The 61525-nt window shown below is 41.4% G+C and overlaps 9 protein-coding genes and 1 non-coding gene across 14 annotated transcripts; 4 read left to right on the forward strand and 6 right to left on the reverse strand.

Annotated features, from left to right (window-relative positions):
• Positions 1-2545: 2545 nt before the first annotated feature.
• On the forward strand, positions 2546-9209 carry mcm6 (minichromosome maintenance complex component 6). Its single transcript, XM_035171538.2, has 18 exons — positions 2546-2810; positions 2962-3108; positions 3556-3666; positions 3824-3911; positions 4364-4525; positions 4619-4784; positions 4897-5045; positions 5206-5356; positions 5437-5578; positions 6078-6219; positions 6305-6412; positions 6714-6869; positions 7006-7134; positions 7258-7422; positions 7832-7958; positions 8150-8344; positions 8441-8580; positions 8692-9209. The coding sequence occupies exons 1-18, from the start codon at positions 2713-2715 to the stop codon at positions 8800-8802; spliced, it is 2487 nt and encodes an 828-aa protein (XP_035027429.1). The 5' UTR covers positions 2546-2712; the 3' UTR covers positions 8803-9209.
• Positions 9210-9667: 458 nt separating this feature from the next.
• On the forward strand, positions 9668-10992 carry si:ch73-71c20.5 (DUF4748 domain-containing protein). 2 transcript variants are annotated; one of them, XM_035170071.2, is made up of 3 exons: positions 9668-9738; positions 9925-10186; positions 10441-10992. In XM_035170071.2, exons 1-3 carry the CDS (start codon positions 9696-9698, stop codon positions 10610-10612), a joined length of 477 nt encoding a protein of 158 aa, XP_035025962.2. In that variant the 5' UTR covers positions 9668-9695; the 3' UTR covers positions 10613-10992. The 2 variants fall into 2 exon arrangements, with proteins under 2 accessions (XP_035025962.2, XP_035025961.2); XM_035170070.2 differs by having other exon boundaries at positions 9704-9845.
• A 60-nt stretch (positions 10993-11052) lies between these two features.
• Positions 11053-20835, reverse strand: tmbim1a (transmembrane BAX inhibitor motif containing 1a). Its single transcript, XM_035170069.2, has 12 exons — positions 20539-20835; positions 17387-17704; positions 16279-16346; positions 15625-15689; positions 15490-15543; positions 15353-15403; positions 15206-15245; positions 14266-14303; positions 14088-14175; positions 13833-13928; positions 13689-13742; positions 11053-13099 (listed from the first exon to the last, which is right to left on the reverse strand). The coding sequence occupies exons 2-12, from the start codon at positions 17697-17699 to the stop codon at positions 12950-12952; spliced, it is 1017 nt and encodes a 338-aa protein (XP_035025960.1). The 5' UTR covers positions 17700-17704; positions 20539-20835; the 3' UTR covers positions 11053-12949.
• Positions 20836-21335: 500 nt separating this feature from the next.
• Positions 21336-29532, reverse strand: casp8 (caspase 8, apoptosis-related cysteine peptidase). The gene is made up of 12 exons (XM_035170068.2): positions 29344-29532; positions 27669-27828; positions 26385-26560; positions 26139-26244; positions 25205-25334; positions 25060-25115; positions 24907-24964; positions 24687-24751; positions 24470-24581; positions 24203-24330; positions 22986-23377; positions 21336-22181 (listed from the first exon to the last, which is right to left on the reverse strand). The coding sequence occupies exons 2-12, from the start codon at positions 27774-27776 to the stop codon at positions 22046-22048; spliced, it is 1467 nt and encodes a 488-aa protein (XP_035025959.1). The 5' UTR covers positions 27777-27828; positions 29344-29532; the 3' UTR covers positions 21336-22045.
• A 763-nt stretch (positions 29533-30295) lies between these two features.
• Positions 30296-35136, reverse strand: LOC118117967 (ciliogenesis associated TTC17 interacting protein). Of its 2 annotated transcripts, XM_035170676.2 has the most exons (10): positions 34889-35136; positions 34506-34691; positions 34084-34269; positions 32565-32620; positions 32373-32459; positions 31923-32090; positions 31716-31840; positions 31355-31431; positions 30815-30882; positions 30296-30700 (listed from the first exon to the last, which is right to left on the reverse strand). In XM_035170676.2, exons 2-10 carry the CDS (start codon positions 34621-34623, stop codon positions 30512-30514), a joined length of 1074 nt encoding a protein of 357 aa, XP_035026567.2. In that variant the 5' UTR covers positions 34624-34691; positions 34889-35136; the 3' UTR covers positions 30296-30511. The 2 variants fall into 2 exon arrangements, with proteins under 2 accessions (XP_035026567.2, XP_035026566.2); XM_035170675.2 differs by lacking the exon at positions 34889-35136 and having other exon boundaries at positions 34506-34859.
• Positions 35137-36050: 914 nt separating this feature from the next.
• On the reverse strand, positions 36051-39208 carry LOC118117212 (caspase-8). The gene is made up of 6 exons (XM_035169270.2): positions 39081-39208; positions 38082-38422; positions 37935-37969; positions 37183-37288; positions 36529-37078; positions 36051-36386 (listed from the first exon to the last, which is right to left on the reverse strand). The coding sequence occupies exons 2-6, from the start codon at positions 38413-38415 to the stop codon at positions 36239-36241; spliced, it is 1173 nt and encodes a 390-aa protein (XP_035025161.1). The 5' UTR covers positions 38416-38422; positions 39081-39208; the 3' UTR covers positions 36051-36238.
• A 154-nt stretch (positions 39209-39362) lies between these two features.
• Positions 39363-39434, forward strand: trnae-cuc. Its single transcript has one exon. It is a non-coding gene; the product is annotated as a tRNA-Glu (tRNA).
• Positions 39365-45562, forward strand: LOC118117208. Of its 2 annotated transcripts, none has more exons than XM_035169264.2 (10): positions 39365-39580; positions 40168-40232; positions 41654-41706; positions 41799-41968; positions 42154-42329; positions 43001-43113; positions 44222-44363; positions 44530-44641; positions 44934-45015; positions 45128-45562. In XM_035169264.2, exons 2-10 carry the CDS (start codon positions 40178-40180, stop codon positions 45212-45214), a joined length of 990 nt encoding a protein of 329 aa, XP_035025155.2. In that variant the 5' UTR covers positions 39365-39580; positions 40168-40177; the 3' UTR covers positions 45215-45562. The 2 variants fall into 2 exon arrangements, with proteins under 2 accessions (XP_035025155.2, XP_035025154.2); XM_035169263.2 differs by lacking the exon at positions 39365-39580 and adding an exon at positions 39581-39670.
• A 1084-nt stretch (positions 45563-46646) lies between these two features.
• LOC118117978 (SH2 domain-containing protein 1A) lies at positions 46647-51803 on the reverse strand. 2 transcript variants are annotated; one of them, XM_035170698.2, is made up of 4 exons: positions 51294-51803; positions 48168-48228; positions 47927-48071; positions 46647-47701 (listed from the first exon to the last, which is right to left on the reverse strand). In XM_035170698.2, exons 1-4 carry the CDS (start codon positions 51467-51469, stop codon positions 47583-47585), a joined length of 501 nt encoding a protein of 166 aa, XP_035026589.1. In that variant the 5' UTR covers positions 51470-51803; the 3' UTR covers positions 46647-47582. The 2 variants fall into 2 exon arrangements, with proteins under 2 accessions (XP_035026589.1, XP_035026590.1); XM_035170699.2 differs by having other exon boundaries at positions 46647-47680; positions 51294-51797.
• Positions 51804-52738: 935 nt separating this feature from the next.
• Positions 52739-56790, reverse strand: LOC118118382 (uncharacterized protein CXorf38). Its single transcript, XM_035171568.2, has 6 exons — positions 56553-56790; positions 55719-55853; positions 55235-55357; positions 53421-53570; positions 53123-53305; positions 52739-53013 (listed from the first exon to the last, which is right to left on the reverse strand). The coding sequence occupies exons 1-6, from the start codon at positions 56751-56753 to the stop codon at positions 52903-52905; spliced, it is 903 nt and encodes a 300-aa protein (XP_035027459.2). The 5' UTR covers positions 56754-56790; the 3' UTR covers positions 52739-52902.
• Positions 56791-61525: the final 4735 nt, after the last annotated feature.

Below are 61525 nucleotides of genomic sequence, written 5' to 3' on the forward strand. Positions count from 1 at the left end.
CAGATACTGCTTATACCTCTTATACCTGTGAAGAATAATAATGAATCCCTCTCCCCCAACCTTATGGCACTGAAGCTCAAAGGAGTGTGTATGTTTTAGGGAGGGTGCGTGTGTGTGTGTGCATGTATGCGTGTGTGTTTACCTACAGATGGTCAGGTTCCCTCCTCACACTCAGACAAGCTGAGCTTCCTGCCGCTGAACAATCGTGGGAAAACCAGGGGTCAAGACAAAAGGAGAAATAAAGACTGGTCTGTGTCCAAATGGCCCAGGATAACTTCCTGCTCTGTTCCTGGTGGATTAATTCAGTGTGACAGGTGAAACCAATAGCCTGCCCAGAGTGTTTGTCTCACACCTCAGCAGGTGGAGACGTGAGAATGATGTGGGAACAGAAATAGAAATGCATGGGATAACAGAGAATGGGTGTTTGGTCTTGCAGATGGTCCTGGGACTGTTTTCTGTGCAGCTCGGAGGCCCATTCAGTGTTTTGCATGACTGTCCTTTAGGAGAAGAAGTCTCCTGCCCTCCTACCATTGCCCGTGAGCAAGGCCTTGGAAGCTGAGTAGGCAACTGCAAACTGCTCCTAAACAGTGAGAATTTCCCGACTCAGTAATAATATAAAACTCATTCAGATTAAATGAGTTTAAGGGTCATTTCTTAACCTTGAAAATGGCTCTTTCGTAAAAAAAATCTTTACTCCAGCTCCACATACTAGATTTCTCTCTCAGCTGTAATTTTATGTTTTTTTATCTGTGTCCTCAGTTGTTGCAGGGAAATAAACCATATAATAATACACAATAAATATATTTTTAATACAATGTGTAACAAATGTATATACAAAACTAATAATTTATATTTTACAATTAGATCACTGATATTTTCAAATACAGCAACAACTATTATGTTACATTGTCAATTATAATTACTATCAGTATTTACACACTAGATGTGGATCTTTCACAGGAGTTGACAGATATATTCATTCAAACAAAAATATCAAAATATTCTATCTGTTTATATTTATTTATCATGTATCTATTAATGTGCCACTTTCTATCAACTGCTCAGTGTTTTTTCTATATTGGTAAAGCCATTTGTACTGTGATGTATTAATGGTCCTGGTGATTGTAGCCATTATGATCAGTATATAACTGTGGTGCATTGCTCATTTCCCCCCCTGATTACAGCAATCCCTAGTGGTCATTCAAAGTCACTACACCACATGTGAAGTGATGCTTGTGTCTCAGACAGTGTGCCATGAGACATGAGACTGACACACATTTGGGATTGCAGGTTTCTTTGGATCCAGGACAAACTCCTACTGAGAATATAGAATTGGTGAGTGTTCAAGTCTTGAATCTGTTTGGCAGAATAGTCCACTTCTGTGCTGATCATCTTTATAGTGAGTGTCTTCCACACATAATACACACTGTTTTAAGCTCCACACAAAAGGCCTCAGCATATTTACAGAAAATGTAGTGTACTGAGCCATATAAGAAGTTATCTATGGACGTTTAGATTAACATCCACTATGATAGTATTACAGGAGGAGGATGTGTGACAGCCCAGCCAGTAACTGCACTGACCTGATCCCTCACTGGCCTCCCACTCACCAACTCTGCCCAATGACTCTGGAATAATGTTGTGTTGTTTGTCCTTGAACCACATTGGTGTCTAAATGAATGTATTATTATCTTAACTGAGTTATTATCTTGATGAATGTGATCAAGCTAATATTCTCGATGATTGTATTCCGGACATAAAATGCTGGATGAATCAAAACTTCATATAGCTCCCCCTCTTTGGACCAATCTCCCAGAGGAGATCAGTCTAGCCAACTCCTCATTTTTATAGGTGTGCTTTCTAAAGACTTGGGATCTGAATTCACCTTCAACTTTGTAGCTTTATTTGCTTATTCATTTATTCACTTTTAACCTAGCTCTGATCTTATTGACTGTTTTAATCGTTTTATAATGTTTTACTTTATTTAATGTTTACTCTTTTCTCATCTGTAACATTGTTATTCTCATATTTGTGCTCTAATTTGTGCTATTGTCATTATTATTATTATTATTATTATTATTATTATTATTATTATTATTGGTAGTAGTAGTGGTATTAGTAGTATTGTATTGTTAGTTGTAGTAGTATCTTAACTCCACTGGGCGATGGTTTAGCAGTTGAACTTAATGCATTGTATCGTGGGTGTTAACTGCCCTCTAGTGGCCACAGTGAGAAACTACATAAACTACCTACGGTCATTTATTAATATTTATACGTTCAACTCATTGTTATTATATATATGATTACAGACATTAAAAATATCAACACCGGTAACATGAGTCAGTTTCTCTTCATGTTTGAGCATCAGCTGGCTCATCGTGTGAAGACAGACGTGATGATCTCACTGATTTTTTTCACTAAACTTTATTGAACCTTGAAGCAGGAAGTGTGTCGCGGGAAAAGAGGAGAAAGACTTTAGGTCGTTCTACATCTGCACCCTTTGATTGGCTGCGAGCCCCAGAATATTTACATAGCGACACCGATTGGTCGGCAGCGGCGCGCCAAACGTCACGTGGTCTCCTTTTCGCGCGAAAGTGTCCGCTCTGTTGTCAGGACGTGATCGTGTGTCTGAGTTTCCGGAGAGAAGCTGAGCGCCTCTGAGACTTATCGTCACTTTCTGAAACTTTCCTCGCACTTTCACGGGATCTCAACATGGACGTTGCCACAGCGACCGCGGAGAATGCCAGGGAGATGGTGAAAGACGAGCTGGCAGAGAAATGTCAGAAGTTATTCCAGGCTTTCTTAGAGGAGTAAGTTCACCTCTGTACTGCTGCACAGTCGCAGCACGCGGCACGCGAGCTGATCGCACAGACCCACGTTATTTGTCTGTTCTGTGTCAGTAGCGGTGAGGATCAGGCGCTCTGTGTGTGTGTGTAGGTTCTCACTGGTTCTCCTGTGCAGGTTTCAGAGCGGGGATGGGGAGGTGAAGTACGTGCGTGAGGCCGAGGAGCTGATCAGGCCCGAGAGGAACACGCTGCTGGTCAGCTTCACAGACCTGGAGGGCTTCAACCAGGAGCTGGCCACCACCGTCCAGGAGGAGTACTACAGGTCAGACCCCCGAGTGTGGAGACACCCTGCAGCTTTGTGTGTGGGATCACTGTCTTAGATTTGATATGAACCGAGGCCATTGTGGGCAGAGAGTCCCCCTGCTCACCAAACGTCAGCTCTGCCATTCCTCGCACTTTTGATCAGTCTTCCTCTGAGAGCCTCTTCTGTTTCCTTCCGTCTGCTGCTTTCACAGCCTCCAACTTCCATCCCCTCTGCAGTCTGTCATAGATTGTAGAAAGGTTTTTAAACTCTTGCCTTCTTTGTAGCTGAACTTTTTATACACTTTTTAAATTTTTTATTGCCATATTGCTCTATAAGCTCCCTTGTATCTTGCTCCTAAATGGAGGAAGTTGTTTAAATCAAATTGAACAAGTGCTCTAGGTATTTCTGGATAAGAGCCACACTGACTTCACCTGTGCACTAACCTGGGTCTTTCTCTGCCTCCAGAGTTTATCCCTTCCTGTGTCGGGCAGTGCGCAACTTTGCTCGGGATCATGGGAATGTTCCTCTCAACAAAGAGTTCTACGTTGCCATCGAGGATCTTCCCACCAGACACAAGTAAGACACTGAACAAGCTGCTGCTGGGTTTCAGTTCATCTCACTATTCTTAGTTGGCATGTGTACTCTGAATTCACACACAGTTATATAGTAGTGAAATATGTACACACTCTTATTCTAGTTAATCTAAAGGCTATCTGTCAAATGTGTGATCTAGAATCCGTGAGCTGTCGTCCATGCGTATCGGCACCCTGGTGAGGATCAGTGGTCAGGTGGTGAGGACACACCCAGTACACCCTGAACTGGTAAGACACGTTGCACTACACTCACTAGACTCCCGACAGTCCCCTGAAATTGTATCAAGCTGATTAACACTACTTGAAACAAGTTGCCTACATATTTTGGCTTTTTTTTTTCATCAAGATCGGTGAATTATTCCCCGGAAAAATGTTGAAAATCAAAGAAAGTTCCATCTCAAAATGTTAAAGAAAGTGTTGGGGGGGGAGAATACTGGCTCTGCCCACTAATCCACACCAAAAGTTAGTTGTTTCTTCCCTGACCCATTCCACAAGCTTCCACCAGGTTTGGTCAAGTAGTTTTTGTGTAGTCTTGCTTAAAAATCAAGCAAACAACGCAACCAACAAACATGGTCTGGGGTGAAAACATATCCTCCTTGGCGGAGGTAATCAACAGAACTAATGCTGTAATGCATAAAATACACTGATGATGAGCTTGTGTGGTGTCTCTGTGGTTTCAGGTGAGCGGCACCTTCCTGTGTATGGACTGCCAGGCGGTCATCAAAGACGTCCCTCAGCAGTTCAAATACTCTCCGCCAACCATCTGCAGAAACCCCGTCTGCAACAACCGCGCCCGCTTCCACCTGGACACACACAAATCCAAGTTCATCGACTTCCAGAAGGTATCTATCAGGACGGTTGTGTGTATAAGAAGAACGTGTAGAGACCACAACATAGGCCTGGATGCTGGAGACTGAGTTTAACTGTGTTTTCAGGTGCGTATCCAGGAGACGCAGGCGGAGCTGCCACGTGGTTCCATCCCACGCTCCCTTGAGATCGTGCTGAGGGCCGAGGCTGTGGAGACCGCTCAGGCTGGAGACCGCTGTGACTTAACAGGGACCCTCATCGTCGTGCCGGACGTGTCTCAGCTCAGCACTCCTGGTATGGTTATGACTACACTCTGAGACTCCAAATGATGACAACAGCACTTAGGAGAAATTGTGTTAATTGTTTTTTTGACACCTCCTGATTTGTATGGGTTTTCCTCCTTCAGGTGTGCGATCAGAGTCCAGCAACCGAGTAGCTGGAGGACCCCAGAACTCAGAGTCTGAGGGTCTGAAGGGGCTGAAAGCTCTGGGAGTCCGAGAGCTGTCGTACAGACTGGCCTTCCTGGCCTGCAACGTGGCTCCAACTAACCCACGGGTAAGAGACACACACACAGTCATGTATTTCCACAAAAGAATGCAAACCCTTTCACAGGAGTCAGTCGTACGTCATCGTTCCACCTGTCTAGATAATAAAGAAACAAGTTATCCCTAAACATGCCAGTACTTTAACTAGAAATGTGTTGTCTTTGTTGTAGTTTGGTGGAAAGGAGCTGCGGGAGGAGGAGCAGACTGCAGAGAGCATCAAGAGCCAGATGACTGAGAGGGAGTGGGAGAAAGTGTTTGAGATGAGCCAGGACAAAAACCTGTACCACAACCTGTGCACCAGCCTCTTCCCCACCATCCACGGTCAGTGCTCGAGCACTGAACCTTCAGAGATGCATACAAACTGTGAATTGTCATCTAACTGCTGACGATGTGATTGACAGGCAATGACGAGGTGAAGCGCGGCATCCTGCTGATGCTGTTCGGAGGCGTTCCTAAGACGACCATGGAGGGAACATCGCTGAGGGGAGACATCAATGTCTGCATCGTCGGAGACCCGAGTACGGCCAAGAGCCAGTTCCTCAAGTATGTAGCACAAGCGCACAGGTTACTCACGAGTTGCCAGGGCAACCATTATATGAAAGGGTATATCCAGTGTGATTAATACAAATTAACGTGTAGTCTTCTGTCACAACTTGCACTAACAAAGAGAAAATATCAAACTGAATGTATTTATTTGATTAAGCACAGATTAAAATCTTTATCAAATTCAAATACATAGAAACATGTAAAATAATAATATACAGTGCAGGGGAAGGCAGAAAACCCAGTGAGCTTATTTTAAAGCCTCTACCCAAATATTGTTTAAATTTCACAAAATTAGCAAATACAAAATTGATTTACAGAAAATAATGACCTATGACAGTTAGCAAATCAACATTGGTATGTGTAACAAATAAAAATACTAACATCAATAAGTGAGTGAGTGTGTGTGTGTGTGTGTGTGTGTGTGTGTGTGTTGTGTATTTACTCTTGTTTAGAGCTGTTGTAATAGTGAAATTAAATCTTGTGTGTGTGTGTTCAGGCATGTGGAGGAATTCAGTCCCCGAGCAGTGTACACCAGCGGCAAAGCCAGCAGTGCCGCGGGTCTGACAGCCGCCGTGGTCCGAGACGAGGAGTCCCATGAGTTTGTCATCGAGGCCGGAGCTCTGATGCTGGCTGACAACGTGAGTGATGGGAGCTATAGAGGGTGAGGAAGGACTTCATTACGTGTCTCATTTATTGGTACTAATGGCTTTATGTTGTTGTCAGGGTGTGTGTTGCATTGATGAGTTTGACAAGATGGACCTGAAGGACCAGGTGGCCATTCACGAAGCCATGGAGCAGCAGACCATCAGCATCACAAAGGCTGGAGTCAAGGTAACAGAGTCAAATCAACCCGACACTTAATCAAGCCACCACACAGCTCAATTATATTGAAATGTAATTACACACACTTAGAAATTAAAGGCTTTTATATTTACTACTTATTGTAAGTCGCTTTGGATAAAAGTGTCAGCTAAATGTAACGTAATTATATGTTCGAGATCTAGGTTGGTAGGAACCTTCGTGTTAAGACATGCCAGGCGTAAAATACACAACTGAATTCATTCGATTTTTTTTTTACCCATACGGCCTTTCAACCATCTCCAAAGTACAACCTCGTCTCTGTCTCTTCCAGGCCACGCTCAACGCTCGTACATCCATCCTGGCTGCTGCCAACCCCGTCGGTGGTCGCTACGACCGCAGCAAGAGTCTGAAACAGAACGTCAACCTGTCCGCCCCCATCATGAGCCGCTTTGACCTCTTCTTCATCCTGGTGGACGACTGCAACGAGGTGCGAGAGTCTACATTTGTCCTCTGTTCAGCTGTTTGGTCATTATGTTTATTTCGTATCTGATATGTCTTTGATTTCTTCCATCCTGTTTGTAATGCTGACCTGGTTCAATACTATATGTCCATCTGTATCCTAGGTGACCGACTACGCCATCGCCCGCCGCATCGTGGACCTGCACTCCCGTGTGGCGGAGTCAGTGGACAGACTCTACTCTCTGGACGAGGTCCGCAGATATCTTCTCTTTGCCAGGCAGTTCAAACCTAAGGTGAGTGTGTGTTAAGTTTCTACCTGCGCTCACATTGTTGTTGCAGGTTTTATTATTCTTTGTTATTATTATTATTATTATTATTATTATTATTATTATTACAACTATACCGTACATCCGCAGATCTCAAGCGAATCGGAAGAGTTCATCGTGGAGCAGTACAAGCGTCTCCGTCAGCGTGACGGCTCAGGCGGCGTGACCAAGTCTGCCTGGAGGATCACGGTGCGACAGCTGGAGAGCATGATCCGCCTGTCGGAGTCCATGGCGCGTATGCACTGCTGTGATGAGGTGCGTACAAAAATTCTCTCCTGTTCAGCCAGCAAGGGACTGTGGCACAGATTGTTTGACAGTGAACGTTTAACACACTGACCACAAGTCAAAATTAAGCGCACAAAGTAACACAATACTTCATAAAGCAGCTATAAAACTGCTGCAGTGACAGCAATCTGAAAGTCAGCTAATAAAATCAAAGTATATGTCAAACATTCATAATAGCTTTGCGATTTAAATAAAAAAAAAAAAAGAAGAAGTTTTCTCCATTCATCAAAGTGAACGCCCAGGCACATAAGGGGTTAAGTCCTGGATGTAGTCAGGAACGTGGCCATTTATTGTGTTTAATATTGACTAATGTAACTACTCTAAGTCATATCGTGTGATACATAATTGTGACCATTGTCCTTTATCCTTATTTCTCCAGGTGCAGCCCAAACATGTGAAGGAAGCGTTCCGTCTCCTGAACAAGTCCATCATCCGAGTGGAGACGCCCGACATCAACCTGGAGCAGGACGAGGAGCTGGAGGAAGAGGAGCAGCAGCAGCAGGAAGGTACGGCCCCACAGTAAACGCACTTTCCTGGAGACGAACACACACGCATGCATGAACTCTGGCAAATGTCCGCAATGTGGCCCCTCTGGATAATTACAGGAGACTATCCAGAGTTCAGTGTATGTCTGAAAGCAGCTTTAGGTTTTGTATCTAGTGAAAAGAAATCATCTAATACAAATTTGTCTCTGCAGGAAACATCCCCAACGGAGTGAACGGTCACGGGGATGGTATTAACGGCCATGCTGATGGTGTCAATGGCCACGCCAAGGGTGTGAGCGGCCACGCTGAGACGGGCAGCCAGGCCAAACCGTCCCTCCGCCTGTCTTTCCCCGAGTACAGACGCATCTCCAACCTGCTCGTCCTGCATTTGCGCAGAGCAGAGGAGGGTAAGGAGTGTTCCCTTTCCTTAACTGTCTCCTTCATCTGTTTCAATAGAATAGTTTTTTTTTTTTTTAATCTCACATTTTCCCTGTTCTCTGCAGCTGAGGAAGAGGAGGAGCTGAAGAAGAGTGCGGTGGTGAACTGGTATCTGAAGGAGATCGAGTCAGAGATCGACTCTGAGGAGGAGCTGGTCAATCGGAAGGGGTTGATCGAGAAGGTCATTCACAGGCTGGTGCACTATGTGAGTTCAACCAACAGTTCAACAACACAATCACTTTCTAAAGCAGCACGCAAAACATATATTTTTAGTGTGTGTGTGGACATAACTGACGATGTGCACGTGTTTCCCCAGGATCACATCCTGATCGAGCTGTCTCAGGCCGGGCTGAAGGGCTCAGAGTCTGAGAGCTCAGAGGAAGAAGGTGTTCTGGTCGTCAACCCCAACTACAACCTGGAGGATTAAACTGTTTTGCTTCCATGACTTCTGTTATTAAATCTTAACAATATAAGTGATGTTCAAGGTGTTGAATATGAACGCTCATATGTAACACGTACATAATAGTAGCACTGGAGATGCTATTAGACTTGTTTTTGAGTTTATCATCTCTACTGTAAAAAGATACGTTTCTGGGGCTCTTAAAGAAAAAGTGTGACTTGTGTAAATATGCTGCTGGTTCCTCCCGTCGCTCTCTGGCTCCTGTTGGTCTGACTCCAAGTTGAAGGACCTTCCCTGAATTGTGTTATTGCTGTTTGTTATGGTAACTGTATATTAAGGGCGTACGCTGCCCTCTGTGGTTTCATGTTATGTGTTTTTGTAAAATGATGATATGGATTGAAATGTTGGTTAAATAAATAAAATGTTGACTTAAACTGGTCTTTTTTTTTTTTTTTCCTCAACCATTTCTTAATTGAAAATAGAACAACAGAACATGAGGGCTCATATAGGTAAATGGGTAGACTGTACAATAATGAATAGTAGTATGTACAGTTGTAATAGTAGTTATACCCTAAATTACCATATCATAGCAATTATTCTCTCAAACAAGTATTGATAGTTATTATACTACAGACCTCATCATTGCACTTAAATTAAAATACATAATTAGCAATTTCCCTCACCAAACTATACATAGTATGTTTCATTCATTTATCTTTGCATCTGTTTGTTCTTGTTTGTCTGACGGAGTCATTTCTTTATTTGTTTTTATGTTGTCACTTTCAGTCCTGATGCTTCTCGACTTTGCTTAATTTCCTGCAGTGCACAGAATGCAGCACTAATAACGTCCAGTAGGTGGCAGCAGTCTGGGGTTTAAAGAGAACCGCACTGCGCATGTCCGAAACTTCTATCAAACAAACATGGCGGCCGGTTACGTGAGAGCTCTCAGGTCAACAGTGAAAGGTAAAAGAGAAACTCGTTAATGTCGGACTTTACGTTAGGTTTCACTAAAGTAACGATGTGGACAGAGGCTTGTGGAAATAACGTCATGCTCGTAACATGTTTGAAAGGTACAGGTTCTTGTCACGTGAAGTAAACTCCTCACATGAGCCTGAAGTCTCTGACAGATAAAATGTCTCCTCCTCTCAGGTTTACACCTGGATCCCGGCCGGCGGCTCCTCACACACAGCCGCCAGACCCCGGCGTTGTTGTGTCCCTGTGCCCGGCCGCCTGCTGCTCCGTGTCGGCTCCTCCACGTCTCCCCTGCCGCCTCCCTGAGCTCCAGCTCCAGGACGGAGCCGCAGAGGAGCAGCCCCACAGAGGGCAGGAGAGCCGGGGAGGAGGAGGAGGGTCCTGAGGACATCCCGCACAGAAGGGCGAAGAACCCCATGGTGAACATTGGATACGCCTGGTGAGCCTCTTTAACAGTCCCAGAGCTCACATGAGAACTGTGTAACTGATCAACAGAGACAACACCACTAAACAACACAAGAGGAAATCAGTCAACTGTTGAAGTTGTAATTATTGCACTAGTTGTTGTTGTTGTAGCACAAACAGCTGTAATTGTGTCCGCATCAGTAATGAACCGTATACGTTATGTTTATTAATATTATTGATTGTGTCATGTATAAAACAAAACTCTAAATATCTCTCGCCTCTGTCCAGGATGATTGGCCTCCCCACAGGCATCATCAGCTTCATCCTCGCCAAGAGACAGGTGGACAAGAACCGCCTGAAGCAGCTGAAGGTTCGACAGAGGATGAGAACGTCCAATGATGGAGAATATGAAGGCAGTCGCTACCACCGTCACTCAGAGAGGGTTAACGTGGACCAGTAACGTTTACGGGTGGCTGTGAGGATTTGCACCATGGCCTGAATGTTGCTACTCCAGATGGTGACTCCTGCACCGCTCTCTAAGACTGATCACAGAGGAGATGTGGACTGTATGAGCTTAACTTCAAAACACCTAAAAGCTCGGAGACATTCAGGACTGAATATTTCTTCTGGTGTTGATGCAGGAAGTCTGTGAAGGGACATGTCCGTGTCAAAGCCTGAAATCTGAACATTTTCTTCCTTATTCAAGTACAGAGATGGCGCATGATGTTAAGTGTGGACCACTTTATTGAATTTGAAAAAATCACCATGTATTTATTTGTCATCTCACTGATGTTCTGTAAGAAAAATAGTGGAAAATAAATGAAAATGTATATTTGTGAATGACTTCTTCTATAAATGTGAGTTTTAACTGCTATAGCTGCAAATGAACCACATCATAACTCAAATAAAACAGTTTTATTTAATACGAAAAAGCAAACAGATTTTCTTTAGCACTGATGTGACATATTTACAAACCCAGCCACACACTCAAAATGTTTCCCTTGTTAATTTAGAGTCGAGGGTTATATTTAACATTAGCTAGTGGTGTGTGGGTGTGTGTGGAGGACCAGCTGGTTGGAGCGGATCATGTCAGAGATAGTGGACATGGTGCCAATTTAGCTGGAACGCCCCAAACATCATTAGTGTTCCGGTAATTCAACACTATGGCAATGATTGATCTTTCCAGTGGAAAGACCCGCCCTGCTGACTCAGCGTCTGACCAAAATCTGACTAATACATGAAGAGGCACATACAGTAGGGAACAATACTATTAAAGCTTATTGAATATAACCCTGCACTTCTTAAAGTAAAACAAAAGTAATACCCTGAAACGTTGTCGTGGTGAAGGCACTAGTGATGTTGTATGTAAATGTAACATTAGAACAAGTGTGTCATTACTGAGCTGTACTTCAGGGGTGGGCATGTTAAGCTCCAAAGTATTGATACAACCAATAGGAAGTGTTTGCTTATCATTTGGAGTCAGTAGGATCAATACCAAACATAACATTGGTTCTGTTTGAGTTGTCAAAGAGTTCACATTTAACATTGATTTATCACCCAATTTTGCCTTTTAACATGTATATAATTAACACTTTTTGAGAAACATGCTAATTTTGTGAAGATGACACAACTTGCAGTTAGCTTAGTATAGAATGATGGTTGGAAGAGAGGGAGACCATGAGCCTGGCTCTCTCCCAAGGAAAAGAAATCCACCTACCAGCCTCTGACACTAATATACACATCATGAATTACACAAACAAACTTCAGAGACGCTGGTGGAAAGACCTTGTATATGTTGGTGTAAAAATATACATTTGTATTTTCAGGAGGTCATATGCCGAACTCCTGAAACCTGTTATAGTCAGACATAACCCCCCCCACACACACACAGTTTATATACAGATTTAACTAAAGATGTGTCACATTAGTTCTTGAGCATTAGAGCTGCAGGTAGATTGATTTTTTTCTCATCATCGGACTGAGCCAGGCTAACTGTTTCCCTCTATTTACGTTTTTTATGCTAAGCCAAGCTAAATGTCTACTGGCTGCAGAAGGTTTCCTCCCAACATGCTGAACTATCCCTTTAAATTACAGAGAGTCAGTATAAACTATTAACATTTGGCACATTATCCCATGGTTAGTGAAACATATGCAGCCTATTAATTATAAATTCATGTCACAAATCAGGGCACATGTCTACATTTGTTACTTTTAATAATTAATATGAATAATTCAAAGTCTGTATGGATATAACAATCCTGGCCCGGTTACTTGGTTTAGAAAAGAAGCAGTTTTTTGGATAATGCCCCCCCCCCTGCTGTACATCCGCCTGTAAGACAGAGACAGCCTCGAAGTTGGCAAATCAGACTGAAAATTAGAACAAACCTCTCAACATTTTATACAGAATAGATAACAGCTTATAAGGAGTAGTACGTGTTCATGGAGAGAAAAATGTCACCGATCGAATTAACTGAAGTCCAGCAAGGATAAATAAACGTTGCAGCTTCCAATGTCAACAGGTAATTATACTGTAGTATTAATATTATTGGCTAACCACTAGTAAGTTGTTTATGCAGATTCAGACAAATACCGATTTCAGAAAAAAAAGTGCATTTTTTTGTGCATATGATGAACCTACACTATGACAAACTCTAAAATTCAACCTTTCCTGTTCCCTGAAGTGCACCATGACTTCATACATGTGTTCTGATTCTGAGTGAAAACAAGCAGAGGTTTGAAAAAGCATGGAATGGTTTTGCAGCTGGATGCTTGTTTGCACGGTGACGCCCTCGTGGACTTATTTGGTCGAAGCGCCAATAATCTGCAGCAGGAAGAGGAAGATCTGGACAATGTCGACGTAGAGAGAGAGAGCAGCGAACACGTATTCCTCTGGACTGATGGAGTGTTTTCTGTTGCCGATCAGCAGCTGTGTGTGGTAAGCTAGGAACTACAAGCACACAAAAAAATAAATCATAAAAACATGCTTTGTAAAATAATAGTAGAAGATAGTAATAGATCAACTTCAAATGGAGGTGTGACAAATAGTAGAAACTGCTTACACAGCTTCTAAGTAAAATACTCACCATAGTGAGGGCTAATGCTAATACTAGGATTATTACTGGATCAGTAAAACGTAACCACGTAACACTGATTCTAGCCTCGCTGCATTGGCTTCCTGTGTTTTCGCATAGATTTTAAGATTTTATTGATGACTCCATATGAGCCTGCACGCATCTTAGATCAGCTGATCGTCTTCTGCAAGTTCCCAGATCCTGATTTGTGATTAAAGGCCATTGTGCTTTTGCAGTACAGGCCCCCAAACTCTGGAAAGACTTGGCAGCTGAGATCAGAAATGCTTCATCTGTAGCTGATTTTCTTTTCTCTTCAAACTAAATAATAAATAAATACATTTATGTTGGTTTACTTTTATTCAATTTGAATTCTATATAATGTATCCTCTTTTGAAGCTCTTTGTAACTTTGTTAAGAAAAGTGTTATACAAATAAAGGTTATTACTTATTACGTTCAATACTCACCAAAGTGAAGGCTATGGCTCCGAAAGCTGCATAAAGCATGTGAAGCCATGGAATCTGCAACAACAAACAGTTATTACAATAATGACATCTTGAATATGTTTTGTAAAGAACAGTGTTGTGTTGTACACATTAGCTTTATCTCACGTATTTGAAGGACAGCACGATGGTTGTGATGATGCCGGTGACAAATACTACGATCCCCAGGACACAGAAGAGACCCTGACACTTGGTGAAGTCGACCTTTGAGAAAGAGAAACAACCAACAGCCATGTTGATACTTACAAAAGATGCTGCCATTTAAAGATGAAAAGTGCTCTCTCTTTCACACACACACTCATACACTCTCTCTTACACTGTCACACACATCCTCACACGCACAGACACTCACTCACACCTTACCTTTGTCTGGAAGCAGAATATGGTCACGGCAATGCAGACAACAGCGGTGATCCCCATTGCGAGAAACACTACTTTTGTGTTATAGTAACTAAAAAGAAAAAGAGCACCATGCAGTTAATACAGTAGGAAACTGTCTGGACGTTTTCATACTATCTGAACTGTTCAAGTTAATTTTTACCTGGATATGGTTCCAGTCAAGTAGGACAAAGCTAGTGTCTGTTAAAAAATAAGCACAGGTGAAGGTTTAATAACAACAAACCTACTAATCCAACCAAAATACAGTTCATTTACAAAAAGGAAAAAACTCTGTAACTGACTTAGATGTCTATGATCAAAAGATCCAAATAAAAGTGCCCACAAATAAATACTCTTAACTAGATCATGCAAATATAGAATAATGTGGTAAAACAAAATCCCTCAGACTAAAATAAAACGTAGACTGAAATAGTTTAAGTGTAGTTTCACTCTCAAGATTTGGCTGGTGTCTCTCCCTGGAATAAAAAAAGTGCTGGGGGGGTGGGGCTGAGACACGCCTCCCTGCCCCCCTACCTGTGTGTCTATGTGGGTGTCAGATCCCAAACACTACGTATGCATTGGCCATGAAAGGTCCAAGATGGTTTAAAACAGTACTTAGCTCATAAATGTAGATTTTTTTTTTTTTAAAATTGGTCAGACATATTAAATAGATATTAAATCCAGCACTAATGTGTTTCATTAAAGTCGTATAATTTAGTTTACAGCTCAAAAAACACATTTAAGAGTCCAAACAATTGCAATGGATCCAGCATAGTGGAACATGTAGAAGTGAGTCAGCAGTATGTGTAATAACAAAGCTAAATAACATCAGTCCACCTCTACTGACTAAACTGAGCCATGAAGTAACACACGGAGCCATTTTGCTCTTAGAGCTGATAAAATGGAAACAACATATGAAAAGCATTATGCAAACAGGCTGAGTCAAGTGTGGTGATATCAAAGTCAAACTTCTATCTCCAGGACAACACTAACAGAGACTAATGGAAATTTTCTTTCAGGGAAAGGTTACATATTTCAGTCTGAGAATAGACTAGTAATTGTGTGAGTATAACTCCTGTTTCATAAATCTGATGATCACTTACAAAGATGAGCAGCAGGATGACGTTCCATGGGAACTTCCTCCTACAAAGAGAGTGGGATTAGAAAATTCACAGCAGGGGTTTTCTATAAATATTATTTCTATTTCTAATGTATACAATTATTCTTTGTAAAACTGAGCAATCACTCACCTGGGGCCTTTACAGCAGACCAGTACAAGGTGGACGACGATATATATACCGCTGCAAGAAATAATATCAACATTCAAAAACGTTCATTTGCATACATCACTGAAAAGAAACCGGTGTTACCACTGAGAAGGACTCACTATGCTGTCCAGTAGAGAGCTTGGTTTTGCTGTATGAACAATTTGACAGAGTCACTGTGGGAAACACAACAAGGTTAAAGCATGATACACCCAGACACAAACACAAACAGCCACTGAGACACACACTCTACTCACACAAAGGTGAATATAGCCACGATGGCTGTGGTGACGAGGAGCTGAGCCGCCAAAACCAAATACACCTAAAAAACACAAATAAGCGGGACATTACACACTGGAGTTTTTTTGACTGAGCATTCAAAGCCAACATGAGGCCCAGTTTGTCTGTGAAATTATTAATTGAATTTGTCAGAATGGTGTAGATACCGTGCACCTATATCAAGACTAGTCAGAATTAAAGTGTAGATATCGGAGCCTGGAATAATAGATAGTAATAATCCAACTGAATTGTAGATATCTATGAGAAACCTTTATTACAATAAATGGTTTAAAAGTAGTTTGAATCAAATCAATCAAATCAATCAAATCAATCAAATCAATCAAAATAGTCAAAATATGCCTCTGTGTGACAGAGAGCTATGTGTGTGATTGGATGTGTCTCTGTCACTCACAGCAGACAAGCTGACTGGGGCTAAAGTCATGTCTTTATGTACGCGAAACCTTTAGAACATAACCGCTGTGAAACAATCAGTAAAAGGTTAAAACCCTTTTTTATATCGACAAAATCAGGCGTTTAGAAGAGTCTGTGGAATGAATGAATTTATCTTTCAGTACATCACACGCTTTGCTCTGGCTCAACCAGTAAAGGTTTGCATAGCCACAATACTTTACCTTTCTGATGAAGGCATGCCGAATAGTCAGACTGTCCCAGTCGCTGTCGCGCGCTGCAAAACCATCACCTGTGACATCACCAGAACAGACAGAGTATGAGCACTGACCAAATAGAGCACTTTTGTTACTACATTTACCAATTTTACAGACCCCCTAAGCGACTTTCTGCAAAAACAACTTAGCAAAAATAAACTTTTCAGGGAAGTCTTGGTTACTTTATGTAGCATATCTTAATGCTATGGCGGGGTAACACAGCACAGTACGAGGTACCCAGGCCGCCATTGCTAAATAAACGTTGCAAAAACCCGACAGTTTGTGAATGCAACACACATTGGGGAAAGTATTAACCGAATTCCCCGACATGAGCAAGATTAAGTTAGTTTTTCTGTCCACTTGTCAGTAGGTCACTAGTCCTACACCCATGCAGCAAGAAATCTGCTTCCAAAGCTGAAATGCTAAAAACTGAAGGTAAAATGACGTATGTGTTCCTTCACTTTTGCTCAGTTAAAGTTGGCGTGGTCTAATACAAAAGGTGCAATGTCCCAAGTTGTTACACTCAGACCTGGTATTCAAATGCGTTTCGTAACCACATTGTATCTAAATATGATTTTGACCTGATTACATTTAAACTTGGTATCAATATGTGTCCACAGTGAGATTTGATTGAGCATTGTGGTTATAATTTCTGCACAGTGCACACATGTGGTATGTGGACTGACAACACAGTTGTATTTACTTTTGTGTTAAATGTAGTCACATGCATCACTGACCACCTCCTGCAGGGTTTTGTCCGATCAGATCTCATTTTCATCTCAATGTGTCATAGGTACATTTAAACATGCGGTCGAGCTCTATTTGATTGCAATCCTATTACCCAAAATGCATTTTAATGACAGGTGTAAATGGGGTAATAGATGCTGTTTTTGTCTGATTGATTAAATAATGCATTGTAATTATTTTAATATGCCAGGATACAGTACAAATATGCATAATCTTTTGAAATGTTGTCAAAAAGAAGAGAGTACTGTCAACGTATTTCACTTTTGCTTTAAAAAAAGGGATAGCTCCATTATAAAACACACTGGCATGCTTGGTACCCTGCTCTTACCAGAGCTCAGGACATCTGATGGCATGGTAGGTGGCATAATAGGGGGCATGGGAGGTGGCCTGGGGTAGCCTGCCCCTGGAGGCCCAGCGTGGTGAGGTTGTCCCGGGTATGGGCCAGGAGGGTAGCCTGCTGGCTGGCCTGGGTACATAGGAGCGTTTGGTCCAGCGGGGTAGGGAGCAGACGGCTGGCCTGGCTGGAAACCACCATAAGCTGGAAAGCCATAGGCAGGGGGAGGTGGGTAAGGCCCGTCCTGAGGTGTGTACAGCGGGCCACGAGAGTCATCATACCCTGGAGGGTAGTCTGACCTGGACATGATGTCTGTAAGGAGGGAAGCATGAGAAAATGCAGGTCATATCTGTTACACACTTTTATGTACAAAAAGCGACGATGGTGTGTGTGATAAGCAGAGAACAAACAACGAGAACCATTCATAGCCACGGCCAATATTATCCGCAGACCTTAATCGAAACACATCCATTTGTAGACAGGCTTTTAACGTGTATCTAATTAATATTTATGCATTGCAAAATGGAGGAAATAACTAAATGTATGTATAAAAAAAAGGGTAGTAGTGACAAAGTGTGTTTTTCAGCAGCGTTCAGTGAAAAAGAAACAACACAAGACAAGAAATTAAAGCTGGCTTAATTAACAACAAATCGTGGTTCAGAAATGAGAAAGCAAATCTGAGCAGATGTAGAAACAGTGTCCCATTACATAGAGAACTGGGAGATGGAAATATGAATTTAGTGTTCCACGGGTGTGGGTAACTTTCAATCCTCACGTTGACTGACAACCAAAGATATATGAGATAAAGACGTTTTATCCAACACTTGGATTTAACTGCCTGGGTGACAATCATACTTGAACTAAACTAATTAGATACATGTGGGGTTGTATCAAGGATTCACATGGATCTCTGAGGGAAATATTTAATAATAAACCACAGACACACAACATGCACACACTCACAATGTGAAGTTACATATAGCCAGATAATTCCATGTTCCTGTATGAGGATAAAAACATCTGTGGTACTTTTACAGGATCATTTAAGTGTTTCAACAGAAAAACTAAAAATCAAACCACATTTACAATGCGACTCATTGAGAATAATCCAGAATGGATTTACACTCATAACATTATGCAGATTATTGTGTCATTGTTCTCCTCATTATAATACAATATAAACTAAGCCATTGCTTTATTATTTGTCTCACTGGCATACTCAGTTTGTTCATTTACTTAGTTCCCATTTCACTGGGAATATACACACAGTAAAGGAATTCAAGAGCTGGCTCCACCTTGTGCTGCCGTTACATCACCCGAGCGCCAAGCAACAAGAAAGAAAACACTTAATGGAAAAAAGTGCCTCAGAGTATCTGCAGTATAACAGAAACATGCACAGAGGAGCAGGACCAAATTCCTTTTGGGTCGCAGCTAGAAAATGACAGGATTTAAGTAGTTTCGCCGGGTGTAACTCTGCTCTAGACAAGTTATGTCAGACAGGCCTAGTTGTAGTAGGTATACACCCTGTCAACATCGGAATATTTAACCTCCACATCATCGTATAACGCAAATTATGATTCCTCAAATAGAGAATCTGTTTACAGGTCACTTAGATGTACTTATGAAGTCTAGTGTCTGGGTGGACAAAATAACAAAGACTTTACAAGACAACACTCAGTAACAACAGGTTTTGGCAAAGATAATGTTTCCGTTTTTGTTGAGACTGTTGTTGAGTAAATACAAGTCTTTTATTAAATGTCAGGGACTTCCCTCACCACTTCTCTCACCACTGAAGTCTTCCTGTGTTTGTACTTAGTCATCATGACTTTTTTCTGTCATTCTCAAGTGTTCACAACCTGAAAATGACCATTATGCTTAAAAACTGTGAAAAAACACACATTTTTTAAATCGAATTAACCGTATTTTATAATTACAGTACTATTGCAGAACATTGCTGCGTTCATCCCCAGAAGAGTTAGACAGTGGGTGAAATTTAAATTATTAGCAGAGAAGGGGAATCAGAAAATGTTGAGGGCATTATATTTCTTTTCATATTTGTGTATTTGATTTCATTTATGATATATTATATATATTTGATTTCATATAGGTAATATCTAAGAGCTACAACAGTAGTCAATAATTTGGTTGACAGAACATTTCTGATTGAACAACTGATCGATCAACTCTGGAAAAAGCGCCAAACAACGTAAAGGTACCAGTTTCTAAAATTTGAAACTATGATTAACTGAATATCTCTGGGTTGTGGATGGTTGATCGAACAAAACAAGACATTTGAAGGAGAAATGATTTGCTCATCCCTGACAACAGAGTAGTTCACATGTGGGGAGACAGATGCACCAATTATTACATTCTATAATGTGATCATGGACCATATGACGGTGGATTGCGAATCAGAGATCGTGGATAAAAACGTTTTTCTGGAATCAATGTTGTAAATACTGGTATTTTGTTGATGTGTTCAGATACCCGCAGCATCTGTTCTTTTCTGTCCGTCCTGGGAGAGGGATCCCTCACACGTGTCTCTCTCTGAGGTGTCTGTTTGTCCCCTGTTAGTAGTTTTTGGGGGTATTCCCCCCCCCTCACTCTTGTTTAGAATTAAAGACAGAGGATGAAGCCGCTTGTTAAGCCCTATGAGACCAATTGTGACTTGTGAATATGTGCTACAAAAATAAAATTCGATTGGTTTTTAACTCCCTTTAGGTTCCAGGATAACGACCGGATGGATGCGAACTCTCACCATGTTGTTATTGACTTCACGCGACAGCTGTCAAAATGTCTACTCTGGGTTGAAGGGTGTTGCGAACAAGATAATAAGTCAAAGTTTCACCCAGAGGGGTCACTTCGCAGGGTTGCGCCCAGCAGAGCAACACAAGGCCGGGCACTGAGGCTCCAGGCGCCCGCTCCACCCTGTCCACCAGCAGCGGAGCTCAGCTAACAAGCAGCCCATTCAGGTGACTCACGATAAACAGCCATGAATAACACCCAGTCACAAATATCCCAGTCTCCATGGTGGGGGAGTTGGCGCCACGGCACCATGAGCACATCACATTAACAGCAGTCTGGTTTTAAACGTGTTTCCGCGTCTTTACATCGTTACAAACATGTTGAAAAGTAGCTCCACTTACCGAGAGTGAGGTGTGAACGCAACAAGCACTTTCGTCGCTCTGTTACCCAAAATGTCAGAGCTTCCTGTCGTCAGCCACAGCCACGCCCTTCTGCTTCCAAAAACTACAAACTCCACCAAACACGGAGAGACGCGGACAACACTGTCAGCGTGTCCAGCAGCTGTCCTCTGTCCTCACGCCTGTCCCCGTGTGTGTGTGTGGGTGTGTGTGAAGCTGCAGCTAGAGATAACCAGAACATTTCCTGGAAGAGTGAGAACCAGGGTGGAGTCCAGCTGAAGTGTGTGTGTGTGTGTGTTTACAGGGCATGTCAGTCTCAGCTGACTCACGTTGTACGGGCACGTCTCACGTTACTGAATAAAAAGGAGCATAGCAACCAGAAGTGGGAAGTAACGAAGTTACATTTATTTCGTTACCTTACTTCAGTACATTTTTCATGTATCTGTCCTTTTCCCTTTTACTATGTATCAGCAAATAGTTATTTTCTTATTCTCCATTACGAGTTTCCAATGCAATGCTTTACATTTGTTTTATCTTTATATTTTTTAAAGTAATCAATAACTAGAGTGGAATTGATCCACTGATCCAATCAGAGCAGACAGGTAACATTAAACCCCGCCTCCTGCAGCAGCCACACTGGTAAAGAAGGAAAAGCTGAAATGAATCCAGAGGAGGAGACTCACCCATTATGATGTAATTGGATACACTCTGCAAATACTTTTACTTTTAATACTTTAAGTATATTTATTAGCAAGTACTTACTTTAACTCAAGTAGAAAAGTTCACAGGGTACTTCTCGATCATATTTTTGTGTTTTTAATTTGAACTTTTTAAGTAAAATGTTTCAGTACTTCCTCCACCGATTCAAAGTATAACACAAGTAAATTATGACAGCAGCGGCTGTAATGTGAAATACACAAATGGTGAAAAAAAATAAAAGGTGAGTTCATTACTATAATTACACACAACTCTGCAACAGTGGCTTTGTAAACTGTTGCTGTGCTCTATAATCAATCAAATCAATAAAACTTCATTTGTAGAACTCATATTCCCAATTTTGCCTCATAGGGCTTAACAATCTATCCAAGGCAGACAAACACAGAAACGTTAGGGAGAGTCACAAGTGAGGGATCCCTCTCCCGGGATGGACAGAAGTGCAATACAGTATGTGTTGCTTGTACATCAACAAAAAAAGGATTTTTAAAACATTCAATGTACATTTACTAATGTAGTTTTGGCAAAAGTTGACAATAAAACCTCTTCCCACATTGTGACTTTATGTTACAAAAATTACTTTTCTACTGAAAGACTTCAGTAAGCATTTTAATTTGCCACAGTGATTTATTCTCTCTAGATATCAGCTTCTTAGGATAACAAAAAAGATTTAAATTCATCTACCATCTGTATAGTACAGAGACCATTAACATACAAACACCCCCAAAAAAGAGACACGCATACACGGATGAGGGAATCTGGCACATCCGCAGAATTGCACTTGGTTGCGGTCAGCTCACACAAATTTGAGGACAAGCTTCCTGGTCAGAGTGTATTTGGGCTCCGGCATCTGTTTGTGGTTCAAATAGTCTTTTTTGCTGACGTCCCTGTTCACACGTGTCAGAACAGTGAGTATGTCATCGTCCGCTCGGCTGCACAGAAACACAAAGACAAACACATGACAAATTATAGGTCTTACAATTTATTACTGGTACCCAAACATTTTATTATTAAAAGTGCATGGCAAAAAGCTACAGCGCAACAATGCTTTGACGACTCTATAACTACTCTAGACATAAAAAGTAATTTCAAAGAGTCTAAGATAAAGTCTTACTAAAAATGCCTTATAACGCTCGAAAGTCATTTGTCACATGTGCTTATATAGCTCATGCATCTGCCCATGCTCGTCTAGTGGGAGGGAATCAGGACAGAGCGCCTCCATCCCCACAATGTAAATGTTTAACCTCCACGGGTTGAGACTCAACGACAAACTATCTTTCTAGTGATCCCACCTAATAAAGCTTTAAAGACAGACTGACTAAATCCACATCCACATAAAGATGTTTCAGTTTTAAAAAAGCATTTGATGGGAGTGTCTTCTGCATTCGCTTCCTGATTGGCTCTTAGCAGTCATGACACTTATTGCCAGTTACATTTTCTGCTCCTACTTTAAATCACTGTCGTTTCTGGTTTGTAATATTTTCCGCAACTGAGCAACCGACTGCAGAGAGGACAATCTGCTTCCTGTTAACTACGGTATGCACATGCCCATGATTGCTCTCATGAAATGCATTTTCATGTGTTTTATTATGGATTGGCATTAAAACTGATACAGAGCTAAAAATGTTCATATATTACATATATAAATACTGTTTTAAAATAAACATGTATTAGTATGGAAGTCAAAGCTCAACCAAAACCCTTCATCCTTTACTTTGTGTGGAGGACTCTCTCACCTTTCTGCTGATCGGATCAGCTGCCTGCACAGCTCCTGGATGTAGATGGAGCCTTTGCTAGTGTGTCGAAACGATTTGCACTCAGGCACGGTGGCCATGCCTAGCAGGAAGTCAGCGCCCCAAGGCACCGTCTCGCCACGGATGGGGCCTGCGTCTTCCTCCAGGCGACTCTCTTTGACCTCCTCTTCCTGTGTCGGTGTCGGGGGACACGGCAGGGATCCTCCCTGATAGCCACCTCCCTGGCACGCCTGTATAAAGAACAGTTTGGGCTTCCCTACCAGGGTATGGGCTCTCCTGCTCGTGAAGGGCTCTGTCAGTTCATGCAGTGACACCTTCTGCTCATCAACCCCAAAGACACATCCCTTTTCTCCGTGGGAGAGCACACAAACCACCTGAGAGCACAGGTAAACATGTCTTTAAAGTTTGCAGTATGGCTCCATTGAACTTTGGATTTTAGAGATGTTTCAGGATGATACATAAGAAAACTTAGCTGGGGTTCAAATATGAGATAATTTTATATGCAAGGAATTACAATAAATACAGAAACATGCTTTAAAGAAAAATGTCTTTTCGACTATCTTTATTCAAGATTTCAGGGTGAGAGCAGGAGTTTTTGATTTCATGTTCTACTTTTATTAATGCTCTCACCCCTGTGTTCTACCCCTCTTATGCTCGACCTCCTGGCTTTCCAGTAATTGGGGAATTTTGACAAACTTGTGGCACAAAAAAATCCAAGCGCAGGAAAAAAAAAAATCTAAGAGCAGACATTTCACATGTGCAGCAGTAGCGTAAGTTTTAGACAAAGGGAGAAAACTGTTCGTCTGTCTGTTTACAGAGATGCAGCAATTTTTAAGTTCACTAGTTAAGATTTTATAGTTGCAGTGACACAGGAGGTTAAGTGCCAAACCCTTTCAGGCTACTGACTGGATATAACTTCATATTTACTGCAAAGATATGAAAGTGTTATTGATGTCACCTGTCTCTCTCCAATAAAGCAAAAAGGGCCTTTCTACACCATGGCCTTACAGTATGAATAATTAAGTATTAACAGTAGGCTTTCTTGAAGAAAATTGTACTTTCTTGATTCTTGTTGTTCTGGGTTTTGTACCCTCATGGTTGAATGCACTTATTGTAAGTCGCTTTGGATAAAAGCATCAGCTAAATGAAATGTAATGTAAAGTAGCCACTGATGATAATGAGTGTGTGCTATTACTCACCAAGGCATCATGATCAGTAAAGTTTGTTTTGCCCAGCTCCTTTAGCTGCTGTCGCATGGCGCCGGCAGTCATGTCATTCAGAATCACAAACGTGAAGCCAAGGCGGACGAACACTGAACGCAGAGCCTCTGAATCACAAAGAAATGAGACAAACTGAAGAATACCAGCAGGTTTGTGTTTTCATTGTATCACACATGATAAGTATTAGGTATCAAGAACTAAATAACAGTACATACATAATTCCTGTTCAAATACAAAAATACATACTTTCATCCTCCTGAGTTCCAGTTCTATTTCCCAGCTGTTGTCCCGGGAAGTTCTCATTGTTGATGACCACACACAAACCACGAGGGTTATGTGTCAGAGCGTAGTAATCAGCCTACAGGGCACAAGCACGACCACACAGACGAATCATAATCGCTAATGTTTCACTAAATAAGAGGACTGAATGATGAGAGGGATTTGTGCTCGTGTGTATGGTTACCTCGTCAGGAAGAGAGGACGGCTGTTCATTTGATTCTGCATCAGAGTGAATTCTGTCTCCGTCATCTGAAGAATAAAAACAGTTAAAAAATGACACCTCTTGAGTGTGTCTGATAAAAATAATAGAGGTGGTGGACAGTTCTGAAGCTGGAGCAATTAGAGGTCATTGTTCAGTGGCTGTGTATGAATGAATGGGAAGTTTGTGAGTAATTCATTCTTACAACTGGCCTGAGTCTCAGATATGGACAGTTGTGGTTGTAAAGACCTGTTGTTGACCCTCTGTGGACAAAAAGAGTCACAGCGTTCAGTAAACTGACTCACTGGAGGATTGACTGTTAAATAAACCCCACATTTACACACACACACACACACACCTCGTAATCCATACTGACATGAGGCTGTACTCTCGTCTGATTCTGTTGGTTTATCTCTGCAAAAAGAATAATCGTTTGATGAATTACAACATGAACATTAAAATGCACATATGCTTGTGTGTGTGTGAGTGGGTGGGTCTCATACGGTCTATGTATTGCTGTACAGTCGAGGCCAGTTGTTGATCCAACTTCTGCAGTGGTCCGAGCAGCTCGTGAAGATTTGTATTTGACAGTATACCGGTATTTTCCATTTTAATGAATAAATCCAGGGCTGTCTGCGAATTAGGAAAAGAAAACTCTTGTATCTGTGTGTATAGAGGCTGGTGCAGTGATAGAAGGCGGTAGAGGAGGTAAAGATGTCTGCATAAGAACAATCGATCAATTTTTTTTAAAAATAATGACATAAGAAACAACGTGGCAAAGAAATTGAGGCAAAATGGCTGCAGGTCACAACGGTAATAAATTATGTACAGCTTTGAAATCATCCTAGCAAATCAAATGATGTTCATATTCGATTAACATCCATAAAATAACATCTAATTAGAATTTGATATGTAACTGTTACACTATATGTTAAGACATACGATGGCTCCATACAACATATGAATATAATAATTCTCTTTGGCATATTGGAAACTACCCTTGGCAGCTCATGACTAAATATGTTGTATGCAAAGATACGTTTAACAGTATTTACTATGATGAAACGTACAAAACTGTATAAAATGCACAAGATTGGCAAAAACCTTTTAGTTTTAACTTTACTGAGCAGAGTTAAAAAAGTTTACACGGATAATATGTTGTTGACTGATAAAAACAAAAAGACGAAACGAGATTTCACTTAAATTGCAGTTTACAATGCACTTTGGAATAATGACGTCATACATTATGTACTTTATGTATGTTCATGTGAGGTGCAATCATGATGACATGCATATTACCGTCGAGAGAATTTAACTATAAGTTTAGTTCCTAATCTTGTGGAGAGGATTTTTCATTCCGAAGCACAAAGTGAAATCAGCATGTAATCATTTCTTATGCAACAGTGGGTGCGGCAGTGGTGGTGGGTGTGTTCTCACATCGCTGGCCTCTGTTTGTCTTCTGCATAGCTTGTCTCTCAACAGAAACTTCATCTTCTCAAGATTCTCCTTAGTCATGTCGTCATATATGTTGTACAGCATCACCCTGACAGAAAGAAACGATGAATGAAAAAGAGGGAAGAGACAGACAACAAAACACAAGATCTTGGGACTAATACCGACTGAAGTGTAATGGAGCCATATCCTCACCTCTTCCAGTGGTTGTAAAATTCGTACTGCTTTTACCTGTAAGCCGACAGGGTGAGACTTGCATCCGTTTCCTCTGGTCGCCTGCTGTCTGTCACCAGGTAGCTGAGGAGATCTGTTCGACGGATAGTTCGGAGCAGCTGAGAAAGGAAAAAACTGTTTTCCAGCACACCCCTTTCTTCTAGTCTCAAGAACAGGTCTCTTGCATCCTTGATCTGTATAAGATCAAACCGAGAATCAGACAAAACAACAGTTAACAACATTTTGAGAGGATCAACATTGAAGTGGGACAGGGTGCAAAACCAATCAATGTTAACAAATGAGAGAAAGTCTGTCTACTATAAGAGTCACCAAAAAAAATAGATTATTAAGACAGATAGATGTTAAAAGAAAATGGGAAAAATAAAACAATATTTTGGAGGATGTAAGTAAAATGTCTCTATGGTAACAATCTGACTTTTTAGAAAAAGCACTGTAGCAGTCAGTGGAGGTGGGGGTCTCCATCAATGTTTATAGAATCACTTCCTGGTTGGCAAGTTGTCTTCAAAGTAAAAGCACAAGATTAATTTTGTTGCTGCAATGCTTCAGATCGAGCTGAATTACAGAGCTTTTATTGTGAACATTTAACTAACTAACCTCTGAAATAGCTGACATGCAATGTATGAAAAAACAACAGCAGTTCAGTAAATCCATCAAACTTGTATATAAACTGCACAGGTGTAACACAAAGTTCACTCTGCACCATAGACTGTTTATAAAAAGCTCTCCAAACAACGTCCAGCACACAAACAATAAAAAAAAAAACACATAAAAGAACTGTTTGGGGGCGGCTAACTCATGACAAGGAATAATAATAGAGTAGGCTCCGGAGCATTACCACAGGCCATTTTTATAAATAAAAATACTAATAGTAAATACATTAAATAAAAGAAAACACAAATATGTACAACTTCAATTAAGAAAATAAACATAATTTTGGATTTTCCAATATAAACATGTATGTACATCTATTCTGCACTGTTTATTCTGTACAATGATAGTTTTTCCTATCGCATAGTGGCAAACATGATCACTGACGCTTATTCGTCTGTGAAAGGCTCATATTGCCTGATTTCTAGGTAGGTCGGCCATCCAATCATGTCATCCAAGACAAATGTGACTTTTATGACTTTTTCTTTTTCGTTGTGTTGTTAGAGCTTTATATTTAATCATTACTCTCAGGATGTAAAGAGGATTAAAACAAAAACTGGTTCTGATATAGATTCCCTACCCTGTCCTTCAGACAAGTGCAACAGGCAACAGTATGAGATGTGTGGTGCTCACCCCCTCCAGGCGTTTCTTGTTGACAACATCAAGACACAGGAAGCAGAGTGCTGCCACCTCAGAGGAGTCCAGTTCCTCGTCTATGTGGAACAGCTTCAGTCTATCCATCACAGGCCCACTCCCACCCACACAGGACCGGTGCTCTGCTCAAAGGTCAGTGCTGTCGGGAAGACAGAAGAAAATAAGCAAGAGGTTGGTTGGTTGGCTGACAGGCTGGTTAATGACAGACGGGTACGTTGACCAACCATTTCATTCTTGGTCGTGTTTATTACAGTCCTGTGGTGCCACAGGCTCTGGCTTTTTTTCTGTTTATTTCCTCAGACGATTTTATTGATTGATGGCTATTGGGACGTGAAGACGATTTCAACAAATAAGATAAAAAGATAAAAACACCACCTTTAAGATGTGACAATCAGTCAATTACACAATTCTTACAGGCGATCGTACCCGCTCACCAAAAATACATGGTGCAGCAACAGGTGTTCAGGGTGAGGAGGAGGAATGAAAAAGGCTCCATTCTCCCTAATCCAAGTCAGTGTAACATCAAACTAATTTAGAAGCTTCTATTTTAAGGTTTAAAAGTTGCATAGTGTCGCTTTAATAAAGTAAATATACCAACGGATATCAGAATAACATTCAAATAACACTAAATAGCACCTCTACAGTGGACTAGTCAGGCAGAAAACTGTTGGATGTTGTCATAGCATGACACAATAGTTGACTGAGCGTTTTAATTTATATGATACTGTAGTGCATAGGGCACAAATAGGCGGTCCGGACCCAGACCCATTATTAGATTTTGACGGAGAGTTTCTATTTTACTTTATTTTAAGATGCCTTTTTCAAAAGCTCTTTATTTTGTTTTTAAATGCAAACCTTATTTTACTTGAAACGAAAAATAACATTTGTTTTATTATCAGAGTACCCTCCAGTTCAATGTGAAAATTTATAATAAAGATTGTTGACATACTATTGAATTGTACTTTCTTTATTTTAGTTTTAGACTTCATACAGACATTGATACAACTACCAGGCTACTTCAAAATATATGGCACTGAATCATGACGCATGTTAGACATTATGATGTTTCAGACCTTTGCTTGAGGAAATTCTCTCTCACTGGACCTCTTTGGATTTTAATTGAATACCCCTGAGTAGGGACACATTTGCATCTTTTAAATATTATATTATTTTAATTATGGCATTATTATTTATGTACATCCGTCTGTATTTCCAACATTTGTTTCTTAATGTGAAGCACTCTGTACTTTGTGATGAAAGCTGCTATATAAACGAAGTTATTATTATAATTCTCCATTTTCACATTTTTCTTCTCACAAAAACAGTTTTTATATATATTCTTATGAATATTACGAAACTAACCTGCACTAGTTTTATATAACAACTCTTCAGGATCATGGTGGTCTTCTTCTGATCACCAGTGACGTCACGTAAAGCTGAATCAACGTGTCACACGGGTGTGACGTCCCGACATGGAAACTTTTTAAAAGTCTAAAGTTGTTTTGTTTGTCTGTCTCGAGCCTGGGCGGCGGAACAGTGAGGATGTTGTTGCGTTAAACCAGTTGAGCTTCCTCAGCGCTGCACAGGCAACAGTGTAACTTTGAATTAACTTCTCAAACTACAGGCAAAGTCAACAAACAGTTCGGGGACTTACGAAGTTGAAACGTATTCGCTGAGGCCTCGTCTGTCTCCGTCACTTCACCTTCACAGAGCGAAACACTTCGTCTTCTACAGTTCGACAAAAGTCAACTTTTCACTAAAGTTTTACTTGGAGTTTCCCGGCGCGTTCCTTCTAGATGTTTTCTGGGGTTTCACTTTCAGCGGAAGTAGAATTCTCCTGTTACTGTCAGTCGTTTCCCGCTTTCCTTCAAAATAAACGCCTTGTTTACGGGAAATGAATATTCAGAGGCATTTCAAATACAAAACTCAAATTGTATCAACAAGCGTTTATCTCCCAGTCACAGTTGGAATTAGCACAGTGGAAATGACTGGCCTACAACTCCAGTTTGACACATGTGGAGAAGGTTATAGCACAACTGTCTTATGTAACAAACATTCACATTTTGTGCGTTTATTTTCTAAGCAGACTGACTTTGCCCTGGCTTTACAAGTAATGTAACTTTGAGGGGACTTTGCTCTAGCCTGAAAAAAAGGTAACACCCCCCCACCCTCGTTGCCAGTGTAAGTTAACACATAAGTGCAGATAGGCTATATATAGTATATATATAGTTTGCTGTAAACTAGTTTAAGCAGTAAGATGATTTGGCACCTTGAGCTTAGCACTGTCATCTATCCGATTGCGAACCACAATATTCAAATTTGAAAATAAACCTCTTAAAATGAAAATATAGAGTCTAAGTCAGAACACGTGCGTCAGTTTGGACAGTGTCACATGATTAGGGGCAGGGGGCATCAATCTGCATCATTATCTTGAATCTTTTATGACTGGATGATATTGCTATCTAATTTGGTCGAGCTAGCAACTATTTGGCTATTCATATTCATGCAGCTACAATAATGATAAAACATTTCTTCAATGTGGCAACTAAAGTCTAACTTTATCCCTCTGCAATGCACGTCCATGAGAAAAAACAAACTACAGACACTTTGAAACAAACCCACTTTATTCATAATTAATTTTAATTCAATTTTCTTTCTTTTTTTTGAAGTCTCATGTTTAAAAGGTAATTGTTCATTTCAACCATATTTCCTTTATAACCACCTAGACGTCGATCACTCTGAAGAAAAGAAAAAGCAAAAGTGATAAATTAACAGCAAGTTATGAAATACAGTTTTGATCTTGTGAGCCCTTGAGTGTGCCTTCAGGACGATGAGGCTTTCAGGTTTGAGTCTGGAGGTTGCTGGGAAGCGAACGGGAGGAAGTAGTCTTTGGCAAATCGGAAGACGTCATCTGGTTTCCACAGCAACAAAAGCTGCAGGAAGTCAGATATGATAGCACGGATCTCTGGGTGCTTTCTAAGGTACGAGCCGTGGTCCGCCTTCAGTTCCTCCTGCCACAGGGAGACATTCACACACATTCACATTCTGTTTTATTGAATAGGAGGAGATGTGTGAGAGACCTGATTATTCAGCTACTGTCTAAGTACATTTAAATCCACTCTCACCTTTCTGTCCAGGAACTTAGACCACATCTCCATGTCTTCTTCCCAAACAAGGGGGATTTTCTCAAAACCTAAAAATAAAATAAAAAACACACACACACACACGATCAGTCACTGAGTGGGGGTCCGAGGAACAGTTAGTCATTATCAGTGTGAGGAAGAGAACAGACGGAGACATCAGACACTTTCTCTGGATAAGCAATTAAGATAAAAAGGAGAAAAAAGAAAAAGTCGACAAGGAGGCCATTTCCTTCTCCCTTTTTTCGCTTCCTCTGTCCCTTCAAATGTGTGTGTGTGCGTATGTGTGGATAATGGACGTATGTGTTAGTCACCACTAGTTTCTTCAGCACAGCATCACGGACTAATTTCATCCACTTACGCAACAATATCAGTGTTTTTTATATAAACCATTACCAAGGGTTGCAATCCTTCCCAGCAACACTAACAGTTCACGCTGTTCCCTTTGATGAATAAAAAATGATAACCCTAACCTAAACCTGAAACTAAATCATCACTGACTTTCATTAGAGAATCAGTAATTACCTTTTTCTGGCTGTGATGGCAGATGCAGAAGCCTTACAGTGACTGGTGATCCCACGTGCACTCTACTGGCCAAGTGCCTGATCAGAAAAAAATGAATTCATCAAGTAGCATTTACAGTTTCTTTTTTTTTTTTAATGCATGCATCGTCATTTAAAAAATCAGGTAACAAAATGTTTCACTAATTTATCACGTGGGCCTAATCAGCGGTTGACTTGCAAACACTAAAAGAATTGAAATAGTGTCAAATCAACAGTCGTAGCCTACTTGATCCACTGTGTTGAGCAGTGAGACAGTGGGTGGGCACTGTGGTGGGCAGTGTCTACGAAGTTTAAGAACCTTAAGAGGCTGTCATTGAACCTACCCGTCCTCCAGGAAGTAGCACTGCCAGGTGGCGGGGCTTTCCTCCACAGAGTGAATAGTCCTCTCCATCCCAAACACCTCCACTGTCTCACCCCCGATGTCCAGCTGCTTCACACCCAGCTCACTCTAAACACAGACACACGTATAATCAGAGTTCACTTTTCGTAGGAGTCATTGACAAGAACAAGAAAATCTTATAAACACTTACAAGGGTGATGTGGAACATGTGTAAATCTTGGTTCAAGGAGATGAAGGTCATGTTCTGGGGCACCGTCTTCCTCAGAGCGATCAGGCGCATCAGCAGCAGGGTGGAGCCCTCAGTTACCAGCCCTCTTAGGGCAGATGTGGGATAAGAGACACTCTCCCTCGTCACCTCCTGTACGCACGTTCACACACAAAAAGGATGGATGGTAGAGTAGTATTGAGAGAAACAAGAGTCAAATCGGAGTTATTGTTGTTTTAAACAGTCATTCGATCCCAGTTTTGCTAAATGGAAGCCGCTTTGTTGTCTAAAGTTTAACGACAAAAGCCATAATACAGTAAAGCACCTTTTCAAAATACTAATGTTTACTATAGGTCTTGGGCTGATAGAATGTATTTGTTATTTTTGTCAGGATTTTAAGGCTGTTAACGCTCACTCTAGACATTCCTCTCTCACCTCTCCTACAGTGGTAACTTTATTAATCATCATCTGCCCGTCATGCTGCACCATGTGACACCTCTTCTCCAAAGTGTGGCCTTCAAGCTGAAAAATGAAACCAGAGAGATGTGGCACAACAATGTTAGACGGACAAGGGCACAACGTTTTCAGCTGATGAAGGTGTGTAGCTGAAAGCCCGCAATGACTTACCTTGACATACTCGTGGTAATCTTCCTCCAGCACCTCCAGGTTTGTATTCAGGTAGGCTTAAAAATTGTCAATAATAAAACGTTATTTATGTAGCCCCTTTCAAAACACAGTTACAAGGCTCGTTATAATAAAAAAAAAATTGTTGGCAAATAGGAAACAGTTAAAAGCCATTTGAAGATCGCATAACATTACAGCTGAAATACAACAACAAAAATGCTTTAGATGAGAAAAGAGTAAAAACAAGATCAAATAAAACATTGTTAAATGATTAAAATAATTGGCAAGGTCAGATGAATTTAAAAACAGGTGAATTCAGAATTCAATCCTGGGAAAGCACACCTCTAAATACGTGTCTTTAAGAGAGATTTAAAAGAGGATAAGGAGTTTGCCGGACTGATCTCCTCTGGGAGGTTGTTCCAAAGAGTGGGAGCCCTGACAGAAAAGGCCCAGTCACCTTTGGTCCTCAGTGAAATGGTGAATAGGGCCTTCAGCGAGGACCTCAGGCTACCGTCTCCACATATGGTATTAAAAGATCTGAAATGTACTAAGGAGCAAGTCCAGAACTGGCCTTAAAAGTCAGAAATAAAATCTTAAAATCAACTCTAAAATTTACTGGAAGCCAATGAAGAGAAGCTAAAATCTGAATAGTGTGCTCCCTTTTACTAGATTTCGTGAGAAGTCTGGTTGCTGCGTTTTGGATGAATTGTAATTTATTTTATTATAAAATTAAAGCATGAATGACAATTGCGCTTCTTCTGGATAAAAACATGCTGACGTTAGGGAGTTTCCTGAGCTGCAAAAAACACGACTGGATAACTTTGTTGGTTTTTACATTTGTACCCAATGTTTTGGAATAGAAAACACAGGTGTTGCGATGTGTAAGTAGTGACAATGTCAGGGCCAATCATTTGCTCACTCTTGCCAATATTTAACTGTGAGAAATTTTGAGCCTTCCATCATTTTATATCCCGGACACAGTCATTGAGAATATCAACTGGATCAGAGTCAATGGGGTTAAAAGTGCAGCTACGTGTCCTCTAGATGGAAGTTTACTCTGTCAATGAAGACAGAGCAAAGGATATGAATGTACCGACAGTGTAGTTGGCCGAGAGACCTCAACACTACAAATTAGGAAAACACGGGCAAATTAAGAAAACAACGTCATCCATGTGATGACACATGCGCTGCAAAAAGTCACAACACAGGCAAATACAGAAACGCGCTGCAAACTGCGAAAGCGACAATGTAAATGTTTCCAGGGGACCCCAAAAAAAGTGATGAACCTGGTTGTAGTTCAAGGCTTTGTGAAGTTCCACCACCACTGAAAAGTAGCAGACTTCAACAACTTTACAAATGTGTTGTCAAATTGATGAGGTTGTTTTCTTAATTTGCACCAGTTTTTTTCTATTTGCATGTGTTTTCTTAAATTTCAGTGCGTTGAGCTCTCTGGGCCACCATACATGTGTAGAAAATGACAAAACAACGGAGATCAGGAGTGGCCCCTGCCTTCCCCCGTCACCTGTCACTGTTGTTCCGCAGGGGGAGTCGTCGATGGCTCCCTGGCTCTGAGCATGCAGCAGCACACAGGGCTGCTGGATCCTGCGGGCAAACTCCAAAGTCACACTGAAGCTCCCCACCTGCCTGCCGCCCTCTGACACAGTCACCAGAGAGTCTGCAAACACACACCTCAGCAGCTCCACCGGCTCTGCAGGGGACAGAGGGATCATTAGGTTGGAGAATAAAGCCACAGTGGGCAGCTTTTACAAAAGGAAATGGCAAAGACGACAAATCTCATTTCTGATCTTTGCTCGCATGACATGTACAAACTCTATGTGGCTGATGTGTCAAAACCAGGTGGTGCTGACTCTCAGACATAGACAGGTTCTGTTCACTGTTGAGGCTCCAGACTCATCACAGGAAATAAACTGAAAACCCTCTCACCAATGCTGGACATGAACGTGATGGCTTCATCAGAGGCTTTCAGCTCTTCTCCATGACTTGGTCCTTGCCTCACAGTTAAAGCTCCTGCAGGAGTCTTATCCTCCAGCGAGGCTTCCATTGTTTGTGCCTTCACCTCAGGCAGATAATCCAGGACGTCAAACAAGTCCCAGTGTGTCTGGATCAGCCCTAAGAGAAGGACAGTTGAGACACTGAGCTTGTTTTGATCATCTTTAGTTGTTTTTATCGTCGGGACTTGTTTCTACAGCCTCGTCGGGTACGAAATAGAAGACGAGCGGGTTCCAGTAGTCATGACAACGACGCTGCAGTACCATAGAGACGGTTGTACGTGCGCGGTCGAATCTGGAAGTAAATTACCGTAATACCTGTTCACATCATGCCACGAAACTCCTCTCCCATCGACAGAGAGTGGAAGTCTATTTACATCACAGGAACAAAGTTAGTCGTGACAAAAACAATAATTGAACTAGAGCTGCGATCAGCACTGTGCGGGCCCGAGCATATGGGGGCGAACAGGGACCCGGCGAAACGGCTCCATGTTGCGTGCGTTTTGTGCATCGCGGGAAGGAAAAACACTTCCTGCGTCCGTCACGCGGCGCTGGACCCACGCCCACTAATCACGCATTTCGGTCCACTCCATCAAGTTTAGACAACACGGTGAATATTTGATGTAAATCGAGTTAAAGTTGTAAAACGAGGCTTACCTCCTTTTGGCAGTAGGTGGTGCTATCACTATCACTACATACAGACTTAATAGATCTGTTCAGGCCAAAAACCCTGTCTAAGAAATCAAAGGAATATATGACCACTGACACTGACATTAAAGCAAACTGACAACAAGGAATTCTTTGCTTAATGAATCCCTTTAAGTGTTAAATAGTAAGTCGCAAAACATTATTATTCTTTCAGCTTAACATATTCAGACTAATCACCTGAACAACTAAACTCAACAGTGCAGTAAATCGAGGAAAAGATCATAATGGCACACAAGATGAATGACCAAACAGCTGATGCATTTTCCGCTGTACCTTGCAGGACTGAGGGCAAAGGAGAATGAAGTATGAAATGTTCATCTTGTACGACGCCGAGTAAAATTGTGCAAGAGAAAACAACTGAGGGTGAATGAGTGCTGTGTAGAACTGGAGACGGTGAAAGGAAAGTTAAAACTGACAGAAGAGTTGTGCGAGTATTTAAATAGCACAGAAACTGGAGAAAACGTCAGGAGAGATACAATGAGGTCAAAGCAAAGCTGAACCCCAGTTGTAGTTGTCACCAAGAACAACACGACTTAGATGCTGCAAAATTATATGGAATAAGAATAATAATCCCTTAAACAGAAAGTACTGACGCTTATCAAATGTTTCCTCTATGTCAAAATGGATTAATATTCTATAATGAATATGTAGTTTACATCCTCCATATAAATATGTTAAAGCTTAATTGGTCTTGTTTCATGCATTAATTACTCATCTATTCTTGCTCTCATGAAAAAGGTGCTGCAAAATAAAGAGACAGTATAAAGCCTTATTAAAACCACCTCCAGTGAACTTTATTCTATGACAAAAGTTTGGAAAAGTATAAATGGCAATTACTGTTACATGTGATTGAGAGATAATTCAGAAAGATAAACAATTATTGAGTACATTTAAGAAAACTCTCATAAAATACATCATTAATTCAGACATAAAGTAAGCAGTTTGCATGATTTCTGGAGATTAAGCTTCAGGTGGTGACAACACAAGTGTTTTCCTCAGGGTGAACCTGACTTCAGGCATCTGCTTTGCTGCTCCACATTGTCTAGGGCCCTCTTTCTGGCTTACTTCATCATTCACACGGTGGAGGATGGTGGTGATATCATCATGCCTTGAATAAATATAATGTACAAAAACATTACCATAACCACCATGGCACAGATTATGATCAAATAGTGCACAGTACACACGGTGCATATTAATGGTTATGGTTATGGTCAAACTACATATTTCATTTAGAGTTATATATTTACCTGAGACAGCCCTCCTTTAGCTGCTGACACACTGATTGGATGAACCAGCTCCCGTCGGTTTTGTGTCTAAATGATACATGGTCCTCAACAGTAGCGAAAGCAACCAGAACATCGGCCTCTTCAGGAATGAATAGTGAGGGTGAAGCATCAGCCTCCAGGTCTTCAAGCAACACTCCATGCTGTGTGTGCGGTCCCTGGCAGGCCTGGATCAGGAACACTTTGGGTTTGCCGGTGAGGGCCGACTGGTCGCTCGTCTTGAAAGTTTGAGTTATTTGTTTAATGGAGAGGGGCTTCCTATCCGTCCCGATGACTACGCCCTTTAATCCGTGGCTCAGAATGCAGCAGATGAAGGCATCTCCATGCTTCAGAGGAGTCTGCTGAGGTTCAGCGAACCCGCTGCCAATCCACTCCTTAACATTGAACTCCTGCAGCCTAGAGGGGTCGCTCAGAGAGGCAAAGTGCCCCAGCGCTCGCTCCATCTGGTCCCGGGTTTGGTCTTTACACATCAGCACTCTGAAGCGTAGCCAAGTGAACACCTCTGCCAAACATTCTGCAGGACAGGGATACAAAAAAAAAAAAAACTCAGTTAAGCTTCAAACACTAACAAACGAGAGAATGGTGTGAAACAGTGCAGCTGTCTGATAGGTAACATACGAGCATCTTTATTGGTTCCACTTCTCATTGTGCCATCCATGAAGTTGTCATTGTTTATGATGACACAGAGGCCAACGGGCTGGCTCTTCAACTGGTACCGCTCCTCCTTAAAACAATGAAAACAATGGAACACAAACATAAAAAGACTTATAATTAAGAGTTGAGTTTTCACTGGATTACATTTTGTGTGGTATTATACTACTATATTACAAAGCAAATATTCTGTGGTAAGTTTTACTTTCTTTAGTCTTTCAGTTTCAGAGCAAGACCTATTGATTTCACATTCAGATTTTGTATTGTACTTTCACTGTCATCACTACACCAGGCATTCCATTGACTTGTCACACAAAAACCACGGGCAGAAGAAAAAATCCAATAGCGGCGGAGAAATCCAAGAGCCGAGGTCTCATTTGTTCACAGAAGCAGCGAGAGCACAAGGAGAGCAGATGAAGCTGGAGCGCAGGTGTATTTGAGTGCAAGCGCAGGGTTTTGAGTGAGAGCATTACAAAATCAACAAGTCCTGCTTTTAAAACTGAAACATCACGTTCTTGAATCAAGACAGCAAAAAATATGTTACTACAAAGTACTACGCATCTGTCTGGAGACATTAGGAACAAAATATGACCTGGGATTATCTGAGGAAAAAGTATGCAATCCCCTTCTTGAGTCTTTTTATCAAAATCTACTTCGAAAGTAATACTCATGCATGGTCGCATATCATGTGCTATTTGAATATCAGGCAGAGATCTCACCCTCTTGAGCCTCTTGCTCTGTGGTGACGTAGCATCTGAGGAAACCAGAGTGAAACAGAATTACATCTCCAAACATAAACATTTTTCGGTGTAAGCTCCATGTGAGACACACTATAGGCTCATATCAATCTGTGTATGTCAACATACCTGCTGACTCTTGGACAGGCTGACAGGTGACCAGATGGCAGGTGTCATTCAGCTGCATGCTCTTCAGCTTAGGGTAAGTATTTATTATGTCCTTGTCGGTTTGCAGGAGGTCCATGAAATATTGGCAGGAGTCCTCTCCTTTGTTCATGATCTTATCCATGAGCTCAACGGCGTGTCCCTCCACATCTTCCTTGTTGATGCTTTTCAGGTTGTTGTACTCACGTTGGGTTATCAGGTTTTTCTCGTGAACTTTGTTGAGGATCAGCCTGTAGTCTGCACACAAAGCCGTCAAAATGTCTGTTTTATTGCACCGCAGAGTGTCTTTGGCTGACATGTTGAATCTGAGATAACAACACAGAGTAAAACAATATTATACAAGAGAACAGCTACACAAAAGTATCTTTATTTTGGTTCATATTGAAGTAGGGCTGAAAATGTATCGAAAAAGTGACTGATACAGTCCATATTCATGATGTGACATCTAAACTACATACCCCTTACCCCTTACCCTTATCTTAACCATCAAAACGAAACTGAAACCCGAATGGGGGAGCCACCCTATACTTACAAGTACATGGGTTTTTAGTTTATGGAGTAAAACTGTGAACATATTGTTCTGCAACATATGCAGTACATATACATATACAGTCTATGGTAGTACCATTGTAGTATCACTATATGACACATGTTAATTACCGACTACTTCAAACATGAGCAAGAACAACTTCTTCTGCCAACTTTGATTTAAAATCAATACTTTGTGATCAAAACGACATGATGTGGTTTTTAATGTATGTAAATGGTTCATAGCAAGTAGGAATTTGAACCATTTTAACTTTCTCCACTGTAAACATTCGTGCATCACGCAGTTATACAGTCAGAATTCACCTGAGCTGACTTAAACCCGTTTCTACGATCATCCAAAATATCTTAAATGAAGAACTGTAGTGTAAACTAGTCGTAGCACAGGGTGATCAGACAAAGGCTTTGTTAACCTACCATCAGGAAGTGTTCCAAGTCTTCCCTCCACAAACACACACTGCCTCCAGTCCAAAGGAGCTCTCCGGCCATGTGACCACCACCTAGCGGTCGAGGAGGGGTAGCCACGTAGACAGCACAGAGCGAAAGCTAAAGGGGAGGTCACTTCTGTGTGTTCCCACCACGAGCCCCAGGGGCAGCAATGAGCCGTGAACTCACATGCGCTCGAGAGTGAAGCGAAGAAGAATACAACTTTCTTCTGTGGAAGAATAAGGTCAACCACATCACTGAGTAGCGCAACTGTCCCTGGTGGTCTAGTGGTTAGGATTCGGCGCTCTCACCGCCGCGGCCCGGGTTCGATTCCCGGTCAGGGAACTCACTTTTGGTTAACAATTCAACTAATCCTGATATGATCCTGTGTTTTACTCGCTTTTATCGAGGGGTATTTCCCATGAGCACCTTACAACAACGTACAGAATAAGAGACAGAGGGAGGCGGATGGTCTCCTGACGATCTGTACAGTAAGTGACGTCATACTTCTTCTTTCTACAGAAATGTGTCACTGTCTTCTGTCTGTTGGTGAAAGCGACAGGGTGGAAGGACAACAGACGGTAACAGCCTCTTTTAAATCATATTAACAATAGTACTGTGATTCTATTAAAATATGTACTGTATAGGATTTGGTGTAACTTACCCTTGAGAGAGACAATAGTTCACGAGTATGTTTATTTATCCTTTTTGAGAGAGTGGTGTAGCTGAGTGTGTAAACAAAACACTGATAACTTCATTTTTTATTATTTTTGGAGGGGAAATGTAAACGTTTCTGTATGTGGTGGTAATGTGTGCGTTGTTAACACTCACAATCAGATGTAACTTAGAGGAGAATGATATGAAGATTGTATTTGATGGGTCAATCCACCTCTACATGTGAGCTCTTGAAAAAGGGGAAGTCTAAAAAGCCAGGAAACCATTCAATGTGGAGGAGCTTACCTGTTCTTTCCGTGACTCATTGCAGCTGATTGTTCATGCATCTCTCTCACTGTGTGTGTGTGTGTGTGTGTGTGTGTGTGTGTGTGTGTGTGTGTGTGTGTGTGTGTAAAATCTGTAGATCAGCTGTGATGCTGCTCCTTGTTCTCTGGTCCAGTTTCCTGGTTTTGTGGCCATCACAAGGCGGTGGGTGACTTTTTGACACTGCAGACCACAACGTCAACTGCTAATACAACTTCAGTGTCCGCACCACAACACAGGCGCTCACACTCACATCCTGATGGATCATGATACACATCTATGACAATTAAAACCAGCTCATGTCCAGTGCACCATGCTTTGTACGTCAGATGTTGCTTTTTCATCAAGCTGGTGTTGCACTGTCTCTTGTGTTTAAGGAAACAGGTTTCAATTACCACCTCGATGATAACAAATTACCCAGAAACCCAGATGAATTCAGCATGGAGCACTGCAGAAGAGAATTTGAAAGCAGACATTTTTCCCCCAAAATTAGGTTTCACTTTCTCATACTGTCCATTGCTGCAGCTCCTCTTTTCAGCCTCTGTCAGAAACGCTTGATTTGAGCTCCTGTTGCTTTAAGACCTGCCTCAGTCTGAAGCCCAGTCTGCTCTGATTGGCCAGCTTGACCCCTCTGTTGTGATTGGCCAACTGCTTCTCGCACATGTAGGAAGTGTTGGCCTCTGCCCTTGCATTAAGTTGGGCATACACTGTGTGATTTTGACGTGATTTTTCAGTTGTGTGTCTCATTGTAGAGTCGGGACGATTTCTTTCTTCATTGTGTATAGTTTGTCGTGCAGCGTCTAAACAATGTGTCCATATGCCGACACCTAGCATTGTTAGCAAACAAACTTCAACTTCTTCTTTGACAAAAACACGGAGCTTGTGCGGAGGAGGCGGCCAGTTTGAGAGATCAGGTCGTGTCAGACAATCCAACCACACAGTGTGAGCACATCATTTGTGAGTTTAGGCATCGCATCTCAGACGATTTACTCACACAGGGTGAGGTGGAATTTAGCAACAACATTTCTAAAGTGGCATAGTGTATGCCCAGCTCTTTGTTAGGTGTGCATTATGCAAAAGTTGGGCATCATGATGACATCATGAAGTATCAGCTGGATGACAGAGGAGGCGTTTTTGGACGTTGAGGCACAGTGTTTTCTGTGGGGGAGAGGAGCTCAGCTTTGCAGATGTTTTACATAAACAAAAAACCTACAGAACACTAGAGGAAATAAAAACTTGAAATGCACAATATGCAAAAATGCCCCCAAGAGACATTGGTTAGTAATCAGAATATTTGGATGCAAAGAGTTTTCCGTCAAGATGCATCCTCTCAAATGTGGAAGCTGCACAAGTAAGAAAGTCATAGCAGTGTTTAAATTTGATGGCGTAGACAGATTAGAGAGAGTAGCTGCCCACTAGAGGAAATAAAAGCTTGAAACGCACAATATGTCTCCTTTATTTTTGATGGACTTTACCTGCACGCTATCGAGTGCAAGTTAGAACATGGCAATCTACGGCTAAAATCAGTTCTACTTCTGGTTCCCCTCATGCTTTAAGTCTAGATGAACTGTGTGTTTTCTTAACAGCGATGGAGGGCATCAATCAGGACATCTGTCAGGGGGAAGAGCCCAATGAGGTGGTAAGAATCGAAATCAAACACCACACATGCACGATAGAAGTTTGCTGCAAGTATAAAGATTTATTTTTTGTTTGTTTGAAAAACTATTTCAGCTCTACGTGGCTCACTTCATGAATTCTTCGCTCCAGGAGGAGGAGGAGTTAGATCTGACTGAAGTAGATGAAACCTTCATCTGCCTCCTTTACCCAACAAATCTACTACTCAACTGCTCCTGGTCATTCCTCACATTAGAGAAGGATATGCAGCTCTCTGTCTCTATCAGGTACTCATATGGTTTTTATATTCTAGATGAAACAATAACACAATCATGTTCCACAAACCATAACATGTGCCATGTTTATAGTGGAAAACTGTTCAAGTTTAAGAGATGAAATATGAATACACTTACAACAAAGGCAAGTTCATCTGTATCAGTTGCTTTAAACGTTTCTCTGTGTGTTCATCCAGTGTCTGCCATGATAACACAACAGTTCAGTCTCGGAGCCAATCGCCTGTGGAATGGGTCGGATCAAGGTCTTTAGTTCTGCAGCAGCATGAGAAGTTAAAAGTAGTACTTCAATTTAACATGTCCCAGCACGACAAGTGGAGAGTCTACACCTACACATACGACACGGACACACTGGGTGAGGCTCCAGTAAACTGTTGAGTTGTTTTGGGGTATTTGAAAATGTCAATTTGACAGATGGTCTTAATTAATGAATAATGCACAAGGTATCACTTAACTTCGATTCCACTTGACTCAGCAGTGCACATATAGATATTAAATATAATTTGTGAACAGTGCAAATGGGAAGCATATTACCAATAAATGATCTTAACGATGCAAAAAATGCCCCCAGGAGATCACGTGGTATTAAACAAATGTGCTGTCTTTTAGTTTAGACATTGGTTAACAGCAATCAGATTAGTATTCAGATTAGTAATCAGAATATTTGGATGCAAAGAGTGTTCCGTCAAGATGCGTCCTCTCAAATGTGGAAGCTGCACAAGTAAGAAAGTCATAGCAGTGTTTAAATTTGATGGCGTAGACAGATTAGAGAGAGTAGCTGCTGTTTAGGCATTTTACTCATAACTACAAATGTCAACATCCCTGTGGTGCTAGAGGAAATATCAGGGGATCACCAGGTCACCAGTCATGAATATCTATCCTCTGGGGAGCATGAACGTCTGTAGAATATTTCATGGAAATATGTCCAGTAAATGTTGAGGGATAAAGTCATCATTCTAGTAAACTGAAGGTTTGTGCTAAGATAATCCACAGCAGAACTTTACAATGAATGATTTTGTGCCACAGAGGTCCTGTCCCCACCCTCAATCTCTGCAGCATTCAAAGATGGAGAACTATTGGTGAAGTGGGCTCAATCAAGCCCCATGTGCTTTGAATACCAGCTAGACCTGGGTAACCAGGTACAGTACATGTCTGTCTGTGTGTGAGGATGACTGTGGAGGTTACATTACACTACATTACAAGTCATTTCGCTGATGCTTTTATCCAAAGCGACTAACGATTACAATTAGTGCATTCAGCATCTATGTTAATTATTACCAACGAGGGTATGTTTTCATCTGCGTTATTTATTTAGTTTTAGGATTACACAAAACTACTCAATGGGTTGCCCTGAAACATGAAAAGCATGCAGGTTGGGTCAAAGAAGAACCCATTAATCAATTTTGGTGTACGTCCGGGTCAGGGGGCAGATCCAGGATTTTTTTTAACTTTCTTTAAAATTGTGAGATAAGACGTTTTTCCAAATTTTCCTTAATTTCTCAGAGAATAATTCATGGATCTTGAAAAAAATAAATAATATGATGCGTTTTTTCAGATCTTTGTGATTTTCTCAAGAATTAAACAGAGATCTCAAGCATGTGTATAAAGCTAATATCTATGACCAGGTGAAATTTGGTGTGGATATGGATAATGGCTTGGATTTTGTGAATCCAATTTTAGTAGCGACCTTTTTCAGATACTGAACGGTGACGAATAATCATTTCAGCTTTATCAGAGAATGGATATTTTACCTGTGTTTAGTGTGAGCAGGTTGAAGATTATTCGTGTGTACATGGTATATGTATCTGGTCTCAATATGCTGATTAAGTGGCCAATTAGCTTTGGTGGAGGTATGTGCTCACAGAGTGTCCTTATTTCTGCTAAGGAATATTTTCATCTTGTTTGTTTGTCCGTTTTATAGTTAGCAGGATAATGCAACAACTTTCACTTTCTTCAACATTGTGCGATAGGACATTTTACAACATTTCCGTAGATTTCTTAGATAATAAAAACCATAGATCTTGATTAAAATTAATTAGGCATGTTTAGGGGACTGATATTTATGAGTGTGTGCAATTTGGTGCAGATCTCCCAAAAGGTCTGGATTCAGTGTTTGAAATGTGGTTTCATAAGGGGACTGTTGGGCCTTTGTGTAGTTATGCGCTCTACTCTCTACTTGTTTCTGCTGAAGGAGGTTATGTTTTCATCTGTGTCTGTTTCTTGAACTGAGGAATATTTTCCTAACAGGAGCCTCCGAAACAGCTGACATCCCAGCAGTCTTACACAGAGCTGAGTACGGATCCTACCTTCACCTACAGAGTGAGGATGAGGACAAGGAAGCTGGCCATTTGCATCCTAACTCAGTGGAGTGAATGGAGTCCCACTGTCAGTGAGTGATATCATCTCAAGTAGATGTTTAACTAAAAACTAGTGTTGACTTATTGTTGACATCTTTATTAATTTGTTGATTAGTTGATAACTGGACACATGATTATGCGACAGGTTCCAGTTACTGACACAGGGATCTTAATACTCATGTGTGCATCTGTTTGTAGCGGTGGAACCGTCAGGGGAGCCAGACAAACTCAACACCCTGTCGATCATCTCGATTTCATTTGGAATACCCATGATCCTCCTGGCTTTGCTGCTGTTGGTGCGCCATCAGAGGTACACAAACACACAAACACACTGATTCAGACATCAATACAGCTTCTCACAGACTCCTCACAGCCTGATACATAAAGTGTGTCTTCCATTTTGAATGTGAAACTGAACTGCGTGAAAAAGAAGTCAAAGCTGACACAGTCAAGTTAGGTGAGAAAACAAAGTGCAGGAAGGAGAAGTCCAAGGGGCTGTATGGGTGGTGGTAGTGTTGTTATTCTATGATAAGCCACCGCAAAACACAACACTCTAAACCTACTTTGCAGTATGTTTGTGTTTGTGTGTGTGTGTGTTTTAGGGTGTCTAAACTTCTGTTTCCTCCGATTCCTCAACCACCGCCAAAGTACATATATTTCCTGGAAGAAAATGACACGTTCAATGTAAGTACACACCCATAATGTACACCACATACTCATATCATGTCAGTCACTCACCAAGCCACATTCATGAACGAAGGGTGCCATTGTTTTGCTTCTTGTGTTGTGTTTCCAGTTCTTCCATCCTGTGCTGCCATCTAAGGCTGAAGAGGAGATCACTAAGGTGGAGGAAGAAGAGGAAAACCCTTTAAAGACATTTTAAAAGTAATATGGGGAGGACACTTTCAGATTTACAGTATTTACACCGACCTAACACCAACAACATTTTCCCTCAGCTCAAAAATGTGTTGAATGTATGCATATGAATGTGGGAGGTGTGTTTTTTGGGTGGGGTCTTGTGTTTTACAGCCTTATATTCAATGGTCTCAAGATCAAGAGTGTTAGCTCAGGTTTACACTTTAATATGGTTCAATATCTGTTGGCCGCTTCGCTTGTCACACCTTAGCTTAGGGTAAACAAAACTTTGTGGATATGGTCAAATCTTTGCACGCATTTGCAGATGTGTCTACACATGTATAAATCTCAATACACTTTCATTTCATAAACTTCAGAACGCGTTTGCAGATTCTTTTATAGACTTTTGAGAAACACACACACATGCACGCACGCACGCACGCACGCACGCACGCACGCACGCACGCACGCACGCACACACACACACACACACACACACACACAGTGAGAGAGATGCATGAACAATCAGCTGCAATGAGTCACGGAAAGAACAGGCAAGCTCCTCCACATTGAATGGTTTCCTGGCTTTTTAGACTTCCCCTTTTTCAAGAGCTCACATGTAGAGGTGGATTGACCCATCAAATACAATCTTCATATCATTCTCCTCTAAGTTACATCTGATTGTGAGTGTTAACAACGCACACATTACCACCACAAGTTATCAGTGTTTTGTTTACACACTCAGCTACACCACTCTCTCAAAAAGGATAAATAAACATACTCGTGAACTATTGTCTCTCTCAAGGGTAAGTTACACCAAATCCTATACACACACACGTTTGTGCAGCTTCTTAGTGAGGACATTCATTGGCATAATGCATTCCCTAGCCCCCCACCCTAACCCTAACCATCCAAACTAAATGCCTAACCCTAACCCTCAACCTAACCTAAACCTAATTCTAACCCTAACCCTTAAACCAAGTCTTAACCCCCAAACAGTCCATTAAAGGGTGGTCACAAAGTGAGGACCGGCCAAAACCGGTCCTCACTTTCACAAAATGTCCTCACTCAGTAGGTTGTAGACTCAAACCGGTCCTCACAAAGAGAGCTGTACAAGAGCACACACACACACACACACACACACACACACACACACACACACACACACACGCACGCACACACACACACACACACGCCACACAAGCACCAGCACACACACACACACACACACACACGCACACACACACACACACACACACACACACACACACACACACACACACACACACACACACACACACACACACACACACACACACACATTTCTCTACCTGAGAGCAGCAGTTCACTGGTCCTGAAATGTTGATCTAGAGCTTTGACAAAATGTGTGTACCTTTGTGTGTGTGTGTCAATAAAGTTTGGTAATGCATCATCTGCTCTTTTTAAAATCCAGTCATTTATTTATTAATTTAGTCAACCTTTATTTGTACAGAATGGTCCAGTTTGCAGTCGTTATTATCGCAGCTCATTGTTTACAGGATGGTATCAGCAAAAGCAAAAATCCAGCATTTAGACAAACGTTGACACTTACACATCTGACAATAAAACATAATTAAAAAAAACCCACACAGCATTTAAAAAAATATGAAAACAATAAAATGGGATGAAGAATGAATCAACACAAAAGCAAAAGTTTGACATTTTATGAAATTTGCTAATTTGCTTTCTGGCAGAGCGTTAGATGAGAAGATGATGAGAACACCACTGTTACAACATCTTTCCATTAAACATTAAACTACAGTTAGCTTAGCTTAGCATAGCTACAAACTATGTTGACTGCTTTCATATAAGGACTTTTGAAGTGCTCCTCACCCACCTCAAGGACAACCTACACTCTTCTAGAGGATCTAAAGAAACTTCTTGATATTAATCTCAGAAAGCTATTTGTTGTCTAACTAAGAGAAACGTGTGTCTAAAACGTTGTAGAAAGTTTTACTTTTTTTGGTTGGGACTTCCTCTATATATAATTAGAAAGATAATAGGGTCATCTGCCAACAGACCAAAGTATCGATAGGATAACCTCCATGGTTCAAAAGTGTAATAAGCTGGACTTGTATGAGCCAAACAAACTAAACCAGGTTTAGCCACAGAGCAACAAATACATATATTATCAATGAGAATAAAGTATTACAGCAATAATGAACAGAATCACTGAAATGAACAAAGCAAAAGAGAACAATTACAATGAGCTGATGCTAAAGTGACACAAATAAAGATACAAAATTAAACACAAAAAATATGGCAGATCCTTGATTTGCCACATTCTACATGTTTCTCTCATCTTCAGTTTGTCCGCCTGATTAACAGCGTTGGTCCACTCGTCTGAAGGCAAAGCCTTAACTGATGGACCTGCTGCTGCCGCCGCCGCTGCTGCTTCCGCCGCTGCCGCTGCCGCCGCCCCCGCCGCCCCTGCTCATTTCCATGTAGACAAACTCTGTAGAGGAAAAAGCTGGAACTGTAAGAGAACTGAGTGAGTAGGTCATGACGGACAACAAACATTTCACTGCCGCAAAAGGAAACTTTGATTTACCACAAACACAAAAACACAGAAACAACCACTCGTGTGTCTGCGTTTGTATCTGTTTGAGTTTTTATATACTTTTTGAATACTTTATATTGTAACATACTGAAGAAAGTATGTGTTTGTGTGTGTGTGTGTGTGTGTGTTTGTGTGTCATACCTTGTCCATTACTGATGTACTGTAGCTGTGTTCTGTCCAGTGGGTGTGTGAGGGGGACTGTTGTGACACCAGAGGCTGAACCTCCTCTGTAGTTCTCTATCAGTGTTTCCAGTGTCCCAAAGCTCTGCCGTCTGATGCCTGAACTCTGACAAACACAAACACACAAACCATAAATAACCTCCTTGTTTATATGTCTGTGAAGTGTGTGACGTGTGCGATCTGGATGCAGATGTTCGCTCACCTGAGGACACCAGCCGTCGATGGAGTGTACGAGCCTGAAGGTGTGCACAAACGGGGCTTTCCTGCAAAACACATATTTCCGAGATTTAAATGGTTTACTGTGAAATGCGTACAATTTGAATATATGTTCACACATGTTTGAATGGAGTGATTAAATCTGAAAGAGATTGTTAATGAACCTGGAGCAGAGGATGTAAGTGATTTCAGTTTCATGTTCAACACACTGAAGGTGAAACAAACTTTCATATACTCCTCACAAATCTTTCTAGAGCAGTGGCGGATTGAGGATTTTGTTTAAAGGCCACAAATTACACAGAGGGACCAATTATATGTTCAACATCCATGCACAACTCCGGATTCAGTAAGGTGCACATTTAAAGGGGACATAGCATGCCCATTTTACCACAAGTTGATATGGTTCCTTGGGGTCTTAATGAAATGTCTGTAACATACTTTGGTCAAAATACCACAAGGATCATATAAAACAGCACCCTTTTTACCCTGTATAAAACAGCCCTCCACCGAGTGACCTGTTTTGACTGCCTGTTCCTTTAAATGCTAATGAGCCAGCTCCCCCCCCCCTCTCCCCCCATGATTTTAAACGATATAAATTACATATTTTATATGATATAAATTATCAAATATGCATCCCATACTTTGTATTCCCTTGTTGTCCTGGAGTTTTAATTTTCCCAATCACATAATTAAATGTCCCCTCTGCCCATCCACTACAAGCACACAAGCAGACAGACAGAGAGAGAAGAGAGGTGGGGGGCTATGAAGACCATCATTTACCCCCGAACCCCGACATTCAACGGGTACAACAACAAGCGGAGAAAGCAGAATCGCGGGCTGACCTTATATATACAGTCTATGGGGCTGACCAGCGGAGAAATGCTCGTCCCGTGTGAACAGCCAGGCGGCTGCGCGCTGGAGAACGGCGCTGCGCTGCCTCGCAGCGGCACTTCCGCGTCCGGTGTACCCCGGCGTAACTACTGTAACCCGGCGGAACTACTGTAACCCGGCGGAACTACTGTAACCCGGCGTACAGTAGAGCTGAACACTGCGGAAGTCTTCCACACAGCTGGCAGTGTGGAAGACCGCTGCGAGGCACGGACGAGCATTTCTCCGCTGGTCAGCCCCATAGACTGTATATATAAGGTCAGCCCGCGATTCTGCTTTGTCCGCTTGTTGTTGTACACGTTGAATGTCGGGGTTCGGGGTTACAGTAGCGCTGAACACTGCGGAAGTCTTCCACACTGCTGGCTGCGTGGCGCTGACACAAATTCCAGCTCACGCACGGGAGAGCGAGCGGTCGCTCCCGAGCAGCTGCTGCAGCCTCCCAGTCCCAACGATCCAGACAAATGCCACATGTGAGTGAATCGCGAGCTGACCAGCGGAGAAATGCTCGTCCCGTGTGAACAGCCCGGCTGCGTGCTTGGGAACGGCGCTGCGCTGCCTCCGGTGTAAACACGGAAGTAACGAGTGTGGGGGGACGGTGGGGGGGTGGGCCAAGACCATGTAGGGAGACTTCCAGTTCCTTGTTACGACACAATACCCAGGAAGCGCAATCGAGTCGCTCAAGCATGACGTTTCTGACTTAGAGGAACTATAACAAAACGCGCGAGTGTTTTTTCCCCAGAGTTTTTGGGTTGGTAGACATGCCAGATACCCACATTAACCTGTAGAAGCACTAACAAAGTGGAATTTGCATGCTATGTCCCCTTTAAATCATTCCTTGTTTACTGTTAACTCTGTAGCTTTGAGAAAAGTCACATATCATTGATCTTATTTTGAAAATTGTTCCTTGTTCAAGCACATTTGTGAACTTCAAAAAAGCTTTGAAAGTAAAAATTCTTAACAAAATTTACTATTGTTAGTAAGTGACAGAGTTTATCTAAATAAAAAAAAGGACTACTGACAGAATAGGGGCAATTCAGAATTAGCTGGGGCCAGAACACTTTGGCAGTCAAAGGAGCAGGGGAGATGAGATAAATGAACCTGATGTATGAACAATCGATGTCACAACATGAAGTTGAACTCTATTCCACCACGTGACGCTATAAATGACCGGTATAAATCGAGCAAAACCATAATAACAATAAACATGGAGATGGTTCACTATTTACTATAAGTCAATGTTACAGCATGGGATTTTAGCCTAATGCTAATGTGTGGGAAGTACATTGAAATCACATATACTGTACATGCATAGCTTATACAATTCAAATGGTAAATGGCCTGTATATATAAAGCGCCTTCCCAGTCTTATTAACCAATCAACAGTACCACTCACATTCTTTCCATTTTCCTACGCAGACTGGAGGAGCCGGGGTTGTCCACAAAATATTTTTTAATCCAGTCACAGATTGTTTCAACAAATATTTACTCACATTCTTCAGAAATTCATTGATGTAAAATAAAAAATGCAACAGCATTGATATCAGCAACTTAACACACACATGCCCTCACAATGTATTATATATATTATGCTAATCAGCTTTTACTATATCAGTTTACACTGGCATGATCAATGTAGTGTTGTTCTTATAGATTGCTGTCAATTCATAAAAATCACCTGTGGTTAAAAGTTAAAACATTTGAACATTGTAGCACATAATAAATATGAAACAACACGGCACTGCACATTTCTCAGAGAGTGCAAACAAAGTCTGGCAGCTGGCAGGAAATTGTCATATAGTGTTTATGATATACTTTCTTATTTAGTAAACAGATTTAAACGTAACTCGTGTTTAAAAGGTATATTATTGAGAAGAATTATATTGATATTTATTAAAATGAGCAACATTTTGTGACGTTTTTGCTGACAGTACAGTATTAAGGTGCAGAGGAACAAGAAATTAAACACCAGTATCCATTAGAATAGGAGATTATAACAACAAATATAATCCCAAAGAAGTTTAAAGCTTTAAGACATTATATCAATGTCTATGACAAATGTACAGGGCTGAAAAGTTTTACTAATGACTTATATAATTTTTTTTAACAGACTGGCTTTCTCAGCTGGACTGTACATCATCTATAAACTGTGAATAAAGGAGGAATAAACTATTTAAATGAAGAATTATCCAACAAACCCTTAACTATCACAACCCTCAGATCTCACCTCACACACAGACAGTAGGCCCCCTGCATGGTGTCGCTGTCTCTCAGCAGAAAGCTGCCATCACGTCCAAACCTCTCCAGCAGCCTCTCTGTGGCCTCACTCCCAATTCTCCCGAAGTAAATGGACCGAACCAGCTCCCCTTCCTGCTCCATGTCGCCTCTGAGGCCAGCACTCATGCGAGTGTAGAAAGGTGCAGGTGCAGCAGATAGTTGTGGCAACAGAGTGTGTGGAAATATAAGAAGAGCGTCTCTGGTTTTCACACTTCTCTGTCATGCAGCTTGCAACTCATTCTGTGCACTTTGTCTGAGCTAAAACAAAAAAAGGTGATCTGATAAAAAGATTTTCACTTGAGCACATTGATTTTCACGTTACAAAAAAGAAAAATCGACCTTAATCCTCCCTTCTGATCCTCATCACTGGTTTGCTTTCTGAAAACCTGTGTGTAAACATTTGTTTGTCACACTCTTTTATGGCAATACATGTGTATTTCAACAGTGTAACACATCAGACATTTGGACAGTGTCAGTTTCAGTTTCACACTGACAGCAGTGTAAACCCCATCAGGATGTGGTGTGCTGCAGACAAACCCCGTTGAGCTATATGATTTAAATAAAAATGTGAGATGAAAACAGAGAACAGAGGGCTCATTTGTGTGGAACATGGAGTAAAGTGTCTGTGTACACCAGCGTTGGGCTTATTGCTCAAAGATAAATGTATTGTTCATGGGTTATTTTAAGGTTAATATACAGTAAGAAAGGTAGAGAAGTGTAATAAAATCAGGTCTGTCAAACGATTACAATTTTTAATCAGATTAATCACAGGGTAGCTGTGGTAACAACCAAACCTTTACACAATTAAATGTGAATGTGAAATCTGAATCTGAGCCCATCTGTAGAAGCAGTGTTGAGCCAGTTCACACTTAAAAAGAATGAGTTCCAACTTCAGTTCACGCAGATGAAAATGGACTAGTTCACGTTCATAGTTCATTTTTTATTGGGATGATTTAGGTGACAAACGTACGGTCATGTGTTTGGTGATGAATCGATGGTGTCGGATCATGTCTGCGTGTCGCTCTGCTGTTGATGAGTAATTTTCATGATGTTTAAATGCAGCCTCATAAACACAGGAGCGAATCAAACAACCATTAAGTGACTTCCTGAGCTGATCAGGTCCTGATAACTAGTGGTGAGTGTTTATTAGTTGAAGTGAGAGCAGAGTGGAGGAGGACACAGAAACTCCAGCTCGGTACAAACCAGCTGCAGTTTCTGCTCTGATCATGAAGCAGCTGGTCACTGAGCGGCTGAGACCAGAGAAACTCTGTGTTTCACTGTTCTTCTACAAAGTCACTGACCGGCTGCTTCACGTGAACGAGCTCTGATCTCACTGCGTGTGTCGCTCTGAGCGAGTGAGTGGAGGCGGGTATAAAAGGGTTTGAGAACATATCGGTTTCAGTTTTTATCACTTCTTTTTTGAGTAAACACTAGTCATTAACATTTTTTATAAAATATTATATACATGTTCATATACTGTGACAAATCTTCAACTTAAATTCAAATGAAATTAAAAAAAAGGGTTCAATTTGCTCCTCGTTCATCTTTTCTGGTCCTTCTTATTTTCTGGCCTGTAGTGAGTCGATGGCCTGAAGCTCTGCAGAAAACCTTTCCCCCAAATCTCTGTTGGCCTGCAGGAAACCACCAAGCATCTTCAGCTGCTCAGTATCCTAATGAAGAGACAGTTCAAATTACATGCCATATTTATTTGAATGTGTTAATGTCTTAGTTCATATTTATTTTTGTTCAAGTGTAAGTGTATATGTTTGTTCTTTGCACCCGTGTGTCAGCATCTTCATTGTCAGTATGCAGTAACTCCTGCAGCTTCTCCTGGAGCAACTCAGCTTCCCATTGGCTGATTAAGTCGACGGTGGCCTCCGAATCACACACTAGACCGTCCGAGTCAACAGAGTCCAGTTGGTCCAAACCAGAGACAGATAGGGACAAATCGACAGTCAGCATCTGTTCAAAACATGCAAACAAGCTGTGAGGCAAAATAACAGTAATGTGACGGAGTGGTTCTCAAACTGGACATATTTTAACAACAACAACAACAACAACAAACACACACACAGACCTCATCTATTTCTTGTCCAACTTTTGCCATCTGTGGTACGTGGCTGAACTGCCGCACAAAGTGTTTCAGAGTCTTCTGGTAGCGTCTTATCCATTCATCCTTGATACGCAACTCACAAGAATGCATTAACTCGTTCCTGTATTGGATCACCTGGAACCACACACACACGCGCGTTGGCACACACATCAGAACAAAATGGTCATAAATTCACTCCCATTGATTTGACAAGTTAATGTTAGAGTTGAAGAAAAAACAAAAAAGTCAATTGCCAGCAATACTCTGCACCATTTCAAGATATGTACAATCTAACTTGTACATATCCCGCCCCTCCATCACTAAATCTCTCCATTCTGTAACCTTTGTCAAATCCTTGATGTTGCCAGGAAAAACTCCAAGAAATGTCTGCAATCATCCAGTCTGGAACATAAAGTTCTGTTAAATCACAACGTGACACTTTCTTTTCTTTCTTCTCATCTACAGAGTAACCAAACGAGATACAACATGTATATTAGTGAGGTTTAGCTGTTGGAGTGAAAATAATGCATTTGCATATTAGAGAAAAAGGCATTTACAATTTTATATTTCTATATTACTGCTGCCAAAATCTTAACCAAAACCAGCTCCCGATATAAAAGACTTGGTTGCAGCTGGTCTACAGCTATAAAAAAAGTTTAATTTAAGACTTTTATAGACCTTTTTAATAACACTTTAATTTGAATTTATGACCAAACTTGCAATTGAAATACACACCAAAGTGAAAACACATTTATGTCATTTCGATTCCACAGTTCACTTCCACGCAGTGGCTCTAAACAACACAAGTTCTCTTCATTCTTAAGCCACTTATCTGTTAACTTGCATGTTCATAGTGTTGAGGTATTTTTGAATATCCTCCCACATTACTTTATATGCCCCTATATATATTATGTATATTATATATTACATTATATCTATACAGGACAATAGTGCCTGTCTAAATTCCACAGATACTCCATTCTCTCACTAAGCAGTACCGAGGTCAGGTTATAGATAAAGGACCAACCAACAGCACATTGTAGCATCTATGCTTAGGGACTTTCATATCTAACTCAGATGCTCCAGACAGGGAGACACCAACTTCAACTCTCCCCGACTTCAACACTTTTGCATATTTCTTCAGGGACAAGACGTAAGGACACAATGTGATTTAGGAATGCATACTATAGGCTTAACTATCCAGTAGGATGCAAACACCTACATGTAACATCGAAAGTGACAGCAACTCTAGCCATTCATGAATGTGCTGTTAGAATGGGTGACACAAGTAGAGGGAGATACTGTAAATGCGGATGCTGTGGGTAACATCTTCAGACTTGTTGGTGACAGTTGCTCATGTTCCTCTGTTGGCGTTTGTATATTGTTTCACCTCCTGGTCTCCTTGATGCATCAAGTCTACATTAGAACCTTCTGCATAAGACATCAGCTGCTGCCTGAGTTCTCCTTTCACCAGCTTCCAGAAAACTTCCATAACACATAGCAAGCTGGCTAGAAGAGCATTAGGCTAAAACATCAAACCGATCAACTAATAATTCCTCTTCAATTGGTGGGGAAGAGAACATTTTCTTGGTGACCTTTGCCAGTGATGTGCCTGAATTTAATCAGAATTTTTAAAAACACAAATATTTATCAAGGCCTTTCATTTGTTACATTGAATTTAACACATTTTATGACTTTGACCCCCAGGTGGTAGGTCACATAATAATTGTCTGACTTAACAGCTTATCAATGAGTGACCAACAGTAGAACAGCGTGTCCATTTTAGACTATACATTTACCTCTCTCACAAATTTTGGATCCACAGTCTGGAAACAGTCACAGGAGTTGATGAGGTTGAGCAGAGCAGAGGCATCGCACTGATCTGCCCCCTTCACTTTCCCCTGACCTCCTGGCATGTAGGCCTACACACACAGAGAGAGAGAGAGAGAGAGAGAGAGAGAGAGAGAGAGAGAGAGAGAGAGAGAGAGACAAATAAAAAGAAAGAAAGTTAGATAGTTAGTTAGATAGATAGATAGTGTATATAAATATATACTATTCAGGCATTTTCAAAACAGTGTTATTGGCTGATATGCTGTGATATATTTGACTTGACCATGTGATGACAGAATTTGACAGAATTGAATCACGGAGCTTCTCAAGTTTCAGAAAACTCAGCTCTGCAGTCTAATGTGTGTGTGTGTGTGTGTGTGTGTGTATGTGTGGAGGTTGCAGCCCTAAGGAAATATAGTAATGGTTTGGAATAACTGCTCTAAATGTTGGTACCTTGGCCACTTCCCAGAAGTCTGTTCTCCAGGAGGGAGGGGAACAGTTCTCCCAGTGCACGGTCCTGTTCGGCTGTCTCTGGTGTGCCAGGATCGCCGTCTTCCACTCGCTACACGCCCTACATGCCCAGGAGAGCTACACACACACACATGCAGTGAGAATACTTTGGTAATGTCACATTTCAACCCAAATCCTTTAGTCCCAGGAACCTTTCCAAATAACTAAATGCATCTCCAGTCCTGCAAGCTCCACCCTGAAGGTTCCTGTACTTTCTTAAAGGTTTTAGCTTAAAATACAAATTCAACAATGAACTCATTCAATCTAAATATACACAAACATCACAAGTGAGAATGCAAAAATAAACTTAAAAAGTAAATAAATAAAATAAAAGTCAATTAAATATTATATATTTGTATTATATATAATATATATATATATATATAAATAGTGGGGCTTTTTTTTAATGTGCGGAAAATGTACAGATTTTTAAATTTTACATTTGTGTACGAAAAATGGTAAGTGGACAAATTACTTTCCTCCATAAGAGACGAAATGAAATGTTACTAAAGGTTAAAGCTGACAAAAACAAGTTGTTATTTCATACTTTCTTAAAGTGCTACACCCCTGAGTAAGGATTTTATTTTGAAGGGTAAAAAGAGCTTTGTCTGGAACATTGTTCCGACCCTGGTTCCTGTACAGATTCTCAGATCCTGGGGAAAGTTCACGCTGTGGAAACGGAACTTGAGTCCGAAGTGAGAAACAGTTGTAAAGCCATAGAATCATCCAGTGACACTTTAAAGCAGCAGTTGATGGGACATGACAGGCTGGTCCCACCTTGTTCCCCCTGCAGGCATTGGTCTCACACGGCCTCCCGAGCAGCGGGCTGTGGGTGAGCAGATCCTTGTGGAAACATCTCATGTGCTGGCTGGTGAAGGGATGGAGGCCACTCTTCAGTATGAGCAGACACCGTCCTGCCTTCAGCCAGTTCTTATACTCACTGTCGTTGAGACGAAGCAGCAGCTCCTCACTCACCATCTTGGCCCTCCTCACTTCCTGAGAAACAAGTCCAATCACAATCCCAATCCTTTTACTTAGCTCCACCCACTCAGGTTAGGTAACACAGTGACCACTAGATGGCGCCATCGGCTTGGTAAACTGCAGGATGTGACCTTTGGGGCTGATCCTCACAATTGTAAATGTAACTTCTGTTGTTTTCCTGCAGAGATCCAGAGGAAGCCTGAGATCTTCAGCACCTCTCAGGCTGAATGTTGCTGCACGACACCTGCTTGTCCAGGGTGGTGTCACAGTCTATGATCAGGGCTTGTTTGCCCCACAGAGCAGAGTCACAGATCCGTAAAGCAACATGCTGTATGACTACCAGTGTTTTGGCCTATACCTGCTTTATTTCCCTCAGTAAACTGATTTTCATTTTTCCGGGGCTTCTCTGAACCCTGTAGAGCTGAGACTGGGGAAGCTGTTGAAGAAACCTTTCTACTGCACACAGGTAAACGATAGAGCTCTACAGACTCATGAACGCTTCAGCTGAAACCTCATGACTCAGTCAATATTACTCACTTCACTAATAGCACATGCAGGTATAGAGTCAGTAACAAAGGTCTCACAAACAATAACATTAAAAGCTGTGCAGGGTGCATTTACCAAACTAGCCTGAACTCAAATCAGACTATAATGGTTCTCAGTCGAGCACCCAACAGTCCCCTTAAATTCACTCAAGCTGCTACAAATTTCACACACTTATTAATATCAGTTCCCTTCATGTGCCTGATCTTTTTAATCAAGGTCCATGAGTTATTCCTGCGGTGAAAATGTTGAAAAATGCCCTGTCTCACAATATTGAAAAAGGTGAAAAATAAGTCCTCCGGAGGTAGAGCAGGTTGTCCAGAAGGTCGTTGGTCCGATCAGAGTCTTTGTGCTAAAGTGTCCTTTGATGGTTGTGAAAGTGAACACGCTCTAGATACGCTGTATTAGTATGTGTGTGAATGGGTAAATGGCAAAACTGTACTGTAAAGCCCTGTGAGTGCTCATCAGAGACTAGCAAAGTGCGATATACAGTATATACAGGCCATTTACCTGAAAAAAAACATTTGACAAGGGTGAAGACATCACCTGCTTGGCAATAAGGTGTGCAGCTTCATCAAGCAATGCAAGAATTTCATTTATGAATCTCCAAGCTTTAAAAAAATAAATAAAAGGGTCACAGAGCCATTCCCAGGTGACACTGGGCAAGAGATTGGGACACTCGACAGGTCGCCAGTGTATCGCAGGCCCAACAAACAGAGACAAATAACCATTCCAACTCAGATTCACACCTACGTTTGATTTGGATTCTCCAGTTAACCTAACCCTGGATTTGTCTTTGGACTGTCAGAGTATTCGTGCCCTGCATGCTGGGATTCAAACTGGGAACCTTCTTGCTGTGAGGCGACAGTGCTACTGTCCCCGTAAAAAGTGTTCAGAGATCTGTTGATGAATAACATATTATCACAGGTTGATATTGATATTTGTTAACACATTAACTGCTAGTTATCTGTTAACATGACCAGCAGACATGCATGAGTTACATCACTTTTCAATTGAAGTTGTTTTGCTGGCCAGATAATGACATCCAAGACTCTTCTTGCTCTGTTTTGGCCTCCAGATATTCAGGGCTGTCAAACGTTGAAATCCTCTGCTATAGGTGCTAGCTGGTTTTTTGAGGTGTCTCACTGAAATGCCAGGTCAGATAATCTACACCTTTGTTGAACACATCAGAGTCCATAACCGGCTGGAGTGCCTGGTGCCACCCTGCAGCAGCCTGTTATGAAAGGTGGCATCACCCAGCTGCTACATCTGCTGTTTGATGCGAGGAGGAGGGTCGGAAAACCTAGAAGTGCCTGGTCGGCAGCTGCATGCGCTGACTTCCCTGAGGCTGTTGAAGGTGTTCATCAGGGAGGAACTGGAGTTTCTGACAGATACCATGTATCAACTGACACTGTAGGTGCTGGCAGGAGGAGATAATTTACTAAACCCCTTTCTATTTCAAGCCTGAGCAGTATGGACGGACATGTTGAGAGAAAACACACCGTAAAACATTTCAACTCAGACAACAGCCATTGACATTCCACCAACCATTCCTGGGTCTGTTGAGTTGCTCCGTGGCGTATTTTGTCCTCATTGCTGCAGATATCTGTCCAAACTTATACAACAACAAGATATTTTTAGCATAGCCACAGAATTACACAGCAAAATCATCAGCTTCTTTCCAGAGCTGACAATTTACACTGAGCTACGATCATAAAAGGATTAATTATAAGGAGAGTGAGATGTCAGTTTATCACCCAATTGAATGTATACGTACAAAGATATAGGAGCTGGGGTTTATCCAAAGATTGACTGAAGTAAGGAATCTGTTACAGAAAGAGGCATTGACTGGGAAGAGCCACCATACTGTCAAAATGTGTGCAACAACCTATCATGCTATCATCGACAGCAGTGTCTGTCGAGACGAAGAAGAAATATCTCAATCACTATGAAGATTACGATTTCATCTTCTTATTTTTGAATGTGCCCCTAATCTTTCATTTAATTATAAAAGGATGCCTGCTAACTAAAACCACTTCACTCCCAGTGCTGGAACATCCAAACCGGGACAAACAATAGCCACATAACAACAGCCTTGGTACTGCAAAAAGAAGGTAAAGTGAATCAGTTTTTCAGTTTATAGCTATAGTAGTAGTAGCACGACCTTAGAGATGGTCAGTTTATCATATTCAGTTAGCTGACAACGTTAAGTTATCTACTACCTGCAAAAGTAATGCATTTTCTCTGCATCCTGTGACCTCGCAAATATTAGCATGCTAACATGCGAAACTAAGATGTTGAATGTGGTAAATATTATAACTAAACACGTGTGAATTGTCATTGAGCATGTTAGCATTCTAGGGAACCGTATTGCATTTTCGGGGATTAACAAGATTATTATGTCAAAATACAGAGAAGATTTAGTCTGCTTTGAGAGTGTTGAAGCAAACATGTCCCTCCTGTGCGATCAAGTTTTATTTGGTCTGGGTTTGAGACATTGGGAGATACAGAATTTATGTGGTGTGGCACCTCAGGACATCAGGATTGTTCAGGATTGTTCCGAAGTAAAAAGGATTTTGAGCTATGATATTAATTTTCTTCACAGAGCTGCTTCCTTCACGACCTGCAGTGGAGGGTAGTATTGTTCACTAAATATTGTTATTTAACATTTTTATATGTGCAAATATATATTGGCAGGAAATGAATCAGAGCTGTAAACTGGATTAAGTTCTTTTTCATTGAGTTCTTATTGTTCGCCTTCTTCTATCTCCTAATCTTACAGTCTGATATTTATAGAGTAATACTTCCGTCTTTTTCAGCGTATGGATGCAAGACAAATAACTCAATAACTCAATAACTCAAATAACAATTTGTTTGCTTGTGTTTTTTCTTAGCCCTGTGATTGATTATCTTCTGCCCAGGTATACACTGGGACACAGTCTGGCTCCCATGGCCCCAACTTGGAATACCGACAGAATGATAGGATTGAACGTCACTGTTCTGTGTGTTTTGAAATGACTGATTTTCCTCTTGTACAGGCCTGGAGGTGCAGCTGAAATAGACAGTAACAGTCATAGGATTCCCGGTTAAAACATATTAAATTACAATTATGAAAATCAAAAGACATTTGTGTTGTATCAAATAATTTCATCTTTACATGAAAATTTAATTAGTCTTTTAGGATGCACAGAGAAAAACAAATATGCCTCTATCTTTGTAATTGGATCTCTATGGACGATAGTTAAAGTAGATTAGACGCCCTGGAGTGAGTGTGTGAGTGTGCGTGTGTGTGTGTGTGCGTGTGTGTGTGCATGCTGATAGGTATGTGCGGGAGTGTGCGGATAAATACATATATGCATTTTTGTGTGTTAGCGTGTGCGTGTGTGTACCCGCAATCCCAGCAGGGTGTTTTTTTTTTAAGCAGAGCAGATCAAAGAGACATTAGTATTCTGAAATAAATCACATGCTCGGGCCTCACTGTGTGGGTCCCCAAACACATACACAGGAGACACACACTCTCAGTCTCATTCGCTCCGTCTTCTCCTTTCTCTTTCCCCCAACCATCTCTCTCTTCAAAAGACACCACCAGCCCACACCACCTCCTCCTCCTCCTCCTCCTCCGCCGCCACCCCTTCCCTCCACCTTTCCCCCTCCTCCTCTACCCAGCCCCAAGCGGCCTTCAGAGCTATCTGCTTACTAGCTCCGAATCCTTTGTTGCATCCTTTCAGTTTCTCACGTTCCAACTTGAGCCTCGTCTCCTCCCTCCGTCTGCAAATAAGCAGGAAAATGCTTTGTCAGAGAAAACTGTTGTTCATTGCCGCAAAAGTCAGAAACGCAAAGTAGGGGGTTTTGACAAGTGTATCCTTAGGGAGAGACCTCTTATTCTCTCTGCCTCTCTCCATCTTTCTCCTTTTTTTCTCCTTTGCCCCCCTCCCTCTATCACACCTCTCTTTCACTCTGCCTCTCTTTCTGTAGAATGTTTCTGGGCAATCTTAATTTTTATTTTATTTTATTTCTTTAGTTTTTAGTGTGTGAGAAGCATGAACAATGATTGGACTTTCGACAAAAGCTGTTCTGCTTGGCGGCCGACATCAGCAGGACTCTGAAAGGTGGTCACTGCTTCTGCCGGCGGGAGAGGGAGGCTAACAGAGGAAGAGAAGTGAATGGAATTGAAGAAAAATGATTGACATGGTGTCGCTGGGAGAGGAAGAAGCTCATTTTTGGCC

The sequence above is a fragment of the Hippoglossus stenolepis genome, chromosome 11 (assembly GCF_022539355.2).
Source record: "Hippoglossus stenolepis isolate QCI-W04-F060 chromosome 11, HSTE1.2, whole genome shotgun sequence".
In the NCBI taxonomy this organism is placed as follows: domain Eukaryota; kingdom Metazoa; phylum Chordata; class Actinopteri; order Pleuronectiformes; family Pleuronectidae; genus Hippoglossus; species Hippoglossus stenolepis.

Bases quoted from the DNA above. Each gene is read 5' to 3' on its own strand.
- LOC118117208 (XM_035169264.2), top strand. From the start codon at position 40,178: ATGCTGCTCCTTGTTCTCTGGTCCAGTTTCCTGGTTTTGTGGCCATCA. The intron at 42,330-43,000 runs GTGAGGCTCCAG...TTTGTGCCACAG, and splicing joins ATACGACACGGACACACTGG to AGGTCCTGTCCCCACCCTCA. The intron at 43,114-44,221 runs GTACAGTACATG...TTTTCCTAACAG, and splicing joins AGCTAGACCTGGGTAACCAG to GAGCCTCCGAAACAGCTGAC.
- LOC118117212 (XM_035169270.2), bottom strand. From the start codon at position 38,415: ATGTCAGCCAAAGACACTCTGCGGTGCAATAAAACAGACATTTTGACG. The intron at 37,970-38,081 runs GTATGTTGACAT...TGGTTTCCTCAG, and splicing joins GCCTGTCCAAGAGTCAGCAG to ATGCTACGTCACCACAGAGC. The intron at 37,079-37,182 runs GTATGTTACCTA...CCTGTCCTGCAG, and splicing joins TGGAACCAATAAAGATGCTC to AATGTTTGGCAGAGGTGTTC.
- LOC118117967 (XM_035170676.2), bottom strand. From the start codon at position 34,623: ATGGAAGCCTCGCTGGAGGATAAGACTCCTGCAGGAGCTTTAACTGTG. The intron at 32,091-32,372 runs GTGAGAGAGGAA...ACGTGCGTACAG, and splicing joins AAGTTACCACTGTAGGAGAG to GAGGTGACGAGGGAGAGTGT. The intron at 30,883-31,354 runs GTAATTACTGAT...TTTTATTTTTAG, and splicing joins GCCATCACAGCCAGAAAAAG to GTTTTGAGAAAATCCCCCTT.
- si:ch73-71c20.5 (XM_035170070.2), top strand. From the start codon at position 9,758: ATGTCGGACTTTACGTTAGGTTTCACTAAAGTAACGATGTGGACAGAG. The intron at 9,846-9,924 runs GTACAGGTTCTT...TCCTCCTCTCAG, and splicing joins GCTCGTAACATGTTTGAAAG to GTTTACACCTGGATCCCGGC. The intron at 10,187-10,440 runs GTGAGCCTCTTT...GCCTCTGTCCAG, and splicing joins GTGAACATTGGATACGCCTG to GATGATTGGCCTCCCCACAG.
- casp8 (XM_035170068.2), bottom strand. From the start codon at position 27,776: ATGGATAGACTGAAGCTGTTCCACATAGACGAGGAACTGGACTCCTCT. The intron at 26,245-26,384 runs GTAAAAGCAGTA...TCTTTCTGTCAG, and splicing joins CTCACCCTGTCGGCTTACAG to GGTGATGCTGTACAACATAT. The intron at 24,331-24,469 runs GTATGTATTTTT...TTTGTGATTCAG, and splicing joins TGGAACTCAGGAGGATGAAA to AGGCTCTGCGTTCAGTGTTC.
- mcm6 (XM_035171538.2), top strand. From the start codon at position 2,713: ATGGACGTTGCCACAGCGACCGCGGAGAATGCCAGGGAGATGGTGAAA. The intron at 4,526-4,618 runs GTATCTATCAGG...CTGTGTTTTCAG, and splicing joins AGTTCATCGACTTCCAGAAG to GTGCGTATCCAGGAGACGCA. The intron at 5,046-5,205 runs GTAAGAGACACA...TCTTTGTTGTAG, and splicing joins TGGCTCCAACTAACCCACGG to TTTGGTGGAAAGGAGCTGCG.
- tmbim1a (XM_035170069.2), bottom strand. From the start codon at position 17,699: ATGTCCAGGTCAGACTACCCTCCAGGGTATGATGACTCTCGTGGCCCG. The intron at 16,347-17,386 runs GTAAGAGCAGGG...GTGATGTCACAG, and splicing joins ATCAGATGTCCTGAGCTCTG to GTGATGGTTTTGCAGCGCGC. The intron at 13,929-14,087 runs GTAAGGTGTGAG...TCTTTCTCAAAG, and splicing joins TATTCTGCTTCCAGACAAAG to GTCGACTTCACCAAGTGTCA.
- LOC118117978 (XM_035170698.2), bottom strand. From the start codon at position 51,469: ATGAGTGCTGGCCTCAGAGGCGACATGGAGCAGGAAGGGGAGCTGGTT. The intron at 48,229-51,293 runs GTGAGATCTGAG...TGTGTTTTGCAG, and splicing joins GCCTACTGTCTGTGTGTGAG to GAAAGCCCCGTTTGTGCACA. The intron at 48,072-48,167 runs GTGAGCGAACAT...TGTGTTTGTCAG, and splicing joins TCGACGGCTGGTGTCCTCAG to AGTTCAGGCATCAGACGGCA.
- LOC118118382 (XM_035171568.2), bottom strand. From the start codon at position 56,753: ATGGTGAGTGAGGAGCTGCTGCTTCGTCTCAACGACAGTGAGTATAAG. The intron at 55,358-55,718 runs GTACCAACATTT...CTGTGTGTGTAG, and splicing joins ACTTCTGGGAAGTGGCCAAG to GCCTACATGCCAGGAGGTCA. The intron at 53,014-53,122 runs GTGCAAAGAACA...TCTCTTCATTAG, and splicing joins ATGAAGATGCTGACACACGG to GATACTGAGCAGCTGAAGAT.